Source organism: Rutidosis leptorrhynchoides, chromosome 7, assembly GCF_046630445.1.
Source record: "Rutidosis leptorrhynchoides isolate AG116_Rl617_1_P2 chromosome 7, CSIRO_AGI_Rlap_v1, whole genome shotgun sequence".
NCBI classification, from domain to species: domain Eukaryota; kingdom Viridiplantae; phylum Streptophyta; class Magnoliopsida; order Asterales; family Asteraceae; genus Rutidosis; species Rutidosis leptorrhynchoides.
Window position 1 is genome coordinate 125,227,837 of NC_092339.1, and position 72,089 is coordinate 125,299,925.

Here is a 72,089-nt window from a genome sequence, read left to right on the forward strand (position 1 = left end):
TTGACATATCATATCGACCCATGTATATATATTATTTGGAACAACCATAGACACTCTATATGCAGTAATGTTTGAGTTAGCTATACAGGGTTGAGGTTGATTCCAAATATATATATACTTTGAGTTGTGATCTAGCCTGAGACGTGTATACACTGGGTCGTGGATTGATTCAAGATAATATATATATCGATTTATTTCTGTACATCTAACTGTGGACAACTAATTGTAGGTTACTAACGAGGACAGCTGACTTTATAAACTTAAAACATTAAAACGTATTAAAAATGTTGTAAATATATTTTGAACATACTTTGATATATATGTACATATTTATTATAGGTTCGTGAATCGACCCGTGGCCAAGTCTTATTTTCCGACGAAGTGAAAATCTGTGAAAGTGAGTTATAGTCCCATTTTTACTATCTAATATTTTTGGGATGAGAATACATGCAGTTTTGAAAATGATTTACAAAATAGACACAAGTATTGAAACTGCATTCTATGTTGAATCGTTATACCGGATATCGCCCTTGTTGAACTTGGTAGCCTAAGAATTGGTGTTTATTATAATTGCCACCAATTGACGCGAATCTTAAAGATAGATCTATGGGCTTTGACACTCCCCAGTCAGAGAATTTGAACTGCTTTAGTACTTCGATATTTATATATGGGGATATTCTAGATGCATTTATTAATGTCGGTTACCAGGTGTTCAACCATATGAATGATTTTTATGCAGATTGCATGTTATTGAAAGATGAAATCTTGTGGTCTATTATTACAATTTGATATATAGGTTAAACCTATAACTCACCAACATTTTTGTTGACGTTTAAAGCATGTTTATTCTCAGGTGATTATTAAGAGTTTTCGCTGTTGCTTGCTAATTTATGGACAAGAGTTGGAGTCAGCATGCTTGTATAATATTGTTTAAAAACTGCATTCGAAGACATATATATTGTTGTGTAATATTATTGTAAACCATTATTTAATGGTCGTGTGAAAACGCTATATTTTAGATTATCATTATTTGATAATCGTCGTAATATTTTAAAGGTTATGGTTTGTTTTAAAAATCGAATGCAGTCTTTGAAAAACGTCTTATATAGAGGTCAAAACCTCGTAACGAAATCAATTAATATGGAACGTTTATAATCGATATGAACGGGACATTTCAATTGCGACGCCCGTTGCGACGTTTTGGTGACTAAATTGTTTCGACCCCGTCTCGTTTTCTTATAAGCCGGTCAACGGTCAAAAGTCAGGTCAAATGTAGAAAAATTGAATCAACGCCGGTCAAAAGTCAGAAATTCTATTAAAATCGGTCATAAGTCGGTCAAATCAATCAAAATTAACTTAGTTTAGTATTCCATTTTGTATTATATTAACGCTAATAGCAATTATAGGTACAAACTTGTCAACGAAGGGTTTTTTAGCTCTAAAATATGTGTAAATATATATTTATATATATATATATATATATATATATATATATATATATATATATATATATATAAGTCAGCATTAGTCAACATCCGTTTCGACCCCGTCTCGGCCCCGTTTTTTCCGTTGCGACGTTTTGAGGTCGCTACCGTTTCGGCCCCGTCTCGCGTCTTTTTCAACCTTGCTAATAACATCTTAAGATCATTGGTTTGTTTAGTGTATTTGATATAAAACTCAATATCAAGTTATTCCGCACTCGGTATTGAAGTCTAGATCGATTAATTCCGTTTACTCGATCCTACAAGTACAAAATCGGAGGATCTCTAAACTAAAAAGCCTATAACTACAAAACTAACCAAGACTGTCGTCTATCTAACAGCAAGCACCGCATACAACAAAACCAACCATGAATCAAACTAACTAAGAAGCGAATAAAACTATCCACGAGACTTAACCAAACATTATTACCAAAACACAAATAGAAACATGATTCATACACTAAACACTGTGTTAACCACTAATCGAAAAATAAATCACTCTCAAGTCTCAACTACAAAAACAAAAGAAAAAACAACTCCATGTTATAATATATAAATATATATATAAATGGATAGTCAATTATTGACACACAAAAGTAATATTATTGTATTACCTAAACTTGTGATATTTTTGCTATAAATAGCTATGAATGCAAGCATTAAACTTGCACCATTTTCTCACACTTACAAAGTGTTTCTTTCTTTCTCTCCATTATCATCTTTGTTCTTACACTTCATTATTAGCATTCTTAATCAAGAATCAAACCACTAAAGGTAGTTATAAGCCTACTGAATTATAACATCAAGAATCAAACCACTAAATGTAGTTATAAGCCTACTGAATTATAACACGTTATCAGCACGATAGTCTTAATACTAATTATGGTTGGCTCTGCCACCTAAATGATATATGGTCGGTTATACCACCTGAATAATATATGGTCGACACTGTCGCCTAATTATCATTTATGTTACTAACATTTATATTTATATTATCTAACATTTATATGGTCTACACTGTCACCTAATTATCATTTATGTTATATTAAATTTATGTTTAATGTTTATATACTTATGAATATAAATTGACTCTAATTTATCATGTTGTTTGTTTTAATTTTTGATAATAGAAAATGTCGAATCTGGAAAAGCTTAAATTTACTCCTTTAGAATCAATGGGAAACAACTACATGCCATGGGTTATAAAAGTAAAAATGCATCTTAAATCAATGGGCATTCTTGAAACCATAAATGAAAACAACACTTGTTCTGAAAAAGAACAAGCAACGGCATGTTGCTTTATTCATCAACATATTGATGAATGCTTACAAAATAATTATGTGACTGTAGAAGATCCCCATGTTTTATGGGAAGGTCTCAAAAGCAGATTCAATAATCAAAGAGAAATTTTACTTCCAGCTGCTATGGATCAATGGAGAACATTAAGGTTCCAAGACTTTAAGAAAGTAAATGAATACAGCTCAGCTCTGTATAATACAGTCTCACAACTTAAATTCTGTGGACATGAAATAAGTGATACAGACATGTTGGAGAAAACTTTCTCCACAATGAATGCTGCCAAGATCACAGTGCAAAGAAATTTGAGAATGCTAAAGTTTAACACATGTCCTGAACTTAATTCATATCTCTTGGTTGCAGAGCAAAATGATGAGCTATTAATGAAAAATCAGCAATCCCGTCCTACTGGTACACTTGCAATCCCTGAAGCAAATACTGCAAATAATTATAAACAGGGACAAGGACGCGGACAAGGTCGTGGTTATAATAACCATCGCCATCATCATGCCAAAAGCCATAACTATGGTAGAAACCATCCTTATGGTAATGGGAATGGGCGTGGACGTGGCCGTGGTCGTGGCCGTGGTGGTCAAAGAAATAATAATCCACGAAAATATAAATATCAACCACTAAACAAGATGTTGAAGAAAATTCTTCTAAAAATTCTGAAGAATCTTGTTACAGATGTGGTAGAATGGGCCACTGGGCTAATACTTGCCGAACATCTAAACATCTTGTTAAGATGTATCAGGATTCGCTGAAAGGTAAAGAAAAGGAAGTAAATTTTGTGGATAATATGGATCCAACAGTCACTGAGCAACCATCTGATTTATATGAAGATTTCTTGAATTAAATTAATATGTTTCTTTTATAAATAAAATGATTTAACCTTTGTCATCATGTTTTCTCAAATGTTTCAGTTCTATATGTTTTATCAAATGTTCCAGTTCTATGTTTGATGTTTCAATTCTATGTATGTCAAATGTTTCAGTTTTATCTATTTGTGTGTAATAAACATTTTGTGTAACATTTATATACTTACTGTTTGTTTCTTATATATGAAGTTTAATATGAATTCTGCTGGAACACAACATCAATCAAGTAGTGGAGATCTCTGTATAGCAGATAGTGGTACTACACACACTATACTTAAAATCTGAAAAATATTTCATTGATTTGAAACCAACGGAAGGAACTATACATACAATATCAGGTGCTGCTAACTTGATAGAAGGGATAGGAAAGGCAAAATTCATATTACCAAATGGTACAACATTTTTAATTAATAATGCCTTATTCTCTCCTAAGTCAAGCAGAAATTTATTGAGTTTTTCTGACATATACCTTAATGGATATGATTATCAGTCAGTAACGGCAGAAAATGAGAAATATTTAAGTATCACTAACAAGAATCACGTGATTGAAAAACTGCCAAGACTTAATTCTGGATTACATTATACACATATAAATGTACCAGAAGCACATATGGTGATTAAAGAAAAGTATATTGATCCTGGTGTATTTAATTTATGGTATAACAGATTGGGCCATCCAGGATCAACAATGATGAAAAGAATTATTGAATGTACACATGGACATCCACTGAAGGATAGAAAAATCCTTCATGATACAATGGTTCCATGTATATCTTGCTCTCTTGGAAAATTGATAACTAGACCCTCACCATTTAAGGTTGAGAAAGAATCACCAATGTTTCTTGAAAGAATTCAAGGTGATATTTGTGGACCAATTCATCCACCATGTGGACCATTTAGATATTTCATGGTCCTAATAGACGCATCTAGTAGATGGTCTCATGTTTGTCTGTTATCAAACCGTAATGTGGCATTTGCAAAATTTCTTGCCGAAATTATTAAATTGAGAGCACATTTTCCTGATTACATCATTAAAAAGATGAGACTTGATAATGCTAGTGAGTTTACATCTCAAGCATTTAATGACTATTGCATGTCTATAGGAATTGTTGTTGAACATTCTGTTGCTCATGTGCATACACAAAATGGTTTAGCCGAGTCACTGATTAAACGTTTACAGTTAATCGCTAGACCATTGATAATGAGAACAAAACTCCCTGTATCTATATGGGGTCATGCAATTTTACATGCTGCTGCATTGATTCGCATCAGACCAAGTGCAAGTCATAAATATTCTCCCCTACAACTTGCTTTTGGTCAAGAGCCAAATATTTCTCACCTTAGAACATTTGGTTGTGCAGTATATGTTCCAATTGCGCCACCACAACGTACAAAAATGGGTCCTCAAAGGAGGTTGGGAATATATGTTGGATATGAAACATCTTCAATCATAAGGTATATTGAACCTATGACATGTGATGTTTTTACAGCACGTTTTGGTGATTGACATTTTAATGAAACATTGTTTCCTAGATTAGGGGGAGAAATAAAAAATAAAGAAAATGATGTTTCATGGTGTGAACCTCAATTAAAGTATCTAGATCCTCGCACAAAAGAATGCGAGATAGAAGTTCAAAAGATAATGCATATACAAGAACTTGCAAATCAATTGCCTGATGTATTCACAGATACAAAAAGGGTGACTAAATCATATATACCAGCAGTTAATACTCCAGCTCGAGTTGAGATTCCAAATGGGAAAACTGATAATGTAGTCACTCAAGAATCTATGCCACGTCTGAAACGTGGGAGACCAGTTGGTTCCAAAGATAAAAATCCTCGAAAAAGAAAATCAGCTGATAATAAGGTAAAAGAAAGTGTTCAAAAAGAACCACAAATCAGTACTCCTACTGCAGAGGAGATTGATGATGTCAATACAGAAATTGCAATCAATTATGCACATTCAAAAATATTATGGAACCGAAATGAAATGAAAAATCTTGATGAGAAATTTTCATTTAATGTTGCATATGACATCATGAATAATGATGATGATCCAGAACCAACATCTATGGTTGAATGTCAAAATAGACATGATTGGGCTCAATGGAAAGAAGCAATACGAGCTGAATTAGAATCACTCAATAAAAGAAAAGTTTTCGGATCCATCATTCTCACTCCTAAAGATGTGAAACCTGTAGGATACAGATGGATTTTTGTCCGAAAAAGAAATGAGAAAAATGAAGTTACAAGGTATAAAGCTAGACTTATAGCTCAAGGTTTTTCTCAAAGACCGGGAATTGATTATGAAGAAACTTATTCCCCTATTATGAATGCAATTACTTTTAGATACTTAATCAGCCTAGCAGTTTCTAAAAATTTAGAAATGCATCTCATGGATGTTGTGACTGCTTATCTATATGGATCACTTGATAGTGATATATATATATATATATATATATATATATATATATATATATATATATATATATATATATATATATATATATATATATATATATATATATATATATATATATATATATATATATATATATATATATATATATATATATATATATGAAGATACCTGAAGGATTTAAGGTACCAGAAGCATCAAATGCAAAACCCAAAGAAATGTATTCGATTAAATTACAAAGATCTTTATATGGGTTAAAACAATCGGGACGTATGTGGTATAACCGATTAAGTGATTACTTGATAAGCAAAGGGTATACAAATAACCTTACTTGTCCTTGTGTTTTCATTAAGAAAACAACATCCGGATATGTGATCATAGCTGTTTATGTTGATGATCTTAACATCATAGGTACAAATAAAGAGATCCATGAAGCCATTCAACTTCTAAAGAAAGAATTTGAAATGAAAGATCTCGGAAAAACCAAGTATTGCCTTGGTTTACAAATTGAGCATATGCCTAATGGTTTACTTGTACATCAAACAACATATACTGAAAAGATTCTGAAACGTTTCAATATGGACAAGGCAAAACCATTAAGTACTCATATGGTTGTTATATCACTCAATGTTGAAACTGATCCATTTCGTCCATGTGAAGATCATGAAGATATTCTTGGACCAGAAGTACCATATCTTAGTGCAATTGGAGCTCTAATGTATCTTACAAATTGTACAAGACCTGACATTTCTTTTGCAGTTAATTTGTTGGCAAGGTTCAGCTCTGCTCCTACCAAAAAACACTGGAATGGGATCAAACACATATTTCGATACCTTCGAGGAACTACTGATTTAGGATTATTTTATTCTAACGAATCAAAACAAGATTTGGTTGGTTATGCTGATGCAGGTTATTTATCTGATCCACATAAAGCTAAATCTCAAACTGGATATGTATTCCTAAATGGAGGTACTGCAATATCATGGCGTTCTCATAAACAAACACTTGTTGCTACATCATCAAATCATGCCGAAGTGATTGCATTACATGAAGCTACTCGGGAATGTTTTTGGTTGAGATCAATGACACAAATCATTACTGATTCTTGTGGACTAGAACGCAATAAAAGTTCAACAATTATCTATGAAGATAATGCAGCTTGCATAGCACAGATGAAAGAAGGGTATGTCAAAAGTGACCGAACCAAACACATACCTCCTAGATTCTTCTCATACACTCAAAATCTCATTAAGGACAACGAGATTGAAATGAGATATGTTCAATCCAGCAAAAACTCTGCTGATCTTTTCACGAAAGCACTTCCAACTGCTATTTTCAGAACACACGTTCATAACATTGGTATGAGACATGTTCAAAAGATGTAACAACTGAAGTGATGTCTACTTGAGGGGGAGTCAACTCCATGCTGCACTCTTTTTCCCTTAGCTAAAGTTTTTTTTTCCCACTGGGTTTTCTTTAGCAAGGTTTTTAACGAGGCAGTAACTTACAGTTGATCTTCAACAAACAAAATTGCTATCCAAGGGGGAGTGTTATAATATATAAATATATATATAAATGGATAGTCAATTATTGATACACAAAAGTAATATTATTGTATTACCTAAACTTGTGATATTTTTGTTATAAATAGCTATGAATGCAAGCATTAAACTTGCACCATTTTCTCACACTTACAAAGTGTTTCTTTCTTTCTCTCCATTATCATCTTTGTTCTTACACTTCATTATTAGCATTCTTAATCAAGAATCAAACCACTAAAGATAGTTATAAGCCTACTGAATTATAACATCAAGAATCAAACCACTAAAGATAGTTATAAGCCTACTGAATTATAACGCTCCAAACAAAGAAAATGACCTCATATAATCCTCAATTTATCCGCTTGAGGTGCCTTCCTATTATTCCTCCCCGACTTTAATAATTCACCTTCAACTTCTCAAATCGAACCGATTTCACCTTAGATTATGAATAAACAATAACTCCCTAACTAAATAATTGCATTGTCAAATTGAATAGCCACGTGTTCTGTAACTTAAATTAAATAAATGTATAACTTGAGTTTCCCTCCATCTCCAGAGAAATCATGACGAACGAATTGAATTCAAGTATGCGAATTCAAGTTCTAGGTTTCCTCATTCAATCCACTCAAGTAAGTATCTCATTTTCACATAATCATTTATAATTTATAATATATTGATCAACGAATCTGTTCATTAATGAATTATACGTACTGATTCAATCAAACAGCAACTTGAAGTTCCTCCAATCGTAAAATACACTGCATTATCCTTCTTCGCTGATCGATTTTGCCCTATCATCTCCAGGTAATTTATGTTTTCAATCATGTTAATTTGGCGCTCAATCTATTAAACCTTATCGTTATCATATACCTGATTCAATCAAACCCTAGCTGCACAAAATTAGGTGAACTGTAATTCTGTAAATGCAATATCACTAGATGATTCAGTTCACCGTGATGATCTTACATCTGATTCAATCAAACCCTAGCTGCACAAAATTAGGTGAACTGCATATCACTAGATGATTCAGTTCACCGCGATGATCTTACATACGTACCAGTTTCTTCGACGCTGATATGCGAACATGAATAAAATTATGGATAATTTTAGTCATAGGACCGTACAATCTGTGTAACAGGAGTGGCGTTTGTTATCTCATCTCACATATAAAAAAAAAATGGAAAAAGATAAGCAGCATTTCATCGTGAGAGGTAGCGGAGTAATGCGATATCTGTTATGTATGAACAAGTTTTACAGACTATATGAATTGTGTTTTGGTCTGAAGATATACAATGCTGCATATTTGATTTTAGAAGATTATATGCTTCAGTGATAGCACTTTTGACAAACTTTATACGAGTTATATGGTGGTATCTGTATAGTTAATTTAGTTTGCCTTTCGAAGATATAATCAGGACAGTAGCAGGCACTGGCTTTTACAACCAATAAGAGAAAGCAATCTTCAGCTGTTTGCTCTTATTGCAATATGGATCTCAAGCAAAGTATGTAAATTCAATATCATTGAACCTGCACTATTTAACTTATAAATAGCAATATTGAAGGACCTTGTGAATTTTACCACTGACAGATACACGATTCTCGTCCTTTATCCGTCAAAAAGTTAAAAACTCTGTCAGACAAGATAATACAGGAGCAACATTATACAACTAGAGACTTTGCAGAAGCAGTAAGCTATTTTTTTCAAGATATTGGTGTTATTAAACGAGACAATCTTAATATTTTAACTATCACTGATGGATGATGAAACTGTGCAGGAGGTGATCTTCATGCAGGTATTTATCATACTATATCTGCTTAATATAAGCTTAACAATTAGGAAAACACCACATTATGACTTTTTGTTGACATCAACATTTAATACCATGAAGGTATTGAATTTTGAGATTGGTACATCAGAGATTGTATACAGAGTCCTTGAAGACCTACTTATTCAGTTGAAGTAAGTGTCAGTATAGCCATTCTATATATAAGATAGATAGATTCTTCTATGTACTTTAATTTTCATTAATTTATCATTAGATCACCAATAAATGTGATTTTGTGACTGTAGGGAAGTTGCGACAGTCGGAGACCATTTGAAATTTGAAGTAGGCATGGACATTATGGATCTTCTTTATGAAAAGGAGGAGACATCAGCTCTATATAGTTCTCCAAATTCTCTTGCTGCATCGATTATGGCATGTTTCTCACTGTTTTTTCAATATTAATAATGACACCTTATCTCTATGTCTTCATCTTTGTAACTGTTATCTGTTGCTGCAGGTTGTTTTGTATGTCATTATGGTTCCTAAACAGAGATGGGAGTTTCCGGTTCTTCCATGGGGTAAGTGACCTCTGTATATACTTTATATTTAGTTATTTTTACCTTGTTTATAAATATTCATATATGCTGCTAATTAAAGGTCACTAAACGGGTCGGGGTAGGGTCAAGGTCAAAATGGGGAAATCTTTGGTAAGAGTTATCGCGTTGACCTGGAGCACTTTTTGTTACTTTCATAATTCAAGTTTCTGTTATGATCACAGAATGTACATTGTTTCAGTATTACTGTATAGTATGATTTATAAAGTCTAAGGCTTTAGGCATGGAAAACACACCACGGTCAACTTTCGACCCATAAGGTAGTTTTTAACCCCCTATCACATGTGACCGAGTCAAATCACCGTTACTATCCAAGTAAAAGCAAATAGCTTCATTTTCAGCTCTAAAAAGCCCATTTGTGGGCAAGCTGCAAGCTCATAATATTATAAGTTTGCCTGTATTTGAGATTTGCTTACTATAGGTCTTGCGTAAACCTCCTGAGTATTACCTGCGTATGCAGTAAACAAACAGTAGTACATTAATGGACAAGCCACAAAATTTGAGTTCCCTAGGAGTGTATCATTTATGCTTCGTAAACACGAAATTAATTTCCCGGGTAACTTGAGCAGGTATTCCTCTCTGTTTACCCGTTATATATATATATATATATATATATATATATATATATATATATATATATATATATATATATATATTCAAATAGCCTTTGTTACTGATAATTCTGTTTTGTTTATCTAAGTATCAAACTAAAATGAATATGCCTATTTCTATCTATAAAAGTAGTATTTTGTTTTCTTTAGACTCCTTGTGTCCATCCTCATAAATTCCTTAAAAGGTCGTCTTCACAAGTGACAACCACCCCCACATAATTTTTGTGGTGTCTACTTTCACACCAAGCTCAACTCATTACAATATTAAGAATCTGAATTTTGGTTGAATGGCACAATACAACCTCCTTTATTTTTTATTTTTATTTTTGAAGAATTATATTTTCTTAGAAAAAAACTGAGAATTACGTAAGCCATAGAACCCTAGTTATGAATTATAATGAGATCTAGCTATGTTCCAGTGAGTTTATAAAAAAGATATCCTTAAGAAAGAAAAACACCAGTCTAATCAAAACAATTTAGAAATCCAGGTCAGTTTATTGCAATAACAAAAGATGCTATTTGAGTCTATTGGTGTGAGTTTAATGTTTCAGCACTTCATTGGTCTCCCTTTCACATAATGATTGAACCCTTTCAATAAATGAAACCAAGACTTTTGCTACTTTTCTTCAGCAAACCCACCCAATAAAAGCTCCCATGACTTCTACCATTTACCGAAAACAACACCTTCGTCTAAATAAAATAGAAATTTGTAGCCATTTGAACTACGACGGAGATTTTCAGTGGTAGGAGGGGCAGCGGCTCCCTCAACAAAAATGGAACTTATTGCTTTGAATTACGAGTGTTTGAGCTTTTGAATCAACTAAATCTGAGTCTGTATGAAGGAGATATGACCAAAACGGTGTCGCAAATTTTGCGAGCCTTCACCATGTTGATCACATCTCCTTCATACCTACTCCAATTTAATTTATTCAAAATCTCAAACGTTCATAGCTTAAAAGGAACAAGTTCCATTTTTATTGAGGGGTCTGCTGCCCCTCCAACCACCGAAAATCTCTGTTCTTAGATCCAAAGTTGTGTATTTTAACAAAGATACTTGACACATTGTATTAAGATGTATGCTTTTTTACCTTCAGCTGAATGAGTTTCACATCTGGCATTGATATAACTTGACTAGTGATTTGAGATGGGGTCAAGTTTGTTTAATTATTGGACCACAGTTTACTGGGTTACAGCTTTACTTGAGTAGAGGTCCTTTGGTTTATTTTTATTTATAAAAATATTAAAGATTGGAAAAATGATGGGGTGAGAGAGGCTCGAACTCTCGACCTCAGGATCACTCTCTTAGCTATGAGACCTACGCGCTAGCCAACTGCGCCACCACCCCATTTGTTTAACCTTTTCGCTTTAAATATTTTATATAGTGTTTTGATTGGGTAGGTGATTTTTGAAGCTATATATTATATACTCCGTTTTATATAGTAAACGATAAGTAGACTTAAAGTTGGAAACTAGAAAAGACTCACACAGATTTGATTAGTTAAAGTGATAAAATGATAGGTCGAAATTAAGCAAGATAGAATACATACGTGGCGTGATGTGGTAAATAATTAATAAATTATTTAACCCGTTACCTGGTCTCGCGCTCAGGAGGCTTGATTACCCGAGGTTTTACTTTCTGTGAGGAGCCAATTTGCTCGTTCATAGCAGGGTTTCCTCGCTTACAAAAAATAATAATAATAATTAATAAATTAAGTATTTTAAGGCTATTTAACATTACTTTGTTTTAAATGATGACAATGACGAATTTATATTATTAAATATAGGCAGGAACATAACATCTTCAAATTTTAGGCATACAATAGTTCAAGTGGGTACATCCATATTTATATGATTGCCATCGTGCAAAAATTATTGATGTTAAGTCACATTTACTATAATCATATATTCATATGACTAGTCCAGTTGACCAAATTTGGACGTATTTCTAATGTCTTAACTAGCAAGTGTATAGCCTTATTTATTGCTCAACTTTTTTGTGCAACTTTTTTATACGGTTTTGTGAAACCCTTTAAGATCTAAAATTACATAAACTACCTTTGTAGACTCGAGTTACATAAACTACATTTGAAGACTCGAGTGTTAATCAATAAATAATGATTGCTAGTACAAAGAAAAAAGATTGAAAATAGGTACGTCATGTTTGTATTAAACGTAGTTTTCTATAGGTCAACTTTCAGTGTGGCCCAAACCAATCGACAATTTGCCTGGCCGTGACTCAACCGTTGAACACCGCCCCTTATCAATTTGGGCTGTATCCACTTAAAACACTCACTTTCTTATGTAGTTGAGGGGCCTTATCACACTATTAATTTTCTTAAAATATTATAAATTCATTAGAGGATAAAAATGTACAAAACCAAGAATTATATAAATTAATGTTTGAGTGAAAACATATGCAATAGATTGTTTTATGGTGAATATTAGTAGCTTTTATGCATGTTATGTCAGTTTATACTGCGTAATTTATACCATTTCAATTATTAAGCTATGTTTGTGTGAATTGAGTAATGCAGTGAAATATGGGATGGCATGCAAGGAGAAGGAGATCATAAAAGTGGTTAGAGATATACTGAAACACGTGTTGCAACCATGTTCAAGTTGAACTCTGTTTTCACAAGGCAAGAATGTCTTACATTGCTTTAAAGCAAAAGGCAAAAGAAACAAACAAGAGATCTGAAAATTATTCTTCTATAAAAGAGTACAAATTTAATTCATAAAATCATTTGAATGCATACATGACAACAAACAATTACTTTGTAAGAATGTTTGTCCAATGTCATTTAAACGTGACATTATCAGACAATTTCACCAAATAACCATCAAAATAAGTAAATAATAAATAAATAAATAAAGAATAAAAAACATCCGTCGCGTAGGCGAAGTTGGGTGACATAGTGCGTGACACGGAAGGCGACTAAAGTGATGGAGTCGGGGACATAGCGACAGGGGAGGCGACATGGCTCCACTCTGTGCGCTCTAATATCCCTCTTTACCTCCTAATAAGATGGAAAACTTTTCTCATAGAAGTACAGAACCCAGTAAAACTAATTTAGACTTTAACCCAGTAAAAATTACTCCGTACTATATATCCGAGGATATATCATTTCTCCTATAAGGCTATAACATTATTCAAACCATATGAAGACTCATTGTTTTTTATTGTTATTAATCAGTATCTTGGAGACTCGGACTATTGTCATATGAACTATGCCATGTCGCACCATGTATGTTTACAAACAAGTGCTCCGTACATTTTATTTGACAGGGATAAAACATAGAAATGGGCTGGTTTTAAATAGTGATTACTACTACTTATTAACAAGCAAAATTAGATTTAAACCCTTTGAAAAATATACTAGTATGTTTACGCGTATATTATTTCTTCGAACAATAGTATTTAAAGTACCAAATGGCCATTAGATTGGTGGTATCGATGAGACCACTTCAATCAAGAGGTTGAAGGTTCGAGTCCACTACATATAAATATTCGTGTTGAAGTTGGTGTATGAGTTTGGCTTTAAAAAGAAATAGTATTTTAAGTATTAAAGTATATGACTTGTTTAACACTTGGAAAATGACATTAGACCTAACCAATTATATTAATAGAATGCAGAATCCAAAAAGATCAGCGAGTTATCTGCTATTGATCAAAACATCCACATCTAAACAAACTATAACGATTTAACCTTAAAAAAAAAAAAAAAAAAAGATTGTCAAAATGTGCTTGCAACCATGCGAACTCCAAGTCACAAGGTGCTCTTGTGACCTTGCGACTATGATCAAAAATTTTCAGATCCCAAGACACCGTTTTTTAAAGTTTGAGTAATTTTAGAGATCTCTTAGTTTATATTAAAACCAAGATCCGAATTTTTATACAAAAAAGATCGCATATTGTGAGTTGAGATCTATGTACAAATGTGTGATTTTCGAGTTGTGTAATGTAGTTCAAAGTGCGTTTAAAAGTCAACTTATTAGCTACCAAAGTGCATTTAAAAGTACGTTTAAAAGTGCATTTTAAAATGTTCTATAGCACTATGAGAGATCAAAGTACATTTAAAAGTCAAAATCAACGTAAACCGGCAAAATTGAAGATCTTTAAAGCCAACTTTTGAAAATTTTCTGTGACAAACCACTTTCGACTGTTTGCCAATGGATATATCTCGAAAAAATATACATTTTAAAAAACCGGTACCTAAATCGGAGTTACGAATCAAAAGATATTAACTTTCAAAGTTTACAAGAAACATATTACAATTTATTGAATCAAATCGCAAGGTCCAAGTCGCAAGTCGAGGGTAAGTTTTCGAGGCCGGTTATCAAGGATAAAGGCAAGATTGTTTCTTCCGATGCGGATTTGGATGAAGGTCGTTAGCTTTTGTTGTGTGTTTACATTAAGAGTGTTCGTAATGTCTTGCTAGGAGTTTAGTTGTTTGTTTCGCGTGGTGCTGTGTTGCTATTGGTTAATTTTTTTCGTTGTAGTTTCGCTTCCGTTTGGATGGTTTTTTGGTTGGCTTTCCCTTGTATCTAGTGGCGGAACTAGGATTTTTTTTACCGTGGGCAAAAATTTTTTTAAAAATGTAGCAATTTTTTTGGAAATATGGAAGTTTTGGGGCAAAAAATTGAGGTTTTTAGGCAAATTATGAAATTATGAAGGTTTTTGAACAAAAGTTGAAGGTTTTTGTGCAAAATTTGAAGGTTTTGGGGCAAAAGTTGAAGAATTTTTGGCAAAATTTGAAGGTTTTGGTGCAAAATATGTAAGTTTTGGGGCAAAAAAAATTAATTGGGGGCAAAGTCAAAAAACAAAATTTTTACACTGGAATAAAAATTCCAGGGCGAGCGACCCCTTGCCCCAAGTAGTTTCGCCCCTTCTTGTATCTTTAGGCTCTTTCATTTTTATTTTTTTTTGATGAAATGGTCTTTAGTTTATACAAGTCTCGTCTTTTTCGCCAAACAAAAAAAACAGTTTTTTGAATAAAATGTAATCTCTAATAATCGTTATCGTCAATGTCAATTGTCAATTTGTCACTTCTTAACTAATCCAACCAAGAACCCTGAGCATTTCTGTTTAGACTTGCTATTATTAGCCTAATGAGTAATTAGTAATGAATGGTTATTTATATATATATGGTGCTTAGAAGACTTCAAGCTGCTGTATATGTTTTAATTTTTGTTTATATTTTTGTATAATAACTTAAAATAAAATAATATAAAGTAACTTTATTAATTTATTTAAGACAATTGTACCCTCTGTCTTTCTTGAAAAGATATGGCTGTGGTCCTCGTTTGGTAGTATTCCTCAATTAATGTCCAAGTTCTTTTTCTCTTATCCTCTTTTTTTCCCTGCTTACAAGAATCCAAACAAATCTTAATTTTGTATTTTATTACATCAAATATAAACAAAGGAAGCTTCAAAGCTTTTTTTAGGGTGGTTGTTGTTGTTGCTGTTGCTGGTAGTATAGTGGTTGTTTGAGGTGTAAATTTAAAGGGTTTTGGTGGTGTGTTTGAAACAAATAAGGATGGAAAAAGACCCTCAAACTTCTTGATTTATGGTTTTTAAAGGCCTCTCTTTTTAACTCTAAATATATCCTACAACTAGTCTTTTTTTTCTTTTTTTTTTAAAAAAAAGGAGGCTGCTTGTGCTCTGTTTTTCTGGTTTACTTAAAAATTTGAGATTTCAAATAGCAATGTTGGGGGTTGCTAATTCCTGCAATGCTTTGCTTCAAGAACTTCAGGTGATCACCTTTTTAACTCAATTGCTATTACTAGTTACTAAATTACTATTACTAATTCCATTAAATTTATGATTTTTATTTTATGTTGATGGGTTATCTTTTATGGGTCCTTCACAAAAAAGTTCAAGATTTGTTTTCTTGAACTGGGTATGTTTGTTATGTTTCCCAAAATTTGTAATTGATGATGACTGTTATTTATCTTTTTTTTTTTTTTTTGAATAAAATGCCTTTAGTACTTTTGTTCTTGAACTTATTGCCACTATGTCCTGTTAAAAGTTGATAGCTAATTGAATGTTCTTTTCACATTAAGATGTCACGTGCAATGGTATGAATTCATTATCAACATGCTAAATTTAGCTTGAATTCATGTTTTTTTTTTTTTTATGTATGTCGTGTGATCAGCAAATATGGATAGACATAGGTGAGACAGAAGCCGAAAAAGACAGAATGTTGATAGAATTGGAGATAGAGTGTTTAGAAGTTTACAGACGAAAAGTCGATGAGGCTGCAAATGCGAAAGCCCGCCTTCATCAATCTGTTGCTGCAAAAGAATCAGAACTTGCAACTTTAATGGCTGCCCTTGGCGATCTCACTATTCATTCCCCGGTAAGATTTATGTACAATGAAATAATAGAAAAAGGGCAGGTGTGCGGGTTGAGTTGGATAGTATGTCAAAATGGGTAATGGGTCAATGTTTGTTGGGTTGACTTACATACATTTTGGTATTTTACCCATCAAAACTCGGTTATTACAGTAAAAATTATATTTTCAATGAAATGATTCATTCATGAGGTTGTAAGCCATATAACTTAGGCAACTTTCAACTTGTTTGACCCGTTTTTTACTTTTAACCCATTTGACTAGTTTTTTACTTTTAACCACACTTTTAAGTTTTAACCCGTTTGACCTATGTTTACTCTTAACCCATTTGACCCGTTTTTTCTTTATACCATACTTTTTAAGTTTTGACCCATTTGAACCGTTTTACTTCAAACCATACTTTTAAGTTTTAACCCATTTGAGCCGTTTTTACTTTAACCCATACTTTTAAGTTTTAACCCATTATTACTTTTAACCCATTTGACGTGTTTTTTACTTTGAACCATTTGATCGGTTTGAGATAAAACTATAAACATAACCCATATCGACCCTAAACGAGATTATTTTACCGCATATAAAAAGAAACTACTTTTCCATGTGAAAGTTAAAATCTTGCTTTTACCTTTTTGTATAGTAGTTGTTTCTTGTTAATTAGGTTTGCATTTATGCTTAATAGGCAACTGTACACCGACACAATTTACTTCAATTATTTGCTTCTGTATATAAATATATAAATATCTATATGTGGGGTTTGCAATATGACTTTAATAGTGATGTTGGGTTTTGTTAAAATGTTTCTTTATTGCATTCAACAGCTTTCTATTCATAATTATTTGAAGGGTGTATAATTAATTTAATCTAAATAATAATAATAATAATAATTAGTGGTTGGTTATAAAATTAGTTTGTTGACTTTTGGTTCTGGATTTATCGTAAAGCAATCATGTTTTTAATTATTGAGCAATTATAATGAATGGTTTTCTGATCCTCGTACTCCATTTCAAGACTGTTAGATGAGGTCAATTTTGGGGTGCTGGAGATTAGTTGCAAGGCTCTCTCTCGCTTTTTTTATTTATTACAGTATTGTTTTATGTCTTAAACAAATCTAGCAAAACATAGTGTTAGTTTTGGCTAATCTAGTTTGAATTTGGTTTCCTTGGCTTTTATGTCAGTCTACAAGTGTCATGAGTCATGACTAAAATACCCTCTAATCATAAAATCCTGCAGACTAAGATCAATAGCATCAGTAACTTGCAACTACTAAAATGGTTACATAAGAGTATAACTTTGCTTTAGTAAATCTAATGAGGTGGGACTTCTAGCCTAGTTACGTTTAGACGCTGTAGTAAAAGCCGGTCGACGTGTCGGTTTGGAGACTACCCCGTCTAGACTCGCTCAAAAACGCCTTAAAAGTCGGTCAAAGCTAAAAAGTCAAGTCATAGTCGTTATCGGGCTAAGTTGGCCGAGTCGGGATGAATTGGCCGGGTAAGGTCTATGTCCGTCAAAGTCAAAGTCAAAGTTGGGTCAATAAATTATATATTTTTTATTAGAGTTTATGCCATATATCTATATCTATGTGTGAAATATTTATGGTTTATATTTGATATAATTCTGTGTAATATATATGTTTAATTTACTAAAAGTCCACGTCAGCTAACGCCCGACTCTTCCCGACTCGCGACTTTTACAACCTTGCATTTAGATGGATTGAATTCGGTTATATTTATCACCAACTGGTGAATTGGGTATAATTTTGAACCTTAGTCTAGAAATGAAGCTTTAAACATGGGTTGAAAGTTGACCAAAGAGTACTCAGTCGTTTACAACCTATTATATCATTGTATCCAAAAATTTTATACCATCAACTATGTTTAAAATTGACCAAATTCACTTGTTTTGACCTGAACTTGTACGATACCGTTTATGTGACATATGTTGCATACAACGGAAATTTGATTCTACTATTTTCATGGCGTCTCACACTTTTTTTGTTTGTTTTTTTTAACGTTGTTATTGGCTGGAGGTCCATTCGGAAGCAATCTCTATCCATAGAACATTGAGAGGGAGGACTTTGTCTACTCTTGGATTATTTCACTCTGAGTGTAGAAATGGCTTGTCTTTTATTATAGGATACCCCACTTATATGGGATTGGGTTTTGTTGTTGTTGTTGTTGTTGTTGTTATGTTGCATACAAGCTTGGCGTTCAACAAGTTTATCTCGTTTTTTAATTGGTCTATTGTAATGCAAATGCAAATATAAATATAAATTTATGTATAGAACAAGTTATACTATTATTTTTACAATGATATAACAATATGTGTGGAAGCATTATGTTGTTATCAGGTGTAATATGTTTCTTATATATATTCATAGATTAATCTGGAGAAGAAAGCTTCGACGTTAAAAGGTCAACTGATGATAGTCACACCATTAGTAGAAGACTTGAAATCTAAGAAACAGGAACGAATCAAGCAATTTGCAGGCATAAAGGCACAAATTGAAAAAATAAACGCTGAAATTTCGGGATACAGTCAAACTGCAGACACCATATGTTCCTTGAAATTTGAAGAACAGGACTTGTCTTCCAGAAAACTCTGTGAATATCAGTCTCATCTTCGATCGCTCCAGAAAGAAAAGGTAAAGTGGATAGTTAAAAAAGAAATGGGTCAAAATGGGCAGTTGGGTCAAAAGTCTCTGAAAGTGTTGTTTCTACTTCTTCTCGTTATAAGCAATTTTAGATCTTCATTATAGTTAGTCATTGGGTAATCATATTCAAAAATAAATTACAAATTTCAAATGAATTGCAAGTCTAGAACACAGTACAGTTACACAGATAGTGTTTCAAGTCAACCCATCCTGCTCCAAACCGGACCAAAAGTTAACCTTTGACCAAAACCCAATTTGACCCATTCCCTAACTCACTCATTTTACCACCTGTAATATCAATTAAATGTGACCTAATACTATATTGTTGAGTAGGACTCACAAATTGAAAAAATATTTGCAGTCTGAGAGTTTGTATAGAGCTTTGACCATGTTCTTTATTTGCAGTCTGAGCGTATACATAAAGTGTTGGCGTATGTGAACGATGTACATTCACTGTGTAGCGTTCTTGTTTTGGATTTTGGTAAAACTGTAAGTGCAGTTGATCCTAGTTTGCACGATACAACATTGGAACGGGCCACAAACATAAGTGATACCACTTTGAAAGGTCTTCAAAACGCCATTCTTAAGTTGAAAACCGAGAGAAAAGTACGCTTTCAAAAGGTATTGTATGTCCTAAGTTTTCTTAATTTTTTTTAGGAGGCAAAGCCCCAAAGTGTAGTTATCACTAAATCATACTTGTTAGTTGTTACGAATGGGTCAAATTGGCTTTTTTGTTTCATCAAAAAAGGGTCAAACAAAACACGCTAGCTAATAATAAACGGGTGTTTGAAGCTAAGACGGTTGTTAGCGCATAATGTATGTTTAGTGGATACAACTTCCGTTGCTATATTAAAATAATCAGATTATTATAGTGTAATAATACAGCTTTCTTGACATACATAATTATAAAAATCATACATGAGACCATAAATGTTAGCCCATTTTGCTACTCAATCGCCCATTTTGCCACCTAAAGCAGCAGTATAAGCCTCAGCTTTTGTAGTAATGCTTCTATTGGTAACACTAATCTTCATGAAATTAAATTACAGTTAAAAGATGTTGTGACATCTTTATCCGAACTCTGGAATATAATGGACACGTCAAGAGACGAAAAACGCCAATTTTCAAGAATTACGTTTATGGTCACATTGTCAGAAGACGATATCGTTGAACCGGGAGCTCTTTCACCCGACATTATTCAGCAGGTTAATACTAATGTCTGATTTCGTTTACCTTTTTTTTTTTTTTTTTTTTTTTTTTTTTTTTTTTTTTTTTGTTAATCTAAGTATCAGTGACATAATTGAATAACGTCGCTTTTGCCAGCTGTCAGAAGAGGTTGAGAGGCTCAATAAATTGAAAGCGGGCCGAATGAAAGAACTAGTTATAAAGAGAAGGGCAGAATTGGAAGAAATTTGTTTTAAAACGCACATTAAACCCGATCCAAGTACAGCTGTTGATATATCTACTGCAATGATAGACTCTGGTAAACATTGTTGTGTCTTGATCATAAATATTTAATTGTCAACCAACTAGTCAAAATGGGCGGGTTGGGTTACTGGACATAGTTATGGCATCTGCTTCTGTAAAACTCCCTTTGTCCCAAAATTAGTGCCCAGGTAACTACACTCATTATACATCTTAGAAAGTTTCGTACATAAAATAGAAATTCTAAAATGTGGATACATACATTTGCTAAAAGTGTAAACTTTAATACATTCCGATACCATTATCCTTTATTTTTTGAAGTGGACACTAAAACTACTAATGTGGACAACTATTTGCGGATGAAAGAATGAAGATTACGATATTAATTTTTTCTTGATAAAAATGTTGTGATTCTCATGTAAGATGGTACTGTAGGTTTGGTTGACCCTAGTGAACTTCTCGCTAACATCGAAGCTCAAATAAGCGAAGTATCGAATGAAGCTTTGAGCCGAAAAGAAATTATGGATAGGATAGACAGGTGGCTCTCTGCGTGCGAAGAGGAAAATTGGCTTGAAAATTATAATATGGTAATCATATCATATCATATCTATCTACTATATACTATATATTATATATGATATATGATATGATTATAATAGGTTTTGACTATTTATAAGTTCACTTCTTGTTTTTTAGGATCCAAAACGGTATAGTGGTGGAAGAAGTGTACATATAAGTTTAAAACGTGCTGAACGAGCTCGAATTACTGTTAAGAAGATTCCAGGCATCTATTCTTTCTTCATTATAACAAATTAATCTTTTTTCTTGAATTCGGGTAATTGATGTTCATTCAACTACAGCCATTGTTGATAACTTGATATGCAAAACGGTCACATGGGAAGACGATAAAAAGAAGCTATTCTTATATGATGGGGTGAGTTGTATATAGTATTATGTGCCCCGAGATACCGCTTTTTGTTTTGTCCTTTTCTTGTTGCTCGCGTTTTTAAAATATTACCATATCTAGGCGAGGCTGGTGACGATCTTGGAGGAATATAAACTTTCGAGACTCCAAAAAGAAGAGGAAAAGAAGCGGGCAAAGGTATTTGTTGCATAATGTTTCTGTATATGTTGGCATTTCTTATATTTTATACATCCAATAAGTTAAGGATGAGACCAGGTTCGGTACCAAACCGTACCGTACCGAAACTGAAAATCCTGAAATAGAAAATGCACAATTTTAAGAACCGAATATCAAACTGATTTACGAAAGCGGTACAGGTTTCGGTTAAGTACAGGTTTTTTGCGGTATTATACTCTATGGAGAAAATTAGCTTTCGTTAACTGATATGTGAAACTTTCATCTATTTACGTTCGTAAACTATACAAACGAATATAAAAACAATGTGCGTTCCTTAATTTTTTCGAGCACACATAAACATGGATCATAAAATCCCAAAAAATTCACTTGCATATGTGAACCAAATCAAAAAATCATACACCTTCATTAATTTGGTATCAATGTTCGGTTTACCGGTGCTGAACCGATACCGAACCGACGAGTACCGAAACCGAACTTGTCCCAAATCAAGAACCGAAACTAAATCTCCATCGTTTCGGTTTTCGGTACCTGTACCGGTTTGGTTTCGTTTTTTCAAGATTTTTGCTCATGCCTACAACAAATAACTAAATGGGTTTAACAATCTCGGTCTACATTATGTTTTTTTGTGCAGGACCAAAAGAAGATCAGAGAGTTACTACTTGCAGAAAAAGAATCCAAGTCTAGTCCAAGGAGATCGAGTAGTTTTAGAAGTTCAACAAATGGAACTACGACGCCCAGCCTTCGTAGAAGTTCGATCGGGAATCCAACTCCGAATCTTACGACACCGCGTTCTTATTCAGGACGTCATAACGGGTACTTTAAAGAATTGACAAAGTTGTCTCCTGGACCACTTAACTTTGTTTCGTTACCAAAAGAAGATACAATTTCGTTTTCTTCGTTATATAGTAGTTCTGAACCCGGGTCACCTCTACAGAGCTAAATATTCGAAACTTCAATTGGTATGACGTCATATTACGATTTCCCATTTCATTTCATTTTGTTATTATTAAGTATACGCATTAGGGTGTTTTTGACGGTTAACTGATTGTTGAATATTATTTTATATCCAGGAAATGGAACAGATTTGGAGGTGGATTAGAGCAGTAAAAAGCTTGTGAATATTTGAAGGGTGCTCTAGGTTGTGTATACACTTACTTGTTTAAGCTTTTTGAACTTTTTGTTTTTAATTTTAAGGGTGCTTTGGAAAGCAGGCAGCCTGTACTTGATTACTGTGATTCATAGTAATAATGATGCTTTCTTTTTTTTTGTGTTCAATAAAATTTGTTGAATTTAAGTTTCTCTAACAAATGGTGATGAGGTTTGGAAAGGGTTAGTTGATGTGTTACTACAGTATTATTAAAGGGTTATGAAAAAGATGATGTAGTCAAAAAGGTTATTGAAGTAGATCACAGACGGTTACTTCTTTTTTATTTTAAAGTAACAAGACATATCTAAGTAATGATGAAATGCTCTCGTTTCTCTCTCCACGCATGCGAAAAAGTTCCCCACTGATAACGTACAAAAATGATCTTGTCTCTCTCTCTATAGATCTTTCCGGCATACTATTCCGACAATTTTATTCAGATTTGTAAGTTACAGATTTAGTAGGTGAGGATTAATATCACAGACACCGCCGGCGTACTATTCCGGTAACATCTTTTAGCTTTTCTAATTTCAATTGTCCTTGTTTTATTATTCTCTTGTACTCTCTTGTGTTTCTGTATCTGTTATCTCTGTCACCATGTACCCCATCCATACTTCTCCTTTCACTCTCAAATTCATTGACCGCCGCCCAATCACCACCGGCACCACCGCCAACCACATTCAGTATCGTCCCATTAATGAGGGAATCTGGGTAAAAGTCGACCGGAGTAACAGGAAATCACCTTCCAAAACTCATAACAATCCACCATCCAAAACTTCTAACAATACCGTTCCACATAAACCCTAAACCTAAAAGCACCAATTTAAATTCGTCTTCAAATCTCATTTACAATCACTTTAAACAACGTGAAGCTTCCATCAATCTCATCAAGCAATTCGGTAATCCCAAACCCAACACCCCTCCATCCATGTAACTAATTGAAAAAACCCGTATCACCTCGTATATGTTCCATAATTTCCCCGAAAATTGGACCTCGGTTGATTTCTGGGCTATATTCAAACGCTATGGCAACAATCACGAAGTCTACATCCCTAAAAAAACCCTTAAAAGTGGCAAAAAATTCGGGTTTGTTCGATTCATAGATGTCCCTGAGTACGACAAGGATTCACTAGCTAGGCGTCTAAGTCTTGTAGTTGCTGGGGACTTTATCCTCAAGGTTTACAGGGCATGGGATAACAATACAAATGACAACATAAAATCAAAACTTCAACATCCTACCAAGCCTGTTAACGTTCATCAACCCAAACCATACACTAATAATAAAACCGACGATCGAAGTTACATGGAGGCGACCTCAAATAAACAGCCTTCCAAAACCAAAATTCCAATTATCAAGGTTAACGTCAACGAGTCTCTAATCGATCTTCTGGGTCACGCGGTTATCGGTAAGGTCAAGGACCTAGAATATCTCGAATATTTTCATGAGATCTGTCTAAGCGAAAACCTAGATGGATTCACTATCAAATATCTCGGGGGTCATGATTTAATGCTCATATACGAAGATAAGCGGCCTGCCCTAGATATGCTTAATAACCCGAAACATCCACTTTGGAACTGGCTCGATAACATTAACCCCTGGGACCCGGAAGAATACACCACCTCCGGTCGTCTAGCTTGCATTAATATATTTGGTGTCCCAATCACTTGTTGGTTGGAGTCCACCTTTCGGGATATTGCTTGTAATTGGGGTCAGGTCGTCGAGACTTTTAATTGCTCCATTACCAACTAAAACAACCAAGATCTATCTCATGGATCGGTTATCATTAAGACCATGGATTTTAAACCTATTGATGAACAAGCTGTTATTATCCATGACGAACATAAGCAAGTTTCGGTTTTTGTAAAAGAAGTGCAAAATTTTTCTATGTTTAATTATCAAGATGAGTTGCCATTTGAATCCAATTCGGACAACGGTTCGGACATCAACGAACCAATTTCTGATGAGGAGTCAAACATGGATGACGATGATCTTCTAGATGATAACCCCACAACGATCCCTTGCCACATAATCACGTCAACAACCACTCCGGTAACACCTCGGTCCATAATCACGATAATTCTTTTTCGGAAAATGGCTCATCTTCCCAACCACCCAAACGCATGGAAACCTACAAATTCCAAATTAACCCCTCAACCTCCCCTATTAATTGTTCTAACGGTTCTGTCCCCCTAAACGATGCCACACCTATTAATGTACGTGATATTAATCCAGAATGTACAAATCCTGAACCCTCACCCAAAGAAAACCCAATTGATTCTCCAATTACTCCTGATCCAGTCGAAGCCCAAGAAACACCAAGCCCATCTAATCCCCGTGAGCCCAATACACTTCCCTCTCAGCCCAATACCCCACGTAATCCAATTACAAACCCACCAACCCAAACCCCAGTTTTTCCTAACGAGAAATTCACCCACGGTTCACTCCTAACCGAGACTGCTATACCAGATACGATTCCAAGTTCGCCTATCTCCCCTAAACAGCACCAACATATCTCCCCGGTAAGCCTAATGCCTGATCCACCCCCTTCACACACCTATACCGTACCCTCTGACCCCTTTAACATTGACGATCTACTTCCCATCGGTAAAGCTAAATCTAAATTGAAACAAAAACCTGCATCGCGCACAAAATCCACTCTGATCCCAAAAGATAAAGAACACCCTTTCAAAAGAAGCATCAAAGACGATATCCTCAAAGTCAATCCCTCGAACCATATCCCACCTGTTGTCCCTCAACCTAATCCAAAAAATCGTCCTAGATCAAATATGCTATACATCAAACACCTTGCTCGGAGTGGTCAAAAATTAAGATTCTCACATTTAACAAAACGTGGCAAATCCTCATCTACCGTCGGGGATAACTCGTCAAACCATAACCATGGCTCGGAGACAAACTCAAGGGGAAATAATATCAAAACTTCAACGAGCTCCTCGAAAGGGTTAAGCATTGACACAAACGAATTCGGACAAAGCATCGGTATCCGCTGGAATGTACGGTAACATCTCATCCTTGTACTCGTTTCTATTTTTGTTATAAATGTGTACGGTCTCTCTTAATATCCGGGGCATTGGGCAATTGGGTAAAATTAGCTGGCTCAAGCGTATTTGTCTTAAAGAGAAACCTACAATATTAGGGTTACAAGAAACAAAAAGCGAACATACCCAAGATAACATCATTGAATCATTCTGGAACAATTCTGACTTCAAATTCGTTCAAAAAGAATCGGTTGGCGCCTCAGGAGGTATCATTACGATCTGGGATTGTAACATATTTTCCTTCGATTATGCTAACGAAGGAGAATTTTTTCTTGCAATTTGCGGGTCATGGGCGGGTAATGACTCGAAGATTGCTCTTATCAATGTCTACGGTCCACACTCCTCTCCCAAAAAACTTAGTTTTTGGTCCGAATTAACCTCCCTCGTAAACTCTCTCACGTTTCCGTTTATCATCTTCGGCGATTTTAATGAGGTTAGAAAGACTTCAGAACGCATGAATTGTGAATTTAACCAACAATGGGCTAATAACTTTAACAACTTCATTAACAACTCCGGACTAATTGATCTACCCCTTGGCGGGAAAAAATTCACTCGAATCTGCATTAAAAGAATGAAGTTTAGTAAACTAGATAGATTCCTCATCTCCGATGAAATCCTAAAATTATGGCCTAACATCTCCTCCAAAACTCTCGACCGCGACCTCTCTGACCACTGCCCCATAATCCTTAGAAACACATTTGCTGACTCCGGACCTAAACCTATTCGTGTTTTCAACACATGGCTCGACCTCAAGGATGCTGATTCAGTCATTGCTCGGGCTTGGTCAACCCCAACGACCGGTAACCGCCCTGACTGTATATTCCGTAACAAACTCGAAAACGTAAAAATGGAACTCAAAAAACATAGCTCACAACTCGATAACCTCGACTCTCAAATTCTCGATCACCTTAATGCCATTAACGAATGGGAAGCGTTAGCCGAAACTAGACCCCTGACCGAAATTGAGAAAAATAAATGGTTAAACGATAAATTCTCTCACATCGACAAAGAAAAAACCAAAACTAACATGCTAAAACAAAAATCAAGAATTAAATGGGCCCTCGAAGGTGATGAAAACTCGAAATACTTCCATAATTACATTAAAAAGCGAATAAGTAAAAACAACATACACGGCATTTCCATTAATGGTACTTGGATTGAAGACCCTAATGTCATAAAACACGAAACATTCATTTACTTCAAAAATCTCTTCAAATCAAACAACCTTAACAACCACTGCCCTTTCGATAATGCTCCTCACCTTCAATATATCTCCCCTCAAGATAACATCTTACTAGAGTCCGAACTTCACGAAAAGGAAATCTGGGACGCACTCAATAACTGTGATAGCTCTAAGGCTCCCGGTCCTGATGGTTTCAATATGAAATTCTTCAAAATATACTGGGACCTTATTAAACACGATCTCATTAAAGCATTAGAATGGTTTTGGACCAATTCTGAAATCTCGAACGGCTGTAACGCCTCTTTTTTCACCATCATCCCCAAAAAACTCAACCCTATCGGTTTGAATGAATATCGCCCTATTTGTCTAATCGGTAGTTACTACAAAATCCTTACCAAAATCCTCTCTAACCGCCTCGCCAAAGTCATCCATAAGGTCATTGGGGCTGAACAAACAGCCTTTCTCAAAGGTCGTAACATCTTAGACAGTGTACTTATTGCTAACGAAATTATTGATGAACTTAAACGGAAAAAACGCAAAGGTCTAATTTTCAAAGTCGACTTCGAAAAAGCTTTTGACAGTATTGAATGGGACTTTCTATTTAACACCATGCAATACATGGGTTTCGGTTTGAAATGGATTAGTCTCATTCGTGCGTGTCTTTCTTCCTCATCCATTTCCATCCTTGTCAATGGTTCCCCCACAAAGGAATTCTCCCCAGGAAGAGGCATACGTCAAGGCGACCCTATCTCGCCTTTCCTCTTCATCATCGCCGCCGAAGGTCTCAACATCCTTGCTAAACGGGCACTATCTAATGGTCATATTCATGGTATCAAAGTTGGGATCGACAGCATCACTGTCACTCATCTTCAGTATGCCGACGACACGATCTTTTTCAGGGAATGGAGTAAAAGGAATGCCAAAAACATTTCCAAACTCCTTAAATGCTTCAAGAAAATCTCTGGTCTTAAAGTCAATTTCCGAAAAAGTAAACTCTACGGTATCGGTACTTCTCCCTCATAAACCGATGAAATGGCTAACTATATCAATTGCTCTACCGATACCACTCCCTTCACATACCTCAGACTTCCCATTGGTACCCCTACATCACACCCTTCATCTTGGCATCCAATAGTAGAAAAGTTTGACAAAAGACTCTCCGACTGGGCGGGCAAAACGATTTCTTTTGGCGGCCGACTTACACTTATCAAATCAATTTTAAGTAGCATACCGCTTTATTATTTCTCTCTCTTCCATACACCTTCCTCCATCCTTAACCTCCTTGAAGCCAAAAGGCGCAATTTTTTCTGGGGCGAGTCATCTTCTGATAATAAAATTGATTGGATAAAATGGGATCAAATACTACTACCTTACGAAAATGGCGGTTTAAACATTGGCTCACTTTTTAGCAAAAATATTTCACTACTATGTAAATGGTGGTGGCGATTTAAAAACGAGGAAAATGCATTATGGGTCAAAATTATCACAAGTATTTATGGGAAGGGGGGGTTGGAATCTAACGTTTCTTGCAGGAACATTTCAGATCGCACGGTTTGGAAAGAAATCATTAAAGTCGGCAAGGTCGCGAACAGCTTAGGCACTTGCTTTTCATCCTCCATCACAAAACGTCTCGGAAATGGTGCCTCTATCAAATTCTGAAACGACATTTGGTTTGGTTCAGAACGCTTCAGCACACTCTTCCATAGGTTATATATGCTCGACATCAACAAAGATGCAACTGTCACTGAAAGAATTACGCAAAACAACGGCTCTTCTTTGGGTAATTGGTGTTGGACAAGACCACCGAATGGCCGAGTTCTTAACGAATTAATGGAATTAAACAATATCGTATCATCCGTCACACTATCCGACAAACCCGACTCCTGGAAATGCACTATTGACCCCTCGGGTACATACACCACCAAATCTATGGCACACCTGATAAACACATTAAAACTTGGTGGTAACACTCTTAACATGACGATTCCCCACAACAAACTCCTGCCTCAAAAAGTCTACATTTTCATATGGCGAGCCCTTCAAAAAAAGTTACCGGTCAGATCCGAATTAGACAAACGAGGAATTGATCTCGACTCCATCTTGTGCCCTTTATGCGAAATGGATATAGAAACCACTGACCACATTCTCGGACTATGTCCTAAATCGGCTCTAATATGGAAACATGTTCTTGATTGGTGGGCCCAAGACAACACATTAATCTCCAATGTAAACGATGCGATTATCAATGATCAAGCCTTCGCTATCAATAATCTCGGGAATTCAATATGGCAAGCAACCAAATGGACTACATGCTACATAATATGGAAACATAGAAATTTAAATGTTTTTTCCAAAGAAATGTGGTCTCCCGCCTCGATCCTCTCCGAAATACAAACTCAAAGTTATAGTTGGATATCCAAAAGATTGCGCAAAAAGAAATCAATCATGTGGCACTAATGGCTCATCAATCCTTCCTTTTTCGTTGCGGATCCACCACATCATGGCGGTATAGGCTGATATACCCTCTCATGTAGTGTAGCTTGCGATTTCTATTTCTTCTATCGAGGGTTTGATTAATCGGGTTAGCTTGTGGAAACTTTGTAGGCGCTTGATCGTCACTGTTTCCCTCTCTCTCGGCTTGATTTTTCAAGTTCTTATTCCCTCTTTAGTTTTTATAGTTTTCGTTGCTACCCTCGTTAATTAGTTTTCTAGAAAGTGTATCTCCATTTCATTTGTATAGTGTGTATAGGGCCTTGTATTTTGATATTCCATTAATAATAATAATCTTTGCTTTTCAAAAAAAAAAACAAGACATATCTAAGCAATTGAATAATATGTGAGACCAGTTTGAAGCCCGTTCTTGTCTCCGTGGTCGCACAACAAACACATCGAGATGTTCCACTAGGGGCGTTGTTAAAAAATTTGTGATGACACTTCCGACTAAGTGATCTGATAATATGACCTACGTTCAACTCAATATGACGTACGTTCAACTCAATACAACTCATGTCTTCCATTCAGTATATATATCGTTAGCCTGGACAAAATTTTGAATTCCTTAAATAATTTAGTTATGGGATTTTGGATTTGCGTTTTATGTTATAATTATGATGATTAGATCATCGGTTGTTGCAAAATGCGTTATAGATTAGTAGTATTTGAATTTGATTGCAATGTTTTATAACATAGTTTTTTAAATGTGATGAATTGATAATTTAACAAGCAAAATTTTTAAGTGTGATGAATTAATAATTTAAGAAGCAAAATTATGGAAGGGCTATCTTTTAAAAAAAGAAATATAAATGTAAAGCGTTGTTATTTTTGACACTTTAAAGCGTGAATAATTTGACATGTTTTTACATATATAAACGTCACAAAGTTTTTGATACTTACAAGCGTCATAAAGGAAAATCTAATGACACTTAAAAGTGTCAAAAAGTTAGTAATAGTTAGAAAGTTTGACACCATATTTTTCATGCTTAAAAGTTCTTAACGCTATATTTTTTCTCTCTTATAACATATCTACACATTTTTAAGCAAGAAAACTCAATCAAAAAGAGTTAAAAATTACTCTACAAGATTAGTTGTAGTGATAGTATGTCACAGGTCACGAGTTCATGACTCATAAAGAAGATTTATTACGAAAGAAAAGTTATACTATCTAAAATCAAACATTAATATTTAAATGTATAACATCCATGCATCATTTGTAAATATAATGACTATACTTGTCAAATTGTCAAGTCAAATTGGGTTATGTCATGGGTCAAAATGAGTTTGGAGTGATACGTGCCATTAATCGAACTGATCAGGTTTCAAGTTACGTTGAATGGGTTGGGCCAGAGCGGAGTTGGGTCTCTGGTTGTTCATATTTCTTTAATAGTTTTATTTCGTTTAGTATTATAAATAATTTACGTTTAAGTTTAAGTTTTGCGTTTATATTTACATTTCAGCTTTATGTATTGTTTCTACATTTCCGTTTTACATTTGTCTTTTGCATTTGCATTTTTATTTGTGTTTTATGTCTGGGTTTTGTATTTCATGTGTACGTTTTGCATGTACATCTATGTTTTATATTTTATGGTTTACGTTTTACATTTTAAAAGTTACGTTTAAATTTTACGTTTTATGATTATGTTTTACGGTTTATGTTTACATATTTTTTTTTTCCTTTACATTATACGTGTACGTTTTAGAACTCATTTAATTATTTTTTTAAATATCCGTGCCTCACACTGAAAAAAAAAAAAAAAAAAACCTAGTGATATAATATAGATGTAGATGTAGATGTAGATGTAGAAATGTAGAATGTAGGATGTAGAATATAGATAAGATAGATCTACGCACAAATGATCATCATTAATAAATTAATGAGTTTATAATTATCTAGCAAAAAAATCTAACATAAACGAATTTCAAGTTTGTGATTAGATTTAGATTTGACTCAAACCTAAAAAAACAACCCTTGCACTTTTCTTTCCTCTCAAAATAAACAAACCCGCACACAAAGCGGCTCCATTCTTTTAACCGTGCGGCGGCAAATTTCAGTTTATTCAACCGGCGGCGGCTACGATGGGTGTTCCGGCGTTTTACCGGTGGCTAGCGGAGAAGTATCCAATGGTGATTGTTGATGTAATTGAAGAAGAAGCCGTTGAAATTAACGGCATTAAAATCCCCGTTGATACAAGTAAACCTAACCCTAATCAAATTGAGTATGACAATCTCTATCTTGACATGAATGGAATCATTCATCCTTGTTTTCACCCTGAAGACCGGGTACGCGTTCCTTATCCTTTTTAGTTATATCTATATGTATATGTATATTTTTGTATCTGTATATGTATGTTATGTGTATGTATAGTTTGGGGATTTTTGTTGTTAGGTTGTATATATTGAATAGTTATTACAAATTGGATGAAGGAGCCGAATATTGAATAAAATTAAGAGTTTTTTTTCTTCTTTTTTGCATATTGGTTCACATGTTTTGATATATTCTCTTTTTAGCTTGTGCTATTGTATAAATGTGCCATTAGTTCAGCTGGTTTGCATGAATCTATTCATAATTGAGTTGTGTAGGGATGATAAACAGTCTTATTACATGTACCATGCAGCTGTAGTCTATCTGTTATTTTATATTGAATCTTATAATTTTGAATTGTATCCTTGTCATACATATATGTTTGTATCATTTTGTTTTATATAAAGTCTATAGTTTTTATGTTGACAACTGCTTAATTGGACTATTTTTATACATGCAGCCCTCTCCAACCTCTTTCAATGAGGTGTTTCAATGTATGTTTGACTACATAGACCGGCTCTTTGTGATGGTGCGGCCACGGAAACTTCTTTATATGGCTATTGGTATGTTTTAATTAATGATTATAATACATGTTATATACAAAGCTGACAAAAAGTGGCACACAATTAAATTATTTAAACATTTGGAAATGTGGTGTAGATGGTGTTGCTCCAAGGGCAAAAATGAATCAGCAACGCTCTAGGAGGTTTAGAGCAGCGAAAGATGCCGCAGATGCGGTATGTATATTTTACATTTCACCTTCTTTTTTTAACTTCTGATATGTTGACTAAACTTTTATTACTTTGACTTTGACTTTGCTTTTTTAGGCTGCTGAGGAGGAGAAATTGAGGGAGGAATTTGAGAGGGAAGGCAGAAAGCTTCCTCCAAAACAAGAAAGTCAAACTTTTGACTCTAATGTTATTACCCCTGGGACTGAATTTATGGCAGTTTTATCAGTTGCTCTGCAATACTATGTTCACCAAAGATTAAACAATGATCCTGGATGGAAACCCATAAAGGTAATTCATAATAATGATTTTGCATGAAACATAATTGATTTCATGTGCTAATGATGTTGAATTCTAATGAAGGTTATCCTTTCTGATGCTAATGTACCCGGTGAAGGGGAACATAAGATAATGTCGTATATTCGTCTACAAAGAAATCTTCCTGGTTTTGATCCAAACACTCGACATTGTTTATACGGTTTGGTATGTTTATCCTTTAACTAACATCTAGTTTTAGTATTCACTCTTGCCTCTAAATATGCTATATTAATATGTTATTGTTCAAAACTACAGGATGCAGATCTTATCATGTTGGCTTTGGCTACTCATGAAGTTCATTTTTCAATACTTAGAGAGGTATGTATCGCCCCACAAACTGTAGTTAAACCTAAGTTGAAAAAGTGTAAATCAGTATTTTCTTTACAAATATGTATTGTAGAACAGGTATTTTAATTGTGATGAAAGTAGTCTATTACAAAAGGTGTTTTAGTAGTTGAATAAGTGTGTTATGTACATCTGAATAAATGTATGCTAACGTTTCAGGTTGTGTTTACACCTGGACAACAAGACAAGTGTTTTATTTGTAACCAAGTGGGCCATTTAGCAGCTGCGTGTGAAGGAAAGGCTAAGAGAAAAGCAGGGGAATTCGATGAAAAAGGAAATGCTGAAGCTGTACCAAAGAAACCGTACCAGGTATCTCTAAAATATTACATACATTATATTTATATTATATATTATAATGTAGTTTTCGTGTTGTTTTATTAACATGTGTATGCATTTGCAGTTTCTGAACATTTGGACTCTTAGGGAGTATTTGGAATATGAAATGAGGATTCCTAATCCTCCATCTAAGATCGATTTTGAGCGAATAGTCGATGATTTTATCTTCATTTGTTTCTTTGTTGGGAACGATTTTTTGCCACATATGCCCACTCTCGAAATTCGTGAGGTACTTAAATTTAATTTTAATGTAATCATAATAGTATAAGATATAAGATGTTCAAAGGGTGCTTATGTACTTCTGTAGTAAATGTCATAACCTTTTTGTTTGCTTTTCAGGGTGCAATAAATTTACTTTTAGCCGTGTATAAAAAGGAGTTTAGGTCCTTAAATGGTTATTTGACTGATGGAAAAAAGGTAACTATCTCTTACTTGTGTTATATTTACATTAGTTTTGAAAGTCTTTTGGTACTCAACTTTTGTTTGTCATTTTTTTTTTTAATTAATTCTCAGCCGGATTTAAGCAAAGTGGAGCAATTTATTCAGGCCGTTGGAACATACGAAGATAAGATTTTCCAGAAAAGAGCCCGCTTGCATCAGGTTAGTATCCCTGTCCATATAATCATATATATGTTTGTGTAATGTTGTATTTAATGTTGTGTTTTATGTGCAGAGACAAGCTGAGAGGGTAAAACGTGACAAAGCACAAGCAAAGTCTCAAGCAATTAGAGGAGATGATGCGGGACCACAGATGGAACCTGAATCATTAGTTGCAGTTGGGCGGTTTCAGGGTTCACGTCTTGCTTCTGGGCCCACACCGTCACCGTACCAAGCTAAGGGTGAATCAAGCTATAGCCGACCACAAAAGGCTGCACGTGTGTCTTCTGGGTCAACTATCGGTGCAGCCATCGTTCAAGCTGAGAGTAGTCTTGAAAATGATAATGTATGTTTTTATTCTATATAATGATCGCCTATTCTAAGTACTATAGGGATGTTCTATATCTAAAGGTGGCACCTTTAATCCATTCATTTAAATGGGTGTATCTATTTTTTTTTTCTTGTTTTTTTTTTTTTTTTTTTTTTTTGTCATTTACGTGTCACCTGTTCACAGGAACTTGATAACAAAGAAGAACTGAAAACAAAACTGAAGGGTATACTTCGTGATAAATCAGATGCTTTTAATTCTGATCAGCCGGATGAGGATAAGGTTAGAGCATAGAGATACAAAGAAACTCTATTTATATCGAATACATAATTCACACGTGAAGCTGTTAATATACTTTTATCTGATCTTTTATCAATGCCTATTTATAATCGAGGATTTGAGAATTGTATGCAGCCAACCTTTTATTTATTAATTGAATTTTAGAATAATTTGATTTTAATGATGCATTGTTGGCAGATAAAATTGGGAGTTCCTGGGTGGAAAGAAAGGTACTATGAAGAGAAGTTTTGTGCAAAATCTATTGAAGAGCTTGAAGAAATACGGAGAGACGTTGTAAGTTTTTCTTTGTATTTTTTTTATAGATTGTCTTCATATGAATTGTACCCAGTTATTAAAACATGTGCTATTGACATTTTGTAGGTTCTTAGATACACTGAAGGTTTATGTTGGGTGATGCACTATTATTATGAAGGTGTCTGTTCCTGGCAGTGGTAAGTTTTTATGCACAAGACTACTTTTTAGCCACTCTTTTTAGGGTATGTTTGGCAAAACTAGCTGGTAGCTTTTAGCTTGTAGCCGGTAGCTGTTAGCTTTTTAGATAAATTTTGGTGTTTGGTAGAGTAGCTAAAATCTGTTAATTAAATAGTAAAATGACAAAAAGCTAGAAGTTTAAAGCTAAACGTTAGTTCAAGTAGCTTTTAGCTTTTTCCCTCCGTCCAAAAGCTTTATATTGGGAGTTTCTTTAACCAAACGGAGCTTTTTATTAAATAGGAGTTTTTCATAAAAGCTAAAAGCTCATAAAAGTTACACGTTAAACATACTCTTAGATTGACAAAAATTGGTTTACCTGCTAAAATTTAGAAGAATTTGGAAATTTATTGAAGCTTTTTCACTTTGTTCTTGGATTGATCATCGTGTCAGGTGTTTTATGTGGTAGGTGTTGGGAACGATAGGTGGTAATATGGGTGGGCTGTGTAATGTGTCAAAACTTGGTTGCATTGAACTTCATGACTTATTTTCAGAGTTTACAAATAATTAGTGTGATATATATGTGATTATTGTGTAATGTCAAAAACTTGGTTGTTTTTTACTGATCTGTGTTGGTCAATAATTTCTGTTTCAGGTTTTATCCATACCATTATGCACCATTTGCTTCTGATCTTAAGGATCTTGGAGAGTTAGATATCAGTTTTAATCTTGGGTCACCTTTCAAACCGTTTAATCAGCTTATGGGCGTGTTTCCTGCTGCAAGGTTAAACTTGTTATTTCTTTTTTTTTTTTTAATATCATATTTCCTATTTTTTACCGAGTTATTTTTTGCAGTGCTCATGCGCTTCCCGAGCATTACAGAAAATTAATGATGGATCCGAATTCTCCTATTATCGATTTTTATCCAACAGGTGAAATCAGCGTTTTGACAAATACTAATTTACTGTATTGATTTAAAAGATTTGCCCTCTTACATTTCTTTCTATTTTGCTTTTCAGATTTTGAAGTTGATATGAATGGCAAGCGTTTTGCATGGCAGGTGCGATTTTCTCGATGTTTTTTCGTTTTTTGTTTTGGTTATATTTTAGGACTTTGACAAACGTAACTAACTGCTTGGTTATTTTCACAGGGGATAGCAAAATTACCTTTCATTGATGAAGATCGTTTACTTGAGGAAATAAAAAAAGTTGAACATACTTTAACGGTACGAGGGTATTTTTGGCAGAATGATTGGTCATCTTCTATAGTTTACAATGAAAATGATTTTTATCAACACTTGTTCACTTAATTTTTATTTTTTTTTTATTTCTAAAGGAGGAAGAGGCCCAAAGAAATAGCAAAATGTGTGATTTTCTTTTTGTTGCATTGTCACACACATTATCTCCTTACATATTCTCTTTAAATGACCATTGCAAGCAATTATCAGCTGAGGAACGGGTTCAAGTCAAAGAGAAAATTGACCCGCAAGCAAGGTTTGTGTTGTAATGTCTACTTCATTGTGCTTTTTCATGCTATTTTTTTATATTTTAATTCAAATTAATTTAATTAATTGGTGCAGTGGCGGGATGAACGGATATTTGTCGCTTTGTGCTGGAGATCCGTGTCCTCCGATATTCAGATCACCGGTTTACGGAATGGACGATATCATGGACAATCAAGTCATGTAATTTTCAAATATCATTGCCTTGTTATTTATGTCTTTTATAGTATTGGATATATTGGAGGTGGCAATTTGGGTTGTGATATATTTTAAATGGACTGGGTCAACAAGTTTGACTAAAAGTGAAACGGGTCTCAACTGAACGGGTTGAAAGTCATTCAAGACTAATTATAATTGCATACTACTTTCCAATTCTTAATTTTTGTATATAAATATGTAGATTATGATTAATGTTTCAATTATTAAAAAGTGTTTAGAATATATTAACGCATTGGTTACTTCTGAATCTATAAAATAACAAATGTTGACAGTTAAGACAAACTAGACCTTGTATAACAATGGCCTTCTATAATTTGAAACCCAACAAGTCCATTTTGCCACCTCTAGGATATATTGTGTTTGTAACGTCATGTCAAATACATTATAAGTTAATATATTGAATCTTTATGTGTTTCTGTTTCTGTTTCAGATGTGCTATATACAGTCTTCCAGAATATCATACCCATATATCTCGACCACCTGCTGGGGTCAAGCTACCTAAAAAGGTACTGTAGTTGTGCAGACTAGATGTTTTTTGCATTAGTTTGAAATCAGGATTTGGATGTTTGCAAATGTTTATTATTTATTACTTTCTGCTTTTGGATTCATCTTTTTAGCTATTAGTTATGTCACTCAGTTGAAAAATATATATTTTGTTGCAACCATATTTGTATAATTTGTTTTGCTGCAGACTGTGACGATAGACGATTTGCAGCCAGAGCCTGCATTATGGCATGAAGATAATCCAAGAAAGCCTTGGGAGAATGGGAGGTACGTTAATCAGATGATCGATTGTTGCATTTTATTAAAATATCTGATAACAAATGAAAAAAAATTTAAATATGATTTTGTTAATAAAATTTGAAAAGAAACCCCTCATATTTGATTTCAGCATTAATCTTTTCTTATAATAGAATTGACGATAAGAGCTTTGAATAATGAGTATATAAAGTAAGGTACTCCCCCCGTCCCAGTTTTTATGTCCCTAGAAAAAACACACAGCTTAAGAAAATCATTATTACATTGTACTCTTTGTCAGGCTTTATGGTTTTACCCCGTACGTTTTGTCGTCTTGTCTTGCATGCACTGATTAAGGGCCAAAACTACTTGACCTCATTACTTTTATTAATAAATAAAAGTAGACAATTAATTTTGAATATCCCAAAATAAAGAATAGTAAAGGAATAGTGGACAATATATTAGGGACGGATGGAGTAGTAAATATGTACATTTTGTATTTCCTCTGGTATTCAACTTTCTTTCAGCTCTTATTTCAAACATAATTGAAGTCACTTTATTCAAACATTGAAAATTTGTTATTTAAAATAATATTCTGCTTCTTTATGAGTATTTCTTAACCAACTTTCTTGTAATGTAGGAATGGTAACAACAGAAATTACAATAATAATAACAATAACAATAATCATCATGGAGGTCGACATCTTGGAGAAGCTGCACACCGACTTGTCAATAATAGCTTACAACTAAAAACCGATAGAAACCATCAATCATATGGCCCACGCCCACACCCACACCACGTCTCTCCACGGGGCCCACCTTACCATAGTAGTAGTAGACCACCACCCTATAATCAACCTATATCAAGTTACCCTTCACATACCTACGATCCAAATTACGCTCAACCTTATGGTTCAAGTACCGGTTACAACAGTAGGCCAAATCCTCAAACACATGGACACCATAATCAACATGGATACCCTCCACGTGGACCCCACAATCAATACTATCCACCACAACAGGGTGGTGGTTACAATAATAGCGGTGGATATGGATACAATTATGTCGCCAATAATCAGCAACATAGTTCAGGCTGGGCCCCTCGTGGGAATCAAGGCGGTGGCGGTGGCGGAGGCCAGCACCGCACGCAACACGGTGGAGGCAACCAATTTTCAGCATTGAATAGGGATGGATCAAGTAGAAGGCCTCATGGAAGGTAGTAGAGAATAATTTGTATGGGTTATACTTTGATCTGTGTAATTCATAGATTTGATGTATCATAGTCTAATAGCGTATGAATTTATTTGAATTTACCAAAGGTTTACATGTAGGTTTGGTCTAGAATTTAGTTGGATACTTATATTGTGTTGTAAACTTAACATGTAATGTATTTGGTTTATGCTTCTTATGGAGTAATAAAACTGGCATTTATTTTCTTTTTCAAAGTTAAGTGATTTCAAGAATGTGTGTAATAATTTAATAATTCCATAACCTGAAAGGGTTATTTATTGGTTGGATGGTTGGAAATCTTCAAGGGAGACTCAAGTTCAATCCTTTTTATTACACTTTGAGGCTTTGTCTTTCAATCCTTTTTATTACACTTTGAGGATTTGTCTCACAAAACAAGATCAAATAGATTGTAGTATTTGAACTAGGGATGACAATGTTGAAAATGTCAATCTTGAAGTAATGTTGATTTCTAATATTTGTCTTTCAATTTCTTGAAACAACATAAACTTCATCCAAGTTCAACCTGTCAAGGTAGCAGTTTTGGCAATATCTCTAAAGTTTTGCAATCAAGTTTTCATTCCTTCCACCAATGAAACCGCTTCTAGGATATTTTGATCCTTTCTTTGAAGAGCTCGTGACAACACATTTGTTAGCCCTAAAATGTGCAACATCAAATACAAATAGAACACAAAATCAAATGTGTCAAAATAGGCTAGGATACCGGTATATTATCACCTTCATTTTTCACATGTTCAAGAACCATGACGACTTCCGAAAATAAATTTTTTCAAACTTGACATCGTTTTTTTTTTATGAGAACCCCATCTTGTATCTCCTGCTCTTACAAGCGAAAATTCTTGATTTTTCTCGTTCCTATTTCAACTTAGACGTTAGCAATTTGTTCTACTATATATTTCTGAGCATCTCGGATCATATCTTTTCGTTTACAAGAAGCAGAAACAACAATTACCACTAATGTTAGTTTGTCAAAGAAATCTCCAACCCCATGATGATTTTTCGCAACACCCACATCCATTAATTGGAGTTGGTGAGCAAACCAATGTATATAATAAGCCGAACTATTGTGTCTTAAGATCAAAGCTTTCACACCATTGAACTCTCCACACATATTGCTTGCTCCGTCGTAGCCTTGACTTCTTTACGTATTCAATTATATATTTTAGAAAATACAACAAAAGAAAATTTTTTAAAAACTAAATCACTTCAAATTCTTACATGTTCCAAGCTCACATTATGTTCATTAAACAAAAAATTGATAGCAAATATCTAACAGCATCAATTGAGCATTGTAATCGAATTCGATATTCTTGCTTCTCAATATCAGATTGCCTATGAAAAGCTACAGCTAGTGTTTGCTTTGGCTTCATTAGATCTTCACAATTTTTATGTGTTTTAAACTATTAACATCACCCTCAAGGACAACAAATCTATCCTTTTTGTTCCAGCTACAAAAGCCATCAGTCGCAGATACACCACTACCACATTGTTTTCCAACTTGATCACTAGATAAGTAACATCATATACAATATGCTTTGTCTGCCTTTACACTATACTCTAACCAACGAAATACATCAAACCAAGTTATGACAAAACGTTTATCTTTTTGCCATATTTTTGTTATCGGAAACAAATGACCATGTGGTTGACATGGTCCTCTTTGCAAATAAAGTCTTCTGATTTCATCTTTTTGATTAGGGTCATAGTCTAGTATTTTTGTTCTATATGCGGGAGGAAGATCGTTTATATTAATTTTTTTAGCATCGAAGGAGTAGAGCTAGGTTATGAAATTTGTTAGAATCATTCGTATTTGAAAGCCCTTCCTCATTAGATGTTACTATTCTTTTTACCAATCTTTCCGGAGTCCGTTGCATATCTTTTATATTATTATTAAAAGCAATTAAGTACAATGTACAAATAGAAAAAATAAACAACACATTATAAACTATAAATCAATGAGTATTAATATACTCGTAATACCTGTTGAGAATTGAGAGTGTAGTCAAAATCTTCCACAAAATCAATTTGGATATTTTCTTGGCAATGTGTCGCTTGCAAAAACAATATTTCAACAAATATCAAATTTTAAATAAGGGAGAAAGAGTTGTAATCGGAAGAAAACAGGTAAAAGGTTGAGATCCAAGGAGTGCTTCTCAGCCCTTGGATCATTTTCAATCGATGAACCAGATTAAACCAAGAAATAACACTGGGAGGGTAGTATCGTCATTTTACATATTCTAAACAAAAACACATACAGATAAAAACTTAAACTCGTAACGACGATGGAGACGATGGCGATTTAACCCTAAACCCTACGCGATTCAATCCAATTGCTTCTGAACTTCCGGCGAACATCATTCATGTAATGTTCTGAACTTTCGGCGAACTTCATTCACTCTGATCGTCATTAATCACAACGTCATATCATCATATTCGGTTACTCAGGCGAATTGCTTGATCGTTTCACTACGGCGAAGCAAATTGTCCAATCAATTAATCAATGGAACTAGAATACGAAGCAATGGAGCCAGAAAATGAATCAATTGAACTAGAATACGAGATCAGTGATGAAGAAAATATAGATAACGCTACATGTATGTTTTTTTGTTTCGTATTGGTTCATATGTGATTGCGTTTTTATGATAATAAATTACTGTGAATTAAAATTGATTAGTGATCACATGTGATTGCGTTTTATGTTAATACCTGTGATTATACGTATGATGAAATCAAATAGATTGTAAATTTTTTCGTATTGGATCACATGTGATTGCGTTTTATGATGATACATTACTGTGATTTAAAATTTACATGTGATTGTATTTATTCAATCACATGTGATTGTCTTTATTTAATCACATGTGATTTTGTTTTATGATAATACTTTATGTGATATGTATATCTGTGTCTCTTATCATGCAATTGTTTCTTGTTAAAAATCACTTGTGATTGTTAAAGTCATTTGTCATATGAATGAGCGAATAACAGTTAAATCACATGTGATTGTCTTTATTAGATATGAATGTGTGAAAGTAACATATTAGTCAGCGATCATGTGTTAGTTTTTTTAGTTATATTTAGTGAACATTTAAATCACACGTGATTGTCTATTTTTTTGGACAGCTTTGGATACACCAAAAGTAGCTACAACGCGTAAAAACGAAACACCGGGTGGTTCATTGTATTATGCACCAATCGTTGATGAAAGTTTACTACCAATTATTGGAAAAAATTATGGAACACTTGAACATTGTGAAGAAATGTATAGGTTATACGCGTTTAATGCATTTTTTGACATAAGAAAGTCGACTCAAAAGACTTCAAAATCTGGGTTAGTAAAGCAGAAATATTACTTGTGCAATTGGGGTGGCACACCAATGCAAGTGAACTTTGACACATTGCAAAGTAATAAAAAACCAATTAGGAAAAGCAACATGGAATGCACCGGATGTAGGGCTAGGGTTAAATTCGACTAGGTGTATGGAACTGATACGTTTATACGGTCTGACTTTCAAGAACAACATAATCATGAGTTGCTACCCCTAGAGTACCGACATTTAAATAAAGCGGAAAGACAGATGAAGTATGCAGCGCATTTGTTTGTATACCATTCGTCAGTGTCAAATATTGGTCCAACAAAGGCATATGAAGTTTATAGCATTATGAAAGGGTCTGACAAAAATGTGCATGAGACTGTAACTGATTTCAGAAACTGGAAATGAGATTTGAATGTTTTTATCAATGCAAGTGATTCTCAAATGCTCGTTAACAAAATGGAAGAACGGAAGAAATATGTTCCTGGTTTTTCATTTGAGTACAAGCTTGAAAAAATTCAACTACATTCCATTTTTTGGGCCGATGAAGTTGCAAAATGCAACTACAAGGAGTTTAGTGACATAATCTCATTTGATGCAACGTACAGAACGAACATGTATGTTTTCTGGCTAACTACAGTTTCTAATCACATGTGATTGACATGTTTTCTGGCTCATTTGCGTTTCTAATCACTTGTGATTGACATGTTTTCTGATCATTAAAGTTTCCAATCACATGTGATTGACATGTTTTCTTGGCTCATTATAGTTTCAAATCACATGCGATTGACATGTTATTTGGCTCATTACAATTTCTAATCACATGTGATTGACATGTTATTTGGCGTATTTGAGTTTCTAACATTATCTTTATATTGACAGGTACAACATGAAGTTTGTACCATTTACTGACATAGATAACCACCGTAGGTGTGTCACAATTGCCGCGAGATTGATCAGGGATGAAACAGCCGAGAGTTACACATGGCTTCTTACATGTTTCATGAAGACATTAGGGAAAGAGCTAAACATGATAGTGACAGATCAGGACAAATCAATGGCGATAGCGATAAAATAGGTTTTTAAGACAACAAAACATAGACTATGCATGTGGCACATTATGCGAAAGGTTCCATCAAAGGTATGAATTTTGTTATCAAACAATAAATGTATTTAATCACATGTGATTGATATGTTTAATGATACATGATTTGCTTAATATGAATGATTAAAAAATGATACGTAATTACAGATTCGAGAAGCAATTCCTACTATTGAAGACGAAGTAGAAAAAGACTTCAAGAATAGACTTAATAAGCTTGTTTGGAATATGTACATTGAACCAAATGTTTTTGAAGAAAGATGGGAAAAGTTGATGCACGATTTCTCATTGAAAAATGATAGTTGGTTCAAACATATGTTTGATATTAGATCAACTTAGATACCAGCATATTTTATCGACACTGAAATGTTTGGTTTGATGCGAACTACTTCAAGATCAAAGAGTGAGAATGCTTTTTTTTCAAACTTTACAAGATCAGCAGCAAATCTGTTAACTTTTATAGACGGCTTTGAATCTGCAATGTTAAAACATAGGTCAAAGCAAGAATCTTTGGATGCACAGACACTCAAGAAAATCCAAAATTGTTAACTATGCTGAAAATTAAAAAGCATGCATTAAAGGTTTACACACATGCTATTTTTGCAATCATTCAAAAAGAGATTTATGAAGCATTGTATAGCTGTTTATTGGATAAAATGGACAAGGAGGAAGAAACTGAAATCTATGTTGTTAAAGAGGAAAAAGAGAAGACAAAAGAGGGCTCGAATAAAGAAAAACAGTTCTTCCATTACAAGGTAAAATTTATTTATATCTATGTTTATGTATATAATCACATGTGATTGCTGATTCAAAAATGTAGCCACTTATATCAGAATCTGTGAAAAATATTTACAAGTCTGTTTATATATGAAATCACATGTGATTGGCCAATCCCATCAAAAACTTTTTATCAATCACATGTGATTGATAATGTAATTTTTTTTTTGAAGGTACTTCATAACAACAAAGACGGGTCAATGGTATGTACATGTATACACTATCTACGATATGGTCTTTTGTGTAGGCACTGTTTTTGGGTTTTTAAGAACAACATAGAAGAAATCCTTGAAAAATACATAATGAGACGTTGGAGAAGGTACATAATACCACCCGAGTTAAGATCAAGGAGAAATAGATATGGCAATGAAAACATAGTTGTACAAGATTCCGTTAATGAAATTACCTCAGTTGTTTATGATTGTGTGGAACTTATAGACAGTGATGAAAAGATGCTACAAGTGGTTCTTGAAAAACTTAAATTGTTGAAGAAAGAAGTTGAATCTCAAGTGCCAAAACAGTCAAAGAAGAAAGATTGTAACAACCCTCACTTTTAGACTTCTAAATTACTGAATTAACCCTAGGGTTATATGTCTGACTATATGTATTAAGGGTTGTTATATACAATTAAATATTGACCGAATAGTAATTTTTAGTCAATAATGTACGCTTAAATAAATAATATATTATTAGTTTATATAATTTGACATAATTTAACTAAGTATATAAACTTTGTATCACTTTTATTATTTAGTTAATGTATTATATATTTAACTATATAATAAATCCAATTATATATAAATGTAATAATATTTACAAACTTACTAAAACTATAGTTTAATAATTAAAATCATAATTATTATTAAAAATTAAAAATACCGAATTATTTATTATTTTTATGCAAAATTTGTATTTATTAATTAAATAAAAATAAAATAAAAAAATAAAATAAAATATTATTGATAAATATTCTTGGAAAAGCATTAAATCAATTTGTTTATTTATATAAAAAAAAAATCCTTAAAATAAATGAAATAAATAAATAAATAAATAAATTACTTTTTAATTAAAAATTGTAATGGAAAAACTACTTTTATTATTTTATTTTGTGCATTATCCCATGACCTAACATTTAATACTTTTTAATTTTAAAATCCCATTAAGAATTAAAATATTTCTTTTTCTTTTAATTATTTTATTCTTTTTACCTAATTTTTTCAAGTATAAATACCCCTCATTTCTCATTCAAACTCACACCAAAATTTCTCTCATTCTCTCTTTGAAGAATTACTACTAGTAAGTATTCTTTTCTTACTTTTTATTTTTTTTACTTTTTACTTTTTACTTTTTACTTCGGTTATTATTTTTACCGAAACATGTAAATAATATTATAAATTATATGCAATAAAAAAATAAAATAAATGACATGTATACACTATTACTATTACTAGCACCTATAACCTACTACTTATATTGTAACATAAAAACATTTTAGGATATGTATTAGAGATGTATAGATCTTCGAACTTTCTTGACGAATGGTTTCTATGAGATTCTAGGCAGAGGGTTTGGATTTCCGATTTAAAGGGTCCTATGGCTCAAGCCCCTAGATCTAAATTAGCCATTCGAAGGGAAAGGGGTGATTGGAAGCTTATCTAATACGGAAAGTATCCTAAAATGGAAAACACTGATAAAAGTAGAAACTCTCTAGTCATAGAAACTTAGTAAAATAAGAAACTTTCTAAAAATGAAAACTTTATAAAAATAGTAACTTACTAGGAATAGAAACTTAGTAAAACAAACACATACTTAAACTTAAACATGGGCAAAACACTTAACTACTCTTAAATGTCAATAGGTTGACTTTCCTGCTCACTCGTTCAACTCTTTATTCCGAGGAATAACTCTCTCTCTACTTACTAAGGTGAATTCATAGCCCCTCTTTATTGCTAGCAAACTTACTTACTTTTACTTGGGGTGAGACACATGCTGTTTTTACTTTTTACACTTTAGACACAAGTACCAAACTGTTAAACTATGCTATACCCGGCTATGTCCGACTAAGTCCCTACAGTGATATTTTTAATTGCTGCGGCATGCTTAATTATTGGGGGTAGGCCTATCGGGAGTAACGTCCCTGATACATTTGACCAAGTCATTGTATTACTTAATAATGAAATTAAACCGACAAGGACAGACACAACTTGTCATGGGGTAAACTTGAACGTTTAGTCTAAATATCACGCATTGGCATAACTTTTTGATCCTGCGGGAGATCAACTTTACAAACTAAATCTTGTGGTCTAAAAAAAATGACAAACTTTTTGTTAAACCTATGAACTTCACTCAACCTTTTTGGTTGACACTTTAGCATGTTTTGTCTCAGGTGCTGTTTGATTCAAGCTCTTATACTTACTGCTTATGTGATGCTACTTGGACATAGGATCAAGAGATATCGCATTTATTACTTCTGCATGTGAACATTTACGATATTGTTATTCCTGTCATTGTAACGACATTTCATTTTCCGCTGCGTACTCATTAAAGTTAAATTCATCATTTAGTATTGTTCTCGTTTATTATAATATGTTGGTATGTTTTGATAATAGTGACGTTCCTTCCAGACCCTATTGGGAGGACGTTACAGATTGGTATCAGAGCATAACCAGACTGTTATAGAGAACCAGGATTGCATTTTTATGTGTGCCTTACTTGTTAGCTAGGGTGCCTTAGCAATCTAGGAAACTGTAACCTTTCCTGCCTTAGAATTAAAGCACTTAGGATTGCCCCATAATCTTAACGATTATGCTTTAATAAACTTGACTTAAAGATTCTAATCAAAATATCCTTCCTAATGTTAGGATGTCTAATTATCATCAAACGACCAAAATGAATCTTTTCAAGTCAACCGAAAAAGATACTGAAAGGTCTTCCACAGAAAGACCAGTCCAAAGTCTACCTTATGGCTTTGGTGGTCCTCCCTCACCAAATTATAGCCCAAATACTACTCTAAAGTTACATGGGTCTCCTGAATACTATCCAACCCCGAGGAATAAAGACAAGAGGAAATGTCTTGAAGAAACTGGGCCGTCAAAGAAAAGATCCCGATCTCCTTTCTACGATGAAGTTGATGCCAAGTACGAGCTCATGAATCTGCGAAAAACTACCGATGACCTAATTTTCCATATTGCAAGGATCAATTTTCAAATGAAGGAAAAAGACCTAGCGATCAAGAAGCTCATGGAGGAAAATGCTGAACTAAAGAAAGAGATAAAGTTGGTGAAGTATGAAGGTGATAGAAATACCTGATGGGGGAAGCAATCTCTCTCCTACCTAGGAGAAGATGTTGACCTTAGATTGAAGATGGAGGAAAACCGCGTGAATAATCAACTTTCTATAAGGGACCACAAGTACCATGTAATCAACAATGAAGTTTCTAACCTTTATGATAATCTCGAGTTCCTGCATGAGAAACAAAAGGCGAAGAATGAGAAAGTTGAGAAGTTTATGAAGAAGGTTGAGGACGAGAAGAAGGAATATGAATCTTAATATTCTTTAGTTATCTTTCTATTTTCCATCTATGTAAAGGCTATGCCTTAAAACTATTTCTATTTCCGAATCATATATTAAAAGGCTTATTTAATGCCTAGTTCCTTAATAAAATAAAGTGTTTTATTTATATCATGTGATATTAATACTTTATCTTATTCCTACTTGTAATTGCTCAAATTTGTTAACTTATCCGACTTATGTTCACTTTTATGTAGTGACATCATGGTTCGTTCAGCTGCACCTACCGTTAACAATGTTGTGTTAACTACTGAGCAATTCCAACAGTTACTCGCTGCCGCCCAAGGCAACGCCCAAGCTAACCATGCTAATCCACAACTGAAACCTTGTTCCTACAAGGATTTTTCAAACTGTCATCCTCCTGCATTTAAGGGGACTGAAGAAGCTGTCGAACTAGTCCGTTGGTTCGAGAAGATGGAATCTGTTTTCCATATTTGCAACTGTGGTGATAACGATCGAGTAAAGTATGCCACTAGCTCATTGGGTGACAATGCTTTAACTTGGTGGACTGCTCATGCCAAGTCCGTAGGAATTGATAATGCTAATGCAATTCCATGGGATGAACTCAAAAGCATGATGGTCAACAAATTCTGTCCCCGAAGTCAAGTTCAGAAACTTGAAGCTGAGTTCTGGGAACTCAAGGTCAAGGGTACTGACATTGAGAACTATACCAATCGTTATCTGGAGCTTTCTACTCTATGTCCTGAAATGTTTCCTACTGAAGCTAGAAGAATTGAGCGGTATATTGAAGGTCTTCCCGAGGATGTTCAAGGGAATGTTATTGCTGCTGAGAAGGTTACTTTGGATGCTGTGATTCTCATGGCACAAAATCTCATGTTGGCCAAGAGAAGAAGGGCGTCGACCAATAAGCAAGTTGAAACAAAGGGTAATGATGGTAAGAGGAAGTTTGAGCCATCTCAAGGTTCGGCTCAGAATGATAATAAGAAGCCTGCGGATGGTACAAGGTTGAATTATAAGGGTACTTATCCTTTCTGTATTCGTTGTGAGAGGCATCACCCGGGGAAGTGTACTGCGATTTGTGCGTTGTGTAAGAAAGTGGGACACGTTGCTAAGATGTGTAAGACTCCTCCAAAGGATAAGGCTGTTGTTCCGGCCAAAGCTCCTCCTACATGCTATACTTGTGGAGAGAAGGGACACATTAGTCCGAATTGTCCTAAGAAGAAAGATAATCCCGCTACTGGAGCTAATGCTACTACTGCGAAGGGTCGTGCGTTTGTTATTACTGCTGCTGAAGCCCGAGATGAAGATGAAGTTATCACGGGTACGTATCTTGTCAATAATTTCTATGCAACTATTTTATTCGATACTGGTGCCGACAGAAGTTACGTGTCAAGTGATTTTTGTACCCTGTTTACTGAAAAGCCTCAACCCTTAGAAACTAAAAGATTAGTAGAATTAGCCAATGGAAAGGTCATGCAAGTTGATAAAATCTATAAAAACTGCAACCTAATCTTAGCCGATAAAGAATTTAAGATAGACCTTTTGCCGGTCAAACTCGGAAGTTTTGACGTCGTAGTTGGTATGGATTGGTTACGTCCATTACATGATGCTATCATGTGTTACGATAAAACTGTTAATGTTCCATTGGGGAATGGAGATACTCTCATCATCCAAGGTGAAAAGAGTGGTTCCAATCTTAATATCATCTCCTATATCAAAACCCGCAAATACCTTATGAAAGGTTATCCAACCATTCTAGCCCACGTTAAGCTGATCGAATCGGAAGAGAAGCGTATTGAAGATGTACCAGTGGTTAGAGACTATCCTGATGTGTTTCCCGAAGATCTTCCTGGTCTTCCACCTCCTCGACAAGTTGAATTTCAAATTGATTTAGCTCCCGGTGCTGCTCCTATTGCTAAAGCACCATACCGTTTAGCACCTTCCGAAATGAAGGAACTTTCTAACCAGCTCCAAGAACTATTGGATAAAGGTTTCATTCGTCCAAGCTCATCCCCATGGGGAGCTCCTATTCTATTTGTTAAAAAGAAGGATGGTACGTTAAGGATGTGCATTGATTACCGCGAACTTAACAAGCTTACTATCAAAAACCGTTATCCGTTGCCACGTATTGATGATCTATTCGACCAACTTCAAGGGTCAATTGTTTATTCAAAGATTGATTTGAGGTCCGGATATCACCAACTTAGAGTTAAGGAATCTGATATTCCTAAGACTGCTTTTCGCACTCGTTATGGGCACTATGAATTCTGTGTCATGCCTTTTAGTTTGACCAATGCTCCTGCCATTTTCATGGATCTCATGAACCGTGTCTGCAAACCTTATCTCGATAAATTCGTCATTGTTTTCATTGATGACATTTTGATCTACTCCAAGAGTGAGAAGGAACATGAGCAACATCTGCGCGTGATTCTTGAACTCTTACGAAAGGAACAACTCTACGCTAAGTTTTCTAAGTGCGAGTTTTGGCTCAAAACCGTACAATTCCTCGGACACGTTGTTGATAGTAATGGAATACATGTCGATCCAGCTAAGATTACCGCTATCCAGAACTGGGAGATACCAAAGACTGCGAAGCATATTCATTAATTTTTGGGACTTGCCGGTTATTATCGGAGATTCATAAAGGATTTTTCCCTTCTTGCCAAACCTCTTACGAAGCTAACTCAAAAAAGGAAGAAGTTTGAATGGTCCGAAGAACAGGAATCTGCTTTCAAGATTCTGAAAGAGAAGTTGACCACAGCCCCGATTCTATCTTTACCTGAAGGTACTGACGATTTTGTTGTTTACTGCGATGCCTCAAAGCAAGGCTTTGGTTGTATTTTAATGCAACGTGAAAAGGTTATTGCCTACGCATCTAGACAGTTGAAGAAACACGAGGAGAAATATACCACACACGACCTTGAGTTAGGTGCCGTGGTATTTGCATTAAAGATATGGAGACATTATCTATATGGTACCCAGTTTACGGTGTACACTGACCATAAAAGTCTTCGACACATCTTTGATCAAAAACAGCTGAATATGAAGCAAAGCCGATGGCTCGAGTTATTGAACGATTATGACTGTAAGATGGAATATCATCCTGGCAAGGCAAACGTAGTTGCTGATGCCCTTAGTCGAAAAGATGATGTTAAACGTGTTCGTGCCTTAAACCTGAAAATCAAATCAAATCTTATATCACAAATCTGCGAAGCTCAACTGGAAGCTATTAAACCAACACTTATTGAAGGTGAAGGACCTATCGGTTTCGAGAACCAACTCCAAGTGAAAGCTAATGGTACACGGTACTTTGGCAACAGAATTTGGGTTCCTCGCTTCGGTAATCTCCGTGAACTAGTCTTGGATGAAGCGCATAAGACTAGGTATTTTATTCATCCGGGTTCCAGTAAGATGTACCACGATGTGAAGGAATTCTACTGGTGGCCTAATATGAAAGCCGACATTGCTACTTATGTTAGTAAGTGTCTCACTTGTTTGAAAGTCAAGGCTGAACATCAAAAGCCTTCTGGTCTGTTGACACAACCCGATATTCCGCAGTGGAAGTGGGAATGTATCGCTATGGACTTTATTACTAAATTGCCCAAGACTTCTAGTGGCAATGATACTATATGGGTCATAGTAGATCGTCTTACTAAATCTGCTCATTTCTTACCGATCAAGGAGACCGACAAGATGGAGAGATTGTCACAACTGTATATCAAAGAAATTGTCTCTCGTCATGGTGTTCCTATATCAATCATATCCGATCGCGACAGTAGATTCACTTCCAGATTCTGGAAATCCTTACAAACTGCTCTTGGAACTCAACTCAACATGAGTACTGCTTATCATCCGCAAACCGATGGTCAAAGTGAACGAACCATTCAAACATTGGAAGATATGCTTCGCGCTTGTGTTATCGACTTCGGCAAAGGCTGGGATAGAAATTTGCCTTTGGTTGAATTCTCTTACAATAATAGTTACCACTCAAGTATTAAGGCTGCACCTTTTGAGGCCTTATACGGACGAAAATGTAGATCCCCACTGTGCTGGGATGAATTAGAGGACAGACAGTTAACTGGTCCTGAAATCATACACGAGACAACCGAAAAGATAGTTCAGATTAAGAAACGAATGGAAACTGCCCGCAGTCGACAGAAGAGCTATGCTAATAAAGGTCAGAAAGATTTGGAATTCCAAGTTGGTGACAAAGTCATGTTGAAAGTATCCCCTTGGAAAGGCGTCGTTCATTTTGGTAAACGAAGCAAACTAAGTCCGCGTTTTGTTGGACCCTTCAAAATTACTAAAAGGATCGGACCCGTGGCTTATCGATTAGAATTACCAGCTGAACTTAGCAGCGTACACAACGTATTTCATGTCTCGAATCTTAAAAAGTGTCTCGCTGATGACACTCTCGTTATTCCTTTGAATGACATTCGCATTGATGATAAAATGCACTTCATAGAGGAACCCGTAGAAGTCATGGACCGATCTGTTAAACGCTTAAAACAAAGCACCATACCTATTGTTAAGATCCGTTGGAATTCACAACGTGGCCCCGAGTATACATGGGAACGTGAAGACCAAATGAAACAGAAATATCCCCATCTTTTCTCAACCGCTGATGCATCCGAGAAGTCTACCTAAAACTTCGGGACGAAGTTTTTATTAACGGGGATGTACCGTAACAACCCTCACTTTTAGACTTCTAAATTACTGAATTAACCCTAGGGTTATATGTCTGACTATATGTATTAAGGGTTGTTATATACAATTAAATATTGACTGAATAGTAATTTTTAGTCAACAATGTACGCTTAAATAAATAATATATTATTAGTTTATATAATTTGACATAATTTAACTAAGTATATAAACTTTGTATCACTTTTATTATTTAGTTAATGTATTATATATTTAACTATATAATAAATCCAATTATATATAAATGTAATAATATTTACAAACTTACTAAAACTATAGTTTAATAATTAAAATCATAATTATTATTAAAAATTAAAAATACCGAATTATTTATTATTTTTATGCAAAATTTGTATTTATTAATTAAATAAAAAATAAAATAAAAAAATAAAATAAAATATTATTGACAAATATTCTTGGAAAAGCATTAAATCAATTTGTTTATTTATATAAAAAAAATCCTTAAAATAAATGAAAATAAATAAATAAATAAATAAATTACTTTTTAATTAAAAATTGTAATGGAAAAACTACTTTTATTATTTTATTTTGTGCATTATCCCATGACCTAACATTTAATACTTTTTAATTTTAAAATCCCATTAAGAATTAAAATATTTCTTTTTCTTTTAATTATTTTATTCTTTTTACCTAATTTTTTCAAGAATAAATACCCCTCATTTCTCATTCAAACTCACACCAAAATTTCTCTCATTCTCTCTTTGAAGAATTACTACTAGTAAGTATTCTTTTCTTACTTTTTATTTTTTTTACTTTTTACTTTTTACTTTTTACTTTGGTTATTATTTTAACCAAAACATGTAAATAATGTTATAAATTATATGCAATAAAAAAATAAAATAAATGACATGTATACACTATTACTATTACTAGCACCTATAACCTACTACTTATATTGTAACATAAAAACATTTTGGATATGTATTAGAGATGTATAGATCTTCGAACTTTCTTGACGAATGGTTTCTATGAGATTCTAGGCAGAGGGTTTGGATTTCCGATTTAAAGGGTCCTATGGCTCAAGCCCCTAGATCTAAATTAGCCATTCGAAGGGAAAGGGGTGATTGGAAGCTTATCTAATACAGCAAGTATCCTAAAATGGAAAACACTGATAAAAGTAGAAACTCTCTAGTCATAGAAACTTAGTAAAATAAGAAACTTTCTAAAAATGAAAACTTTATAAAAATAGTAACTTACTAGGAATAGAAACTTAGTAAAACAAACACATACTTAAAACTTAAACATGGGCAAAACACTTAACTACTCTTAAATGTCAATAGGTTGACTTTCCTGCTCACTCGTTCAACTCTTTATTCCGAGGAATAACTCTCTCTCTACTTACTAAGGTGAATTCATAGCCCCTCTTTATTGCTAGCAAACTTACTTACTTTTACTTGGGGTGAGACACATGCTGTTTTTACTTTTTACACTTTAGACACAAGTACCAAACTGTTAAACTATGCTATACCCGGCTATGTCCGACTAAGTCCCTACAGTGATATTTTTAATTGCTGCGACATGCTTAATTATTGGGGGTAGGCCTATCGGGAGTAACGTCCCTGATACATTTGACCAAGTCATTGTATTACTTAATAATGAAATTAAACCGACAAGGACAGACACAACTTGTCATGGGGCAAACTTGAACGTTTAGTCTAAATATCACGCATTGGCATAACTTTTTGATCCTGCGGGAGATCAACTTTACAAACTAAATCTTGTGGTCTAAAAAAAACGACAAACTTTTTGTTAAACCTATGAAATTCACTCAACCTTTTTGGTTGACACTTTAGCATGTTTTGTCCTAGGTGCTGTTTGATTCAAGCTCTTATACTTACTGCTTATGTGATGCTACTTGGACATAGGATCAAGAGATATCGCATTTATTACTTCTGCATGTGAACATTTACGATATTGTTATTCCTGTCATTGTAACGACATTTCATTTTCCGCTGCGTACTCATTAAAGTTAAATTCATCATTTAGTATTGTTCTCGTTTATTATAATATGTTGGTATGTTTTGATAATAGTGACGTTCCTTCCAGACCCTATTGGGAGGACGTTACAAAGATGATATAATTGGAAACATGATTGGAGTTTCAAAGCCTAGTATAATAGAAATACAAAACCCACCCGTTGGGAATTACAAAGGATGTGCAAATGATAAGCGTCTAATGAGTGGAAAAGAGAAGGGAATAAAGGAAAGCAAAAAGAGAAAGATTGCTTGCGGTAAATGTGGACGTGACGATCACAATCAGAGGACTTGTGACAAACAAAAGAAACCAAAAGAACAAGATGAAACTTCGAAAATCTGATGATACTGAATTATTGAATGATTTTTTTTATTTTTAAATTCTCTTTCGTATAATTGTGAAATTCTGATGTTATTATGAAATGCTTGCATTACGTTTTTTATGCTTGTTATTTTTATACAATTGTGATAAAGAAGTATTTCAATCACATGTGATTAGATAATCCAATGACATGGTAAACTATTTTCTTATATTTGATTGCTTGGTAGAAATCACATGATTGCCTTTTACAATCACAAGCTTATATCACATGTGTTGCTTAAGTTACAGTGATTGCAATACAGAATCACAAGTGATTGCCAATGCAGAATCACAAGTGATTGGTAGATGATAAATAAGTGATTAAAAACACAAGTGATTGCCAATACAGAATTACAAGCGATTAACAATGCAGAATCACAAGTGATTGGTGATTGCCAATACAGAATTACAAGTGATTGCCAATGCTAAATCACAAGTGATTGCCTATGCAGAATCACAAGTGATTGCCAATACAGAATCACAAGTGATTAACAATGCAGAATCACAAGTGATTGGTGATTGCCAATACAAAATCACAAGTGATTGCCAATGCTAAATCACAAGTGATTGGTAGATAATAAATAAATGATTAAAAATACAAGTGATTGCCAACCATAAACCATAGTAGATACAAGTGATTAATCAAACATCTACAATAAAAAAAAATCGACCATAGTAGATACAAAGTGATTTACCATTCAACATAAACATAGATATGCTAAAAAATATCGTGTACCAAATAACATATTTGTTAACACATAAAACGTTCAACAAAAATAAAATCTGTTTTTTTTTCAACATAACACTTCACTTGATTTTTGGCAAGGACTCCTTTGATTCCGCAACCCGCTCAACTCTTGAGTTTTTTGCATTCGCAATAACGTTCCTATAGTCTTCTTTTGGATGAAGCATGTTGAACTTATTTGCATTTATAATCATCTGATTGGCATGCGAATTTAGAGGATGTGTTAAAATTTTTGCTGCATACCGAACTCTCAACTTCCTGAGCTGATTATTTTGAACCAACAATTCCAGAGCCAATTCCTCCATCCAATCCATCTCGGGTGTGGCTTTGAATCTGTCCATGTGGTACATGGCAAAAACTCCACAATCAACAACATTATCTCTCGTTATCCATGGCATCTTAATTCTACGTGGATGAATGTTTTCAATCATCTTCGTCATTTGATGATTTTGCGATTTAAGATGCTCACCAAAGCAATATTGCTGGAAAAACAAATCAGAAAAATAAACATCAGCTTTTCAAAATCACATGTGCTAATAATTGTTTGTGATCACATGTGATTGTATTATTCAATCACATGTGATTGAATAGTCTAATGACATGTTCATTGAAAAAAAATATAAAAGTACTAATTCATATATGAAATATTATACAATAAACAATATGCAAAAAACATATTTAACATACAAAATAAGTAAATTAAAAAAAGATAAGCTAACCACAAGGTTGTAAACTCTGGTATATTTTGCGTTGAAGTTAGTCACCAGTTTAGCGTTGTCAAGTATTAAGAGCGTTGGAACTTTCAAATCAAACACAAGGACAAAGAAATGATCATGTCTGCAGATTTGGAAAAACACCTGTTGAAAAGAATTAAAATAAAATAACAAATTTTTAGCATAAAAAAATAATTGATTATATTACAGGAAAAATAAACAAAAATGTAAAGTAAAAGAACATACCAGCTCAGTTTTGCAAAAAGAAACATCCTTGGGATACACTTCAAACAATGATGACGCATTTTGTTGAAATGACTTGAGTTTATCTTCTTTTTTCAACTTTTTGTCATACATGTATGACCACTGTATAAAATAAACGAACATGTATTAAAAACTGTAACAGATAAATGCAAACAATAAATATGATTGGCATGCTGAATCACAAGTGATTGACATGCTGAATAGGGATGGCAATGGGCGAGAAAAAACCCGTGACCCGCGGGTACCCGATCCGCGATGGGCGGGTAAACTCATTGAATCTTACCCGCGGGCACGGGTACGGGTAAAAACTTTTACCCGCTAAAGGGTCGCGGGCGGGTCGCGGGTATATACTACCCGTCGCGGGTAAAACCCGACCCGTGAATACATGAGACTTTTCTTAATTTACCCACGAATTAATACTTACAATTATTAAATTTAAAAGCTATTTTACTAGTATTTGAATAATGATTAAAAATATAATATTATATACAAGTAAAAAACTTAATTTTCACGTCATTATACATATAGCTTGTACATATGGTTTTATAATTAATAAAATTATGTGGATTTCCTAATAAAAAGTTGTATATTAATATTACCCGCGGGTTACCCACGGGTCACGGGTATCCGCGGGTCACGGGCATGGGCGAAATTTTTTGACCCGCGGGCGGGTAACGGGTTTCAACGAGCAAAAAAATAACCCGACGGGCGGGTCACGGGTATATAGAACCAGTGCCCATTACCCGCGGGTGCCATCCCTAATGCTGAATCACAAGTGATTGGCATGCAGAATCACAAGTGATTGGCATGCAGAATCATAAATGATTGTACAGTATGATATATGTACCTAAAATTAAAAGTTAACTTACAATGATCGACGTTGGAAAGAACAACTTTGTTCGACTGACTGAATCTCTATACTTACGCTCATGATTTAGTGTAAAATTGTAGGTATCAATCACACCAGCCTCAACATATAAATCAGGACAAAGTGATTCCAACGTGACATGATGAACATTCCAACAAGTATTTTAACTTCAAATATAAGATCACTAAAAAAATACAATACAAACATAATTACTATATGTCAAATAGTGATTCTATGTTTAGTTAATCACATGTGACTGCAAAACATAATCACTTGTGATTGACTAATATAATCACATGTGATTGAATGATATAAAGTGCGAGTTAGATTAAGAAAAAAGTATAGAAAACTCACTTAGGGTTTTTTTTCCATTGAAACAACTCCATAGCCAAAGATAGTTCGGAGTTAGTCAAAAGGTCTGAAACTGTCGTCAATCTATTAACATATGGATAAGCAATAGCAACATTCATAGCTCTCATAATCGGTTTTTTTCCCTTCTTAGTCTTCTTCTCCTCACTAACCTCCTCCTGAGATAAAAGATGAAAAGTTGGAGGGGTTAAACTCTTAAATGTTGGTGTATTATGAACAGGTAACATTGGAAGACTTTGCAATATTGTGGATGCATTAACAAGTAAAGAAATAATTTCACAACATTCAACAACCTCGTTAACATTGAGATCAAACCATTGTGTCAAAGAAGCTTGCTCTTCTGCAATTACAACTTTTTCAACATCTTCGTCAGAATTACAAACTTCTTTAGTTATAACATCTTTGGGACCCTTACCCTTACCCTCGTCATCTTAATCAAGCCATACTTCTTCTTCATCAGAATTCGCTTCATTCTCATTTTCATGACGGTTAACCTCATCATCTTCATCAGACTCGGTCTTTTCTTCATCATCATCATCATCATCATCATCATCATCATCATCATCATCATGCTTATCTTTATCATCATCATCATCATCACGATCACCACCACCACCACCATCATCATCATCATCATCATTATCATCATCATCATCAGCTTCCTTCTCGCACTCAACCTTCTTCGAATCATTTTTAACCTTAATCTCTTTATCCTCAGCCTTCTTCTCAAGCGTTTCATCAAACTTCTTCTCATCATCCTCAGACTTCTTCTCAAGCTTCTCATCAATATCACCCTCATTGATTCTAAAAACTTGCTTCATTCTACTTTGATAAGATATCCAAGTCTTCTCATTTAGAAATTTTGATAAACCTTCAGTTATTTTCTTCGACAGAAATTATTTCAAGTCATCAACCATTTTAAATTTCTCGTCAATAACTTGAAAATAGTCCTGCATATAATATGAAAAAAGGTTGGAATAAGCATGATAAAACACAAGTGATTATGTAAATTCAATCACAAGTGATTGGCATGCATAATCACAAGTGATTGGCAGAATCACAAGTGATTGACATGCAGAATCACAAGTGATAGTAATAAGTATGAGTGAATTTAAAAAATCATGTGATATATTATTTGTAAAAACAAATGTTTGAACTATAAAAAATGAAAACAAAAATACCTTAAGTAGAGTAAAATTATCCTTATTATCTTCAATTCTTAAAAACCCATATCCATCTGCTTCTGGATCATACTTTGGTGCAAGTTCCAAAGTACCAAATGATCCAAGTGAAGCCTCTTTCTTTGAACGAACAGTAGTGGCCCCTTTCTAGTTCTTGAAAACTGGACGTCCGCTGATATCGGCTAAAAAGTCATGTTTTTACCACCGATATTAGCCCCATTTATGATAAAGTAATTGACTTTATCATCTAAATAAGCATTTATTTGCTTCATTTGGTAAATTATGTCATTATGAAGGCTATGTTTTAAGAATCACTAAAAACGGATGGAAAACGAGGAAAAACGAGCAAAACCGGCTAAGACGATTAACTCGCGTTTAAATAACTTATTTTATAATTTTTGGAAAAATTTATTTACTTAATCTCATGTTGTAGGATATTTAATTACAAACGCGTGGGATCAAGAATCGTCAAAATCGGTGTAACACCCCGAGTTTTTAATGCATCAGAAAATGTTCCTGAAAGTGTCAGTAAATGTGTGCACCAGAAAGCGCCACTAAAAGTCATCCTAACACTTATGCATTTTGAGAATTTACATCAGAATTAGAATCTGTCAATTTCAGTCCCTGAACTTCGAGGAACTGGTAACCTGTCGCGTTTCACTAGAGTTCATCGCGTCCCAGCGCGTCGCGGGTCGCGACAGAAGTGGTCAAAATGTGACGACATCTGAAACCTAACTCCTGATCACTATATCACGTTCTAGTAGGCCTTGTCGCGTCCTAGTGTTGCGAAACACGACATGGTGTTGCGAAACGCGACATGGTGTCGCGAAACGCGCAAATGTCGCTGTAATGACATTTTTAACCCATTTTAATGGAATCTTTTGGGGGTATTTTGGTAATTTCACTTATGATCGGTTCTAGAGCCTTAAGACTGATTCAAGGCTCATTTTATCCTCATTTTCACTCATCAACACTCTCATCTTCAAACCCTAGAGAGAGAGGAGAAATTTAGAGAGAGAGAGAGAGCTCCAATTGGAGAAGAAGAAGGGTGTTTCGGGTCAAACCTCAAGTATTAAAGTTGTTCTACTCCTCAGCGACATCATTTTGGCGGTATTAGTAAGTTCTAACTCCGAGTTTCATTGTTTGATTTGAGATTCAAAGTTAGGGTTTTGAGATTTGTTAGTTGTAAAACCCATTTAGATGATGAAGAGGGTTTATGGAAACTTGTTATTTTGATATTTGACGGGTTTTAGGTTGGTTAATGATTTAACCATCTTTAAGGCTTGTAAGTGGTGTATAATCACTAGTGTTAGTGGTTATAGAAGTGTTGGAACCACTTTGGGTGTATTTAGATTGACTAATTTTGAAATGGGTAAAAATTAGGGTTTAGGTGTCAATTTGGGCAAGATTGGTGTTTAACACCTATGCTTGGGTTTAATTGGCGTATTAGGACCAATTTCACTTGTGTTAGTGATTATTGGTTAGTTTGGGCGCGGTTTGAGCTTGGAAGTGCAATTGGGTCGGAATTTGCACTAGTTGTCAATTTGGGTTGATTTGTAAATCCACCCTAATTGTGTTGTTTGTTATGTGATTAATGGAATAGGTACTTTCCATTGGCGTGTTGCATTCATCAAGACTTTGAGGTGAGTGTTAATATCCTATGTGCATATGTATGTGTAGGATGGGTGCGGGTCGGGTGAAGTGGTTCTCGGTTATAGAGCTCACTTCACATATAGGTGGGTTTGATGGACTTGCGTATAGGTCCACTTGACACGCTTGTGCGTATTGGTTGACCACCTTTGGCGAGGTGTACATTTCGTGTGTACGTTATCACATGTGCTTGTGATGTGGATTATATAATCCCAATGGCGAAGGGTTGGTATTGAGTTATGATTGGAGAAGTGGATCACGTATGGATGCGAATTCACGATGACGCGTGTAGTTCAGTCATCTTATTGAGGTAGTGATCTCGTGTGGATGCGGATTCACTAAGGCTCGTGTAGTTTGGCCAACCTCGATGTTGTTGTGGTATTGAAGATAGTAGTCTCGTGTGGATGCGGATTTACTAAGGCTCGTGTAGTCCGACCAATCTTTATTTTGGTAATTGGTAATCGGTTTTAGTATTGGGTTAAGGGGTTAACCTTGGACGTTTTTATATTGTTTTATATATTGTCGCATTGTTGTGATGTAGCTAACCCTCTGGGTGTAGCTTATTGGCGTTGTTCACATCATCATTGGTGAACTTATACTTTGTTGATATCTTTAGCTTGTTGCTTAGTGATCGTACGGTATGCTTAGCTTAGCTTGCCTTTATGCTTGGATGCTCCGGTATGTGTTATTTGATTATTTGTGTGGCGTATCCATTTTATGCATATATATGTATGCAGTATATTCTCACTCACTAAGCGTTAGCTTACCCTCTCGTTGTTTACATTTTTATAGATTTGCATGGAGGCGGTTGCACGGGTAAGCGTGGAAACTAGTGGACTTGCGTAGTTTGCTCTAGAAGTCGTGCTTTGGATTGATTAGGATTGGGTAGCGTATCCCCAATCACCATGCTCGTTTTGTAGGAAATTAAAATAGTCGGGTCGTGATTGCCCGTTCGGATATTTAAACTATGTATTAGATGTTTTAAAAGTTTATTGAACTTACTATTGTGTTAAAGATGTTTTTGGAACCAAAAATATTAATGTATTAAAGAAAAAAAATTTACGGGCCGGTTTAAATATGGGTTGGGTTGTTTCAAGTGGTATCAGAGTATGGTCTAGGGGATATAGGCGACTTGAGATAGGTGCCTAGACTTAGACTTTTGGTGTGCTTATTTGTTGCGGGACTTGTAGGTAAACGGGTCGGAATGGGAACTTGGTTAGTGCCTTAGCGTGTAGGTGAACTAACTAGGGTATTGGCTTGTGTTGTGACATTATTCTTGCGTGTGTTTATGTCGCGTAGAATAATTGATTGTGTTGTTTATATCATCAAGCGAGGCGGTCGTTGTACTAACGAGTCGATACGGCGTGTGTGCGTAATAAGGACTTGCAAACCTTATTATGGGTGTAAATCGTGTCTAACAAGTGATGTACGAAAAGTGTTGAGCAAGATGGGGCGGTATTGTGCGTGTGGTTTTATACGTTCGTGGACTAATCATTTTTGCATTCTTTAGAATGACGACGTGAAACTAGATCGAGACGATTGACGAGGAGTTTAACGCTAGAGTTACAGCCGCCGTTGCGGAGCAAATGGGTGCATTTCGAGAAGAAATGGATAAGAAGTATTCCGAACTTCAAAGTAGGGGTGAAATGGAGCGTTGTCATAAGAGCTTCATGAGGACTAAACCCCCGATGTATGACGGGAAACCGGATCCTTTGGTAAGCACAACATGGATCTCGGATGTCGAAGGGTGTTTTCGCACTATTAAATGCCCTCCCGAGAAGATGACAAGACTTGCTACTAGCTTGTTGCGGGGTAGGGCGAAGGATTGGTTGGATGTTAAAATTGATCTTGTCGGTGGAGAAGCGTTTATGGGGTTATCGTGGGACGATTTTAAGAAGGAATTCTTAGAGGAGTTCTGGACTTCAGCCAATTTGTCGGAAATGCGTAATGAGTTGCGAAATTTACAACAAGGATCTATGGACTTGAATACTCTCAAGACGACCTTTATGGCGAAGGCTCATTTTTGCCCGGAGTATATTGGGAATGATCGTATGTTGATGGAAGATTTCTATCGAACCTTGAATGATGACTTGCAGGGCAAGATTAGTGTTGGTCAAGTGAACTCGTTTGCAGAGTTATTCAACATGGCTAGGGGTTTCGAGTCGTATTCGTGATCGAAGATTGGCGAACCTTCAAGTGAGAGAAGGGTTGTTTCATATGGCGCTCCAAGTAAGAGAGCTAGGGGTACAAGTGTGAGCACGAGTGGTATACGAACGAGTATATCGGATTCTAGTGCGTCTAGGTGTTATAATTGTGGTGTGAGGGGTCACAAGTCTTGAGAATGTTTGGTGCCAAAGGATGATGGCACGGTGTGCTTTAATTGCCAAGAGGAAGGACATCGTAAGTCGGAGTGTCCCGAGTTAGCAGGGACGGGTGCGGGAAGGAGACGTTAAGGTACGTTTCGTTTTAATGAATATGTCCTTTGATTATTTATCATGTGCCGATTGAGTTCGGGTTTGTTAGATGCCTTGTGTTGTGCATAGTATCGTTATGGGTGACGTTCCTAATGGAATTACCCTACGGTGACGTTTTGATTGATGGGCGAAGGGCGTAAGACTTGGTGCAACCAAGCATTCCTGAGTGTAGGGAAAAGTTTCTACCAAACCATGGGTATGGGCTTTGGTGTTCGGATGTTAAGCACGTGTTCGATTTTGAGTTGAAATTGTTGAACCATGAGGTTCGACGGGTGGATAAAACTCGAAAGATCGAGTGTTTGATCTCGATGTATGTTGGTAATGGATTCTACGTGACGCAATGTTAGGTGCCTTTTTCATACCTATTAGCGTGGTACTCGACTCTGGTGGTGTTGCGGTTAAATTGTACTTAGGGTACCGAATAGAAACCCTTAGGTACATGAGTGACTAGGTGGAAATATGACAAGATAGAGTAATCAGAAGATTACAAAGATTTAAGTTTGTGTAATTGTGGCAAACTCTTCGTTCGAAGTGTTTAAGGATATGTTAAAATCCTTCGTGTGCTCAAGGTTGGAGTAAGGTATCGTGATGTGGTTATGGAACAGAGTTCTAAGTGGGGGAGTTTGAACTCTCGCACGAAGATATTCTAGTGTATTGATATTCGACGATGCTCGTATGGATTCGGAGCTAGCGTTGAGACTTACATTGGTCGATTGTGGTAAAAGTACGATTTAGAATAAATTGTACTTATGGTTTTGGATTTAAATTATCACCGAGGTGGTAATGGGGTAAATCTAGTTGAGAGATAATGGGCGTATTTGAAGAGCAAGGTAGAATCCCTCGGTTAAGGGATGTGTGTTGGATTCTCTTTTAGAGAATTGTTGTTTTGTGCCTATGTGAGATATAGGTGGTTCTTGCTCGATTGTGGTGGCGATGTGTACACGTACGAGTGATGCGTATACGTATTTAATGTATTTAATTGTGTAGCGTGAAATGTAGGATAGTCGCGGTGTTTAAGACACCACATTCTACGTAACGAGTGGGATTGTCGCGGTGTTCAATATAACAATCCGTCCTAATCCATCTGGACGAATACATTACATCTGGTTACATCGCGAGGTACTTGACCTCTATATGATACATTTTACAAACATTGCATTCGTTTTGAAAAGACAAACTTTCCTTACATCGAAAGTTGACGACACATTTCATAATACATCCAACTATAATTGACTTAATAATAATCTTGATGAACTCAACGACTCCAATGCAACGTCTTTTGAAATATGTCATGAATGACTCCAAGTAATATCTTTAAAAATGAGCAAATGCACAGCGGAAGGTTTCTTTCATACCTGAGAATAAACATGCTTTAAAGTGTCAACCAAAAGGTTGGTGAGTTCATTAGTTTATCATAATCAATCATTTTTATCATTTTAATAGACCACAAGATTTTCATTTCCATTTCTCATAAATAAACGTCCCATGCATAGACACAAAAATCATTCATATGGATTGAACACCTGGTAACCGACCTTAACAAGATGCATATAGAATATCCTCATCATTCCGGGACTCCCTTCGGACATGATAAATTTTAAGTACTAAAGCATCCGGTACTTTGGATGGGGCTTGTTGGGCCCAATAGATCTATCTTTAGGATTCGCGTCAATTAGGGTGTCTGTTCCCTAATTCTTAGATTACCAGACTAAAAAGGGGCATATTCGGTTTAATAATCCAACCATAGAATGTAGTTTTAAGTACTTGTGTCTATTTCTTCAAACATTTATAAAATCAGCGCATGTATTCTCAGTCCCAAAAATATATATTGCAAAAGCATTTAAAAAGAGAGCAAATGAAACTCACCATACTGTATTTTGTAGTAAAAATACATATGACGACATTGAACAAGTGTAGGGTTGGCCTCAAATTCACAAACCTATATTAGTTACATATATATTAACACATATCCTATTTAATCAACTAAGTTTACTTATATTTTATAATTTATTAAATTTAGTATCTTTAAATATAATTATACTTATAATAATTATATGATTTATAATTTAATTAAAGTTTTATCAATATAAATGGTAATATATTAGTTAAAAACATATTAGTATGTAATATTAGTTGACTTGTAATATATTTTTTATATAGATAACATTTGTTTGTTAAAAATAATAATTATAATAATACTAAAAATAATAATACTAATGATAATACTTTTAATAATAATAATAATACTAACAATAAAATGATAAAAATGTTATATGAAAATAATAATAATAAAAGTGGTAAAAATAATAGTAATAATAATAATAATAATGTTAGTAATGATAATAAAAATAATAATACTTATAATGATAATGAAAATGATAATTTTAATAAAAATACTTTTGTTAATAATATTAATTTCAAAAATGATAATCTTAAGGATAATACTAATAATAATATTAATAGTAATAATAATCCAAATGCTCATTCTAATGATAATAATAATAATGAGTATAATATTTATATTAGTAATAATAATAATAATAATAATAATAATAATAATAATAATAATAATAATAATAATAATAATAATAATAATAAGTAATAAGTAAACTACCTCAAAGAAGTAGTCTTTTTAAAAAAATGCCCAAGTCTGAGTTTGAACCCGCGACCTCCCGCTAACCCGAATCACTCCTTAACCATTCAGCTGCTTTGGTTTTTCTAATTTAAGTTATACCCGAAAATATATAACCCTTTAGTGATAAAATGTAGTCTAATAACCCTTAGCCCAACTTATTAAGTGACCCATCATCCCGTCTTATTAGGCGATCCCATTTAACATCAGAGTCCAGTACTACAGATCTGGTTTGGAGATTAAATTTTACTCCGTATGTGTTGCTATTGTCGGCTCCAAAAGTGGATCGAGGATAGCAATCAATGAAACGCAAAGAAAGATATCGTGATCATAGGGTTTCTTCGATTCATCAACCGATTCAATCAACAAGTAATAATCTTTGGTGTAAATTAGGTCGTTTGATTCATCATCATCATCGGTCAACATCAATTTTTCATCATCCGTTCAATTTCCTGTTTTAAATTAATATATACAATCAAGGATCTATGTAGGTACTTCGATTTTCTTATAATTACTTCGTATAATAGGGGTCTTATTAGTCTGATTGATTTGTTCATGCTAAATCTTATGTTCATAGTTACGATTTTTTTTGTTTGTTTTTGTTGAATTATAAAATTTAATTTTTATTTTAGGGATTAGTTTGGTTTTGTGATTTCGTTCGACCAACAAATGATATAGCAGTTACAATAGCAAAACGGTTTGATAGAATAATAAAAAAAAATGTTGTAGCAGTTTAATTTGAGCAGTAGTTTGCAGTGAGTGGTGTTTAGCGAACATAAGGAGCAGCAGATGCAACAATAGTCTGGTTTGTCTTTCGAGTTGATAAAAAAACAGAATTAGTATAAAGCTGTAAAAGGATGATGATTACCTATGGTTTTCGATGGTACTAAAACAGAAACTGTAATAGCAGTTTACAGTGGGTTTGAAACTGTACACCAGGCCCGAAAATTATAGTTTGTGATGGTGTTTGGTTTTCTCATATAAAACATGAAATTGGAACAACTTGCAGGTGGTTGCTCGATAGTTGGAGGTAGTTTCATCGACATATAACAGAAAACAAATGGGCAGCCGTAGCAACAATGGTGACTGATAGTTTTTATGGTGAAGTTGGTGATTTGTAGGTGAAGGTGTTGTCATAGATCAAGAATCCAAAACAGAAATCGATAGGTGACGGTTTGGGGTTGGGAAAACAATATAAGATAAGGTTGGTGGTGTTCAGTCATTCTCCAAAACAGAAACATTAGTAGTTCAGGTGAGTCAATAGGTGTTGCAGAAACATGTGAGCTGCAGCAGCAGGAATAGAAATGGGTGATGATCAAGGAGGGTTAAGATGAAGATGATGACCATGGGTGATGATGGGTGTTCGGTTTTGTGGTGGTAGTGGTGGTTCTCGATGGTAATACATGTGGTATGTGGTGGATATGGTTGGTGATTGAAGATAATGATGGCGATGATTTGTGGTGGTGTTTGGGTTGTAAGTCAAACGAAAAACAAGATCCATTGTAGCAGCGAATTGCAGCACTCAAATAATTTGATGAATGTTGTTAATCAAACAAGAAAACAAGAAACATAAAAGGAGGAGAATAGCAGCTGTAGATATGTCGAGCAGAAAGAGAAAAAGCAAGGTAGTGGTATATAAGTAAGTATATGCATGTGTGGGAATGTTTTGAAAGATACAAAAATCGAATAGTAGTAGTGGAAATAATTCGGCCAACATGAGCTCTCCCACTTTAGATAATGTATAAGGATGGGACCTAGTTACAATTATTTGATCTAAATTTGGATTGCAACAAGTAACAAACATGATTATTGTTATTTTAGTTGTAAAGTTAATAGTATTAATTCAGTTTATAAGAAATTCGATATTTACATGAGAACATTGGATATAGGTGAATAATAGGTAATTCTTTCCCTCATAAGCTTTTATGTAATGAATAAAGTAAATTAAAGGCATGGTCTTTACTCTCTATGTTTACATATAAATACTCAAATGAAACAAGTCTTTCACGTGCATGTGCACATTAAATTTTTCATTCGGTAGTGTGAAAAGTTTTGGTGAATCGATTATGATAAAATGATATTTTAGTCCATGTACGGTTTTATTTTAAGAGATTGTGGAACCAGCAGTGGTGGTACGATTAATTATTAAATTAGAAAAGTGACCAAGAAGATGGTGGGTTGTGGTTTGTTGACTAAACCAAAAAACAGAATTATTGTTTTTCCTAATATGCATGTATGTGTTACGGATTATATAATTGTATGCATATGAAATATTAATATGCTAAAAAAAATAGTAGCTAGTGGGGTGTGATTCATCGAGCATGTTAATGTATGCATGTGTCTTATAGCAAAAAGGAATCCATACAATATATTTATCAATATCAATCGAAATATCAAACGAGTACTACAATCATTTGATATTTATTTTTAATATACCTTATTTATATTGATATGTTTTAAATAATAATAATAATTATAATATCATATTTCATAACAACAACATTTAATATTTCAAATTATACTTCCAATTATTATTTATATATACACACACATATCTATTTACAAATAGTTGTTCGTGAATCGTCGGGAATGGTCGAAGGGTAAATGAATACATGAACACACATATATATATTTTTGAGACTTCAACATTACAGACTTTGCTTATCATGTCGGAAACATATAAAGATTAAGTTTAAATTTGGTCGAAAATTTCCGGGTCGTCACATTCAAGACACCACTCATTGGTTTGATTGACATGTGGAATAGTCGCGATGTTCAAGACACCACATTGTCATGGGGGTGAGTTAGTCGCGGTGTTTAAGACATCACCCGGGAGTTAGTGATATATGTCGTGGTACACTAACTGATATTTGTGTCGGAGTAGTGTTATATCGGTATGATATAACGTTGGGAAATGCGAGTACCGATGGGGAATGGGAGTACCATTCCTGTGTTGAGATTTGGGAAGTGGATCGCGTGTGGTTGAGGATTCACGATGACGCGTGTAGTTCGGTCATCTTATTGTGGAAGTGAGTCTCGTGCAGTTCGAATTCACAATGACTCGTGTGGATGCAGTCATTATATTGCGGAAATGAGTCTCGTGTAGTTCAGATTCACAATGACACGTGTGGATGCGGTCATTCTTTTGGGATAGTGACTCTCGTGTAGTTCGGATTCACTAGGGCGCGTGTAGTTCGGCCAATCTCAATTGTTGTTGCGATGAAGGTAGTGAGTCGCGTGTGGTGCGGATTCACTAAGGCACGTGTAGTTTTCGGCCAGCCTTCATGTTATTGGATGTGTGAACTATTGGTTGTTTTATACGCCGATGATGGGGTCGTAAGGACCATGTTGTGTGATTAGTGATGCGATAGCCGTGTTTCGCTCACATGTTGTTACGGGTGTGACAATAGTCGATTTTGCACACCTTGGGATTTGCGTTGCCATAGTCGTTTGGGCGCTAACGGTTTTAGCCGTTGCTTGTGATGTTGCGGTAGTTGCGTAATGGACGTGTTTTCACACTACAAGGGTTGTTAAGTGGTAAGTGTTATCCGTAAGGATTCACATTTTTATTCGGTCTTCTTCGGTTTGATGGTTGACTTTATTTTGGTTTGTGGTTGTTACTAGCGATGTACTTGATATGGTACGCTAGGAGTTGATATCTCGGTACGAGATTGGTTGAGTTTTCTCGATGTGAGGGATTGAGCAAGTTTTGGTGCTCGGAATTGTGGATTTTGATAAATCGCGGGTGACGATTTAGTTGTTAAGGGTAACTCTTTGAGAAGAATTGCCTAGAGGAGTTGGAAGAATACGTGGCGATTTCGCGTATTCTAAGTGATTGTTGTAGACTTCGGTAGTTGCGTGTATTGCACGGCTTGGAATGCGTGCAAGTGTGTATCTTAGTTAATGGATTAGCCCTTGGGTTAATGAGTAATGTGATGGAAGTCGGATTGAAACGTTTGTTGAGAACCGTGGCGTGTAGGTTCGGATTGGTTAAGTGATTAGGATCACGAGGACGTGATCGAATCTAAGTGGGGGAGAGTTGTAACACCCCGAGTTTTTAATGCATCAGAAAATATTCCTGAAAGTGTCAGTAAATGTGTGCACCAGAAAACGCCACAAAAAGTCATCCTAACACTTATGCATTTTCAGAATTTACATCAGAATCAGAATCTATCAATTTCAGTCCCTGAACTTCTAGGAACTGGTAACCTGTCGCGTTTCACTAGAGTTCATCGCGTCCCAGCGCGTCGCGGATCGCGACAGAAGTGGTCAAAACGCGACGACATCTGAAACCTCACTCCTGATCACTATATAGCGTGCTAGTAGGCCTTGTCGCGTCCTGGTGTCCTGAAACGCGACATGGTGTCGCGAAACGCGACAAATGTCGCTCTAATGACATTTTTAACCCATTTTAATGGAATCTTTTGGGGGTGTTTTGGTAATTTCACTTATGGTCGGTTTTAGAGCCTTAAGACTGATTCAAGGCTCATTTTATCCTCATTTTCACTCATCAACACTCTCATCTTCAAACTCTAGAGAGAGAGGAGAAATTTAGAGAGAGAGAGAGCTCCAATTGGAGAAGAAGAAGGGTGTTTCGGGTCAAACCTCAAGTATTAAAGTTGTTCTACTCGTCAACGACATCATTTTGGTGGTATTGGTAAGATCTAACTCCGAGTTTCATTGTTTGATTTGAGATTCAAAGTTAGGGTTTTGAGATTTATTAGTTGTAAAACCCATTTAGATGATGAAGAGGGTTTATGGAAACTTGTTATTTTGATATTTGGCGGGTTTTGGGTTGGTTAATAATTTAACCATCTTTAAGGCTTGTAAGTGGTGTATAATCACTAGTGTTAGTGATTATAGAAGTGTTGGAACCACTTTGGGTGTATTTGGATTGACTAATTTTGAAATGGGTCAAAATTAGGGTTTAGGTGTCAATTTGGGCAAGATTGGTGTTTAACACCTATGCTTGGATTTAATTGGCGTATTAGGACCATTTTCACTTGTGTTAGTGATTATTGGTTAGTTTGGGCGCGGTTTGAGCTTGGAAGTGCAATTGGGTCGGAATTTGCACTAGTTGTCAATTTGGGTTGATTTGTAAATCCACCCTAATTGTGTTGTTTGTTATGTGATTAATGGAATAGGTACTTTCCATTGGCGTGTTGCGAATTATTCGGTTGCATTCATCAAGACTTCGAGGTGAGTGTTAATATCCTATGTGCATATGTATGTGTAGGATGGGTGCGGGTCGGGTGAAGTGGTTCTCGGTTATAGAGCTCACTTCACATACAGGTGGGTTTGATGGACTTGTGTATAGGTCCACTTGGCACGGTTGTGCGTATTGGTTGACCACCTTTGGCGAGGTGTACATTTCGTGTGTACGTTATCACATGTACTTGTGATGTGGATTATATAATCCCAATGTCGAAGGGTTGGTATTGAGTTGTGATTGGAGAAGTGGATCACGTGTGGATGTGGATTCACGATGACGCGTGTAGTTCGGTCATCTTATTGAGGTAGTGATCTCGTGTGGATGCGAATTCACTAAGGCTCGTGTAGTTCGGCCAACCTCGATGTTGTTGTGGTATTGAAGATAGTAGTCTCGTGTGGATGTGGATTTACTAAGGCTCGTGTAGTCCGGTCAATCTTTATTTTGGTATCGGTTTTAGTATTGGGTTAAGGGGTTAACCTTGGACGTTTTTATATTGTTTTATATATTGTCGCATTGTTGTGATGTAGCTAACCCTCCGGGTGTAGCTTATTGGCGTTGTTCACATCGTCGTTGGTGAACTTATACTTTGTTGATATCTTTAGCTTGTTGCTTAGTGATCGTACGGTATGCTTAGCTTAGCTTGCCTTTATGCTTGGATGCTCCGGTATGTGTTATTTTATTATTTGTGTGGCGTGTCCATTTTATGCATATATATGTATGTAGTATATTCTCACTCACTAAGCGTTAGCTTACCCTCTCGTTGTTTACATTTTTATAGATTTGCATGGAGGCAGTTGCACGGGTAAACGTGGGAACT

The 72,089-nt window shown here is 34.8% G+C and overlaps 3 protein-coding genes and 1 non-coding gene across 4 annotated transcripts; 3 read left to right on the forward strand and 1 right to left on the reverse strand.

Moving 5' to 3' along the window:
* The first annotated feature begins 8,178 nt into the window (after positions 1-8,178).
* LOC139859586 (cyclin-J18) lies at positions 8,179-13,229 on the forward strand. The gene is made up of 9 exons (XM_071848369.1): positions 8,179-8,244; positions 8,343-8,419; positions 9,021-9,117; positions 9,204-9,302; positions 9,391-9,408; positions 9,505-9,575; positions 9,687-9,813; positions 9,899-9,959; positions 13,141-13,229. Exons 1-9 carry the CDS (start codon positions 8,179-8,181, stop codon positions 13,227-13,229), a joined length of 705 nt encoding a protein of 234 aa, XP_071704470.1.
* TRNAM-CAU (transfer RNA methionine (anticodon CAU)) lies at positions 11,866-11,951 on the reverse strand. The gene is given in 2 exon segments: positions 11,866-11,901; positions 11,914-11,951. It is a non-coding gene; the product is annotated as a tRNA-Met (tRNA).
* A 2,725-nt stretch (positions 13,230-15,954) lies between the features above and the next one.
* LOC139857067 (65-kDa microtubule-associated protein 6-like) lies at positions 15,955-23,557 on the forward strand. The gene is made up of 12 exons (XM_071845776.1): positions 15,955-16,359; positions 16,762-16,965; positions 19,334-19,597; positions 20,012-20,227; positions 20,656-20,811; positions 20,930-21,089; positions 21,467-21,618; positions 21,728-21,815; positions 21,892-21,965; positions 22,059-22,133; positions 22,765-23,092; positions 23,204-23,557. Exons 1-11 carry the CDS (start codon positions 16,312-16,314, stop codon positions 23,071-23,073), a joined length of 1,746 nt encoding a protein of 581 aa, XP_071701877.1. The 5' UTR covers positions 15,955-16,311; the 3' UTR covers positions 23,074-23,092; positions 23,204-23,557.
* Positions 23,558-31,961: 8,404 nt separating this feature from the next.
* LOC139857359 (5'-3' exoribonuclease 3-like) lies at positions 31,962-39,578 on the forward strand. The gene is made up of 23 exons (XM_071846102.1): positions 31,962-32,293; positions 32,776-32,878; positions 32,976-33,052; positions 33,143-33,334; positions 33,407-33,526; positions 33,617-33,679; positions 33,866-34,015; positions 34,107-34,271; positions 34,382-34,459; positions 34,556-34,642; positions 34,716-34,985; positions 35,154-35,249; positions 35,445-35,540; positions 35,628-35,698; positions 36,331-36,459; positions 36,531-36,607; positions 36,695-36,735; positions 36,826-36,900; positions 37,011-37,168; positions 37,255-37,359; positions 37,826-37,901; positions 38,087-38,166; positions 38,774-39,578. Exons 1-23 carry the CDS (start codon positions 32,090-32,092, stop codon positions 39,351-39,353), a joined length of 3,093 nt encoding a protein of 1,030 aa, XP_071702203.1. The 5' UTR covers positions 31,962-32,089; the 3' UTR covers positions 39,354-39,578.
* Positions 39,579-72,089: the final 32,511 nt, after the last annotated feature.

Coding starts and splice junctions, on each gene's coding strand:
- LOC139857067 (XM_071845776.1), top strand. CDS start 16,312: ATGTTGGGGGTTGCTAATTCCTGCAATGCTTTGCTTCAAGAACTTCAG. Junction 20,812..20,929: donor CACCCGACATTATTCAGCAG/GTTAATACTAAT, acceptor CGCTTTTGCCAG/CTGTCAGAAGAGGTTGAGAG. Junction 21,090..21,466: donor TACTGCAATGATAGACTCTG/GTAAACATTGTT, acceptor ATGGTACTGTAG/GTTTGGTTGACCCTAGTGAA.
- LOC139857359 (XM_071846102.1), top strand. CDS start 32,090: ATGGGTGTTCCGGCGTTTTACCGGTGGCTAGCGGAGAAGTATCCAATG. Junction 33,680..33,865: donor ATTTTTCAATACTTAGAGAG/GTATGTATCGCC, acceptor CTAACGTTTCAG/GTTGTGTTTACACCTGGACA. Junction 35,250..35,444: donor ATCAGCCGGATGAGGATAAG/GTTAGAGCATAG, acceptor CATTGTTGGCAG/ATAAAATTGGGAGTTCCTGG.
- LOC139859586 (XM_071848369.1), top strand. CDS start 8,179: ATGACGAACGAATTGAATTCAAGTATGCGAATTCAAGTTCTAGGTTTC. Junction 8,420..9,020: donor TTTTGCCCTATCATCTCCAG/GTAATTTATGTT, acceptor TGCCTTTCGAAG/ATATAATCAGGACAGTAGCA. Junction 9,118..9,203: donor CAATATGGATCTCAAGCAAA/GTATGTAAATTC, acceptor TACCACTGACAG/ATACACGATTCTCGTCCTTT.